Source organism: Silene latifolia, unplaced genomic scaffold (genome assembly GCF_048544455.1).
Source record: "Silene latifolia isolate original U9 population unplaced genomic scaffold, ASM4854445v1 scaffold_243, whole genome shotgun sequence".
Lineage (NCBI taxonomy): Eukaryota > Viridiplantae > Streptophyta > Magnoliopsida > Caryophyllales > Caryophyllaceae > Silene > Silene latifolia.
In genome coordinates, this window is record NW_027413191.1 from 70953 (window position 1) to 143041 (window position 72089).

The window sequence follows — 72089 nt, forward strand, 5'->3', positions numbered from 1 at the left end:
GGGTTGATTTGTCGGGTTTTGTTAATAATGCGATTAAGTATATAATACCTTCCGTCACTTTTCTTTAAACACTTTTAAAACCTAATTACTTTCAAAGAGAGAAATCAAACTACGTTCTTCGCATCAATCGCATTGTTGGCAAATCCCGGAGCTTGGAAGGTCGGATTTTACCTTTCTTTGTACCGTTGTGATCCTTGTGTCGAGGGTAAGATCTATGTACCGTTTTTATAGTATTTCATTAAAGTTGGTTAAACCCTAGTGTTGGGATTTAGGGGTTTTGTTGTATTTTATGATTGGTAGTGATTATATGTTTGTATGTTAGGAGGAGGATTCGTAGAGGAAGCGTTTTGATATCAGCTGTGAGATCGTCTGATTGTGTTGTGCTTTCTAGGTAGGGTTTCCCTACTCAGTATTAGTCCCATAATGTGTTGTGGTGTTTTGTGGTTGTTGAATATTATCATACTCTTATTGTGACGATTGCTGGATTTGGTTGCTGATAGTAGTTGTGATTGATTGTATCTGTCTGTGTTCTTCGGGGTGCATCCCTGGCTAAGTGGAGTCACTTACGGGAGTGGCTTCACGCCCATGATTCGCCTTCTATGGAACCCGCCATAGAAGGGATGTGCACATTAATGGATTTGGATTTATCGCTCGATGGAGATGAGCGGGGCTTAGGTGGGAACGGCTGCGGTCCCCCAGGCGCGAGGAGTGACTGTTGCGATGGGCACTCTGGCGGGGCTACACACTTTAGTGTGTAGTCGGGATTGTGGAGTTGGGTTTGGAGTTCGGAGAATATCCGTGATGATTGATTTGTTTGTTTTATTGTATTGTTGGTTTATATAAATTGTGTGATTAGTATCGACCCGTTTAATGTTTTAAAATGTGGTGATCCATTCGGGGATGGTGAGCGATTATTGAGCGGTATGAGTCGAGTTCTTTGGGATAGCCGGGATGTGCCACCGTCTCGATGATAGAAGTCTTCCGCTGTAGCTTAGTAGTTTAATAAACATTTCAATTAGCTGATTAGACCGTTGGTCTGAGAACCTTGTATTTCAGTTTTTGTTTTGGTTTTGATCATGTAATGACTTTAAACTATTTTGTTATTTAAATTATGTTTCTTCATTGTCATTTGATTATCATTGCCTCGGGTAACCGAGATGGTAGCACTTCCATGCCTTGAGTGGTCCTGGTAAGGCACTTGTTGTATGGGGGTGTTATAGAAGTTCCCTCGTTTGGATCTCCGAGGATCCTCCAAGTATGTCTTATGGAGAGGCTAAGGTATGTTGAGCCTCCGGTTGATGCTTCTTCTTACCGCTTCTGTCACCTTACTATGAGGAAGAAGTTGTATTCAGATAGTTTTGCATCCACCGAGGCCTATTGGACCTCGAAATTGGTGGAGGAGGGTGGTCCTCATATCCGTTGGGTTGTGCCGTGGTGGCACTTGAGGTCCTTCATTGGGTTGCCTGCTCTGGCCGCTTGTTCTTGCTCCTTGAAGGTGGTGGACTTGAAGGTTGTTTCCTTCATTTATCCCGAAAGGCTTATGAGACAAATGGGTCGTAAACAAAAGGTGTCCGCTCAAGATACTCTCGTCCAAGAGAGTGTTTTCCAAAACTCCGAGCTTATGGAGATTTTCGAGAGGTGGTGGGCCACTCGGCCGACTTGGGAGGTACCAAACCCTGCTTCAACTACATGGGTGACTCCTGCTTATGTCAAATGGTCTAGAGCTCAAACCTTGGAACAAAGGTCAAAGTTCCACAAAGATGAAGTTGTCGACTTGAAGTATAGGGAGGTTGGCAAAGCAAACCGTGCCTTCTTTGACGACTTTGCCGATGACGTTAGCTCGGATGTGGTGAGGCCACCGAAAAGGAGGAGCTAGGGTCCCCAAAGAGATGGTGAGCCGTGTGTGGGCTCGGCTTGGACCGAGCATGGGGTTTTGTAGTAGACCGGATGCCGTTGCCGTTGTGGATCCGTCCCGAAGAGGAAGCCCATGATAGGCAAGGGTAGAATGGAAGAATGAAGACCTCCATTACCCACTTTATTATTATGTTGTATTAGTGTTTATGTGTTTTTATTATGTTGTACTAGCTATGTATTATGTGTTTTTGTGCTAGTATTACTATTAATTAAATACGAGGATTGCTCGTGCTAAAAAGAGTTGTGAACGCTTGTTGTTTCTTCCATCCATTTCGTAAAGGCAATTCGGTTTGAATTATCCTAAACATTGCATATGTGAAGGGGATTTTTGTGGGAAGGGAGAAAGGCCTTTTTTGTTCTTTGTTTTCCTGGGAAAGGGAATGCTTCCATTTTTTTTTGGAATTTGTATAGGTGATTGTTTTTGTGTGGGGATGGTTGTATCCTTCTTGTGTAAGAAAGGATTGCCTATGTATCCACCTGAAGAGGTGCAATCAAACCATGCTCGTAGTTCAAAAGTTTTGTTGATTTTGTTTGGGGTGTTGTGGTTGTATCCTTCTTGTGTAAGAAAGGACTGCCTACGTATCCACTTGAAGAGGCAACCATAAGTTCGTGATAAAACAGTGGAAAAGGGACTTTGACCGGGACATCAGGAGCGCTAGGAGCTAAGACAGACTCTAACTCAAGTTTGTCATCAGACTCGGACTCAGACTCAGTCTCATCTTCACTTCCCTCTTTGAATATGGGGCCTTCTTCAGTTGTGATCTTGAGAATGCGGCCTTGACGATCGGTCCATTTGACAGTCTTCCTCCAGCCTTGGGTAGCTTTCTCTGGGTCAGTATTAGAGATTAAGGCAGTGGGATCGAACAGGTTGTCTTTGAGAGCAATGCTGATGATGTCCTCATAATTGAGGTGCTTGATGTTGTCTTCTCTGAAAAGGACACTCAAGGCTTGCCCATCTAGTAAATGGGTTGATTCAGACTTGGTCGACGCAGCTTTGGTGTTATCGGGGATGAAGTAGCAGTCTTAAAAGACTTCTACGCCCGGGTGCTTGACCTTTGCTACAGGGTCGTACTTTGGCTCATGAAAGCCATTGTAAAGCTCGGACTCTCCCTGGGGGACGAAGTAGCCATTGAGGGTCAATTGGTATGGGCAAAGGATGACACCTTGCATTTTGCGCTTCCGTACTAGGTGACCCATTTTCCTGGTTGTCTTCATCGGTTGGCTCGTAGCCTAGCCCGAAAGGGATGTTGGGGACCTTGGCCTGTTTCATGGGAGGCAAGGTGCTTTTTAGCGGGTTGAGAGGTAGGCCCTGGAAATAACCCTAACGCATCAAGATGCGGTTGACTGTGAGGTTTGAGAACGGGTCACAATCGAAGAGTGCTGATTCATCGGTTAGAGCATTCACAGATTGGAACCCCCACATTTTATTGTCGTCCTCTTCAATGACTTGAGAGGCTATTCCCTTCTTCATGGTAGCCTTGATCGGGGATGCAGGAATTGTGTATGTTTTCCCGTCAAAAGGGACCGTGATTTTATGATGAAGGGTTGAGGTGACGGCTTTGGCGGCATGAATCCAGGGGCGCCCTAGGAGCATGTTGAATGAGGCGTCAATATCGACCACTTCAAAACTGGCTTGTCTTTCCAGGGGTCCTGTTGCAATGGTCGGGGTGATGAGGCCTGCGACCTTACGACGAGTGCCGTCGTAGGCACACACTCCTTGATTAGTCGGGATCAAGTCAGCTTCCTTGAAACCTAGTTTGTGGGTCGTTTTGAGGGGAATGACGTTGACTGCAGATCCGTCATCCACTAGGACCATAGGTACGTTCTTCTTCAGGCGCTGCTCAGTGATGTACATGGCCAAGTTATGGTCGGCTCCGAACGGCGGGATATCTTCGTCGGAGAAGATGACCGGGTTGTTCAGGTCAGGGATATCCTTTGTCATGTGTGATACCACTTCTTAAACATAGGAGGTAGAGGGAATTGTCAACTTCCCCAAGGCTTGTAGAAAAGCCTGCCGATGTTCGAAGGACGTGGCAATCAGTTGCCAAATGGATATTTCGGCCTTGGCTTTTTGTAGTTGCTTAACGATCGAGTTCTCGGAAACCCTGGGTTGAACGTCCACGTCCGGGATGATTTGATCATTTATTGTTTGATTAATTGTTGTGTTGTTAGGATTCAGGTACGGGCGTCCGGATCGAGTAAGGTGATCGAACTCTTTTGCTCGATTGCCCTTTCCCGAAACAATATAGACATCTTCTACACCGTCTCTCCAGATACCGTTGATTTCGGGGTCGCGAGGGTACCTTGGAGGGGTATTCCTCGGTGGATAGTTTTTGTAGGAGAAGTTTTTGTGGGGCCGATTATTGTGGGGTTCATTATTATGGGGTGCATGCCAGACTGGTCGCGGGAGCATTTCCTTCTGGAATTGGGAGTTTTTGGTGATTTGAGGACCCTCCCTTGGGCGTAGTGCTGGTGTTGGCGGGTTGAATATCAGCCGGTGGTAGGCATCCTCAAGTCTGGTGATCCTTTCTGAGAGACTGGCTATGGCTTCTTCAACTTGTTGAAACATGGTGAGCATGGTTGCGGCGCTGAATACGAACATCCCGTCCAGGGTGTCCTTTTCCAAGGCATTCACCTCGTCCTCAATAGGCTGGATGAGGTGTGAGCAATCTAGAGTTGGATCATCATTGGAGATGGTGTGGATTCCCAAGGGGTTTGTCTTGTTATTTGGTTTTTCCGGCGGAGATAAGGGTAATTTCTTTTCTCAATCATATCTTGAATGGCGTGCTTTAGCTTGAAGCAAGCTTCTGTGTCATGGCCTTTTCCTTGGTGATACTGGCAGTAGGCGTTAGGATTCCAGAAGCGGGTTTTATTTGCTTTAGACGGGTCCGGAGTGGGCCCGATTGGTTGTATCTTCCCTTGGTCCATGGGCCTTTTTAGGGCGCTGGCATAGGTTGTTCGCAAGTTGGTGAATGCCCTTTAAGGACGCTCGGGTTTTCTTATAGTTGGTTCAAGGAGGTTAACCTAGTCAATTTTGTTTGTTTGACCGTAGGAATGAGATCCAATTGATGTAGACCCTTAATAGCCTCTACCTGTAGTTTTGGCTAGAATGCCCTTGCGTAGGTCATCTTCGATGCGAGTCCCGAGGATGTGCAGATCTTGGAAGGTTTTTATGTCTTGATACCATAGTAAGTTTGCATAAACTGGACAGAGGTTGTTGACAAACTTCTCCACCAAGGTTGATTCACTGGGCTTACTGACCAATTGGGTGCTCACCCTTCTCCAACGGGTTAGGAATTCGGTGAATCGCTCTTTATCATATGGATTTCGATGTTACCGGCCTATTGTTTAGCAAATTCAACGACGACTTCGTCCCAAAATGTAATGCTCTTTGGGTCGAGGGAATAGTACCATTGGCGGGGACCCGGTTCCAGGGACAATGGAAAGATCTGGGTGAATAGTTCCTGTTTGACCCCTTTGATGGGCATGTAATCCTTGAAGGCCCGAATGTGATTGAGTGGGTCCTCCACTCCCTTGAACTTAGGCACATCAGTTAAGGTAAAGTTGTCAGGCAGTTGATCCCCAACGGGTTCGAACCTTCGATTGTTCTCGAGGTCGATATTGTTTCCGCGAGCTAAGAGTTGTTCTTCCAAGAGTTTAAGCCTTTTCTCAGTTTCGGTTAAAGGCGGAGTGTTGTGTTCTCTGATTTCCTTGTTTTCCAGGTTGTCGATACGGGTCTCGACACAGTCCAGAGTGACCTTAAGGTCTGTGAGCAGGCTGGCTAGCTGAGCAGTTGTGAGATCTCTATTGTCAACGTTGTTGTTGTTGGACGAAGTTGAAGATGGAGCCATGGCTCTGAGGTAGAAAATGGCTCGCGTTACATCCCAATCAGACACGGTTTAACGACTAAATGCAGACAACACAAAAGATGGAAAGACACTTTGGACTCGAAGAGGCGAGGGCAACCGTGTGTGGGGCCTCGGTGCTAACTCGATTTATGGTGTGACAGTGTTGATCGGACTTTGACACGCGTTCAACGTAAGGGCATTATGCCATTGAACGACTCTCGAGGTGAGATGACTCGTAAGTAAAGACCCATAAGTACGTTTGCTTTGACTCGGTAGACACGAGGCGGAATTGGAGTGGTGGACTAAAATTTTCGAAAATAGAAATTTTCAAAAAGAGTTACCCAGTTGAAAACGGTTGTCTTAGGTTTGTTTTCAAAAAACGGTTTATGTTGAAGTTGCGGCGGCTTTGAAAACAATGTCTTGTTTACGAAGACGGCTTTGAAATAAAAAATCGTGCGTTTTGAAAATTGAGATTGGAAAGGTTTTAAATTGTTGTGGTGTCGAGGACGGTGTGTGGTCCTCGAGATTTGAAAAGCCGCGAAAAAAGGTGTGTCATATTCGGGTTTTGAAAGGGCCATTATGTGGGCGCAAAATGGGTTAAAATCTCTGTCTTGAAACGGCCATTATAACGGCGCAAAAACTGCTTTTGAAACGGTTTTGAAAAACCGGTTTGAAAATCGTCATTACGATGGTCTAAAAAGTGTTTTTTGAAACAGTTATGAAAACCGGTTTGAAAATCGTCATTACGACGGCATGAAAAGATGCTTTTGAAATGGTTGTAAAAACCGGTTTAAAAATCGTCATTACAACGGCATGAAAACGTGCTTTTGAAATAGTTGTAAAAACCGGTTTCAAAATCGTCATTACGACGGCATGAGAAGGTGCTTTTGAAATGGTTGTAAAAACCGGTTTGAAAATCGTCATTACGAAGGCATGAAAAGGTGCTTTTGAAATGGTTGTAAAAATCGGCTTGAAAATCGTCATTACGACGGCATGGAAAGGTACTTTTGAAATGGTTTGAAAGCCATTATAACAGCGCAAAAAGGTGTTAAAAGGTTGTAAATGACACGGAAGGACTTATGATCACATAGCATATCAGCACTCGTAGTTCATTATATTATGCATAATGCTGACACGGGTTTTGGCTTAAAAAGGGTGGTTACACACCAAGCGATCAATCCCCGATTTTCGAGAGGTATACCAATCCAAACAAAATGTGTAAGGAGGGTGCCCTAGCCTCGTGCACGAAGGAAATGAATGCTCTTTGATGAAATAGAAATGTGTAACGTCAATGGTATGCTTGACGCAATCAGGATTTGAAACGCGGGGATGAGAAAACTCACGCCGACAGGACTAGTCAATTGGTCGATAAAGGTGATGCGTCTATTTTATATAAGGTTTTTACCTCATTTTTACACGCATTTCTGTACTATTTACGTAGCATCGAGCCTAAACTCATCTCATTTGCATACATTTATGGAGAACAAGGAATTTGAGCTCGGAATCCATCACATTGAAGACGCGTGAGCTGGTTTCGGAAGGTGTCAAAGTTCCTTATGTGCTGAATATAGCTCGATCGACCAGTTTCCACTGATCGAATGCTTTATCTCTTGAAGTTTCACTCGATCGAGTTGTTTTCATACTCGATCGAGAAGGCCAAATTAAGAAGTCCTCGATCGAACAGTTTTTCCATTCGATCGAGAAGAATTGTTGATCAAGTTCTCGATCGAGTGGTTTAATTCTACTCGATCGAGAGGTTTTTATTCTGTAATTGTGTTTTTGCCTTATTCCGTATGGGCTTTGTAATTAGGTTTTGTTTTTAGGTTAAGTAGTATGCTTTTCGACTACTTAATCACTGTCAGACTACGTTACTCGGGGCTCTTCTCTTCTTCTCTCTTAATCTTTCTTACTCTTCCCTTGGATCGAACCTTGTAATCGGTATTATACTCTCTTTTCTTAATCTTAATCCTTTGATTGTTATTATTTCTTCCTTTTCTTTATTTGTAATTACTTTATTCAAATCCCTTTCTCTTATTATTATCATGTTTAATTCTTCTTGCCTATGTATGGTTGTTGCTAATCTAATGATAATGCATAGCTAATTTTCTTTGCTAAGACTTAGGGAATCCATGATTATGAAGAAATTGTAATCGACATATTAGGTTTAATGCTTGTGTAGTTTATGTTGTTAATCGATACATTTAATTGTTTCTGTCTAATTGAGTCGACGCAATTAGTCATTTAACCGTAGTAAACCTCGACCTGGACCGGAAGGTTGGAAGGGGTGAGATTCGTAGCGAACATTAGGGCACCGTAGTGAGGGCGGAAGCTAAGCTATTTGTGCTTTAGGGCGAATTGAGACCGGAAGGAGATATTCACTGCCCCATAGACCATACTTGCATAGACCTGAGACCTAGATTGCTTGACTGAATGATCATGGTGAACCGGCCGTCTTAGCTATTTTCTCCTTATTTGCTTAATCCTATTTCTCTTATCTTTTTCCTCTTCCTTAATCTCATTAGTTTAGAACAAACAAATACAAACCCCCATAAATTGGTTACCATGACGGACTTAGTTAAAGCGGACATTTTCGCATCTCCCTGTGGAGATCGACCCTACTTACTGCTAGCTTCTATTAGTGTATTTAGGTTTATTTTTGGTACCTGACGACGGTATAAAAAGGTTAGGTTATGGGCCCGGACAATGAACCCGACTTATGACCGTAATATCAATTAATACATTTCAACCAAGACCTCGTTCAAGTCTCACCATCAAGGGATCGAAAAGACACAAGTGTCCTGGTTTTCCACAGCGGAGTCACCAATCTGTGGATGTAAGCCTACCCTTACGCCAAGCGAATCCGTGGACATGCGGCGGTCAGAAAGCCACGCTCGGTGGCGTAAAAATGCTTTCGACCGGATCATTTTAGATCGGTCGGTTTCGTCTCGGCAAGGGTCTCGAAACGATGTTAGAGATGTTCGGAGTCGCCACCAAGAAATTGTGGGATGCTTGGAAACCGTTCGAATCCACTTTATACCTAGGTCAATCAAGGCAGAAGCGGTGTTTGACATAGGCACTAAAGATAAGGAATCGTCCCTCTTTAGCATCCTATCTCTAGAACGACTATCGTTCGCCCTGGATAAGGTCGTCCATTATCCAAAGTTTCTGAGTAAGAGGTGAAGGTACGTATTGGGAAGTCCTTTAATTGGACACCCATTCCCGCCCGCTGTAGCGGCCTCTACTGATCGATCTTGGTTGGTTAAATGCAGAAGTTGATAAAACGGGAAAATGCATGAATGCGCATCTACAAGTTTAAACTCAACATGTGAAATTTGCTATGTCGGTTGTTTATCCAAATATCAAGTAGTTGATGTCAAGATGGATTTAGTGTTGATTTGCATGCAAGAAGAAAATTAAACAACCATTTACCGAGTTAGGTTTATGGTGCATAATGTGATCGATTTGTGTTAGAAAAGCGTTTCTCAAATACAAAGTAAAATGTGGACTTGTTAATCTGATCGGTCCTGTATTCGGGTTAACCGAAGTCGGGATCGTCCTAGACGAGTGCTGGACAGGAAACAGGAACTGCATCAGGTAGCCTATTGAGGTGCGAGCCTTAGGGCGATGCAAAGGAGCCTGCCCAAGTTTGAAAACTGGATATCAGAGGGCTTGTTTAGGCGCGAGGCAGACAACTCCCAAAGGGGTGTCTCATGGTTGATGAAAATGTTTATGAAATTGTTTGTAAATGGGTATTTGAACCCGTCTTTGTTGGAAAAGGTCATTTAGACCATTTTTGTGTTAATATGAAGAACGGGACTTGAATAATCATCATTGTGTTTATAATATTCGATGTCGGGTTTGATTTTGCAAGCTTGACATGAATAGTTTTGTAAGAAAAGATGCAAAATATTTATTATGAACTAATTGTGTTAAGTTCATTATTTTGTAATTAGTCAATGTTCATCATCGTACTCGGATTAAACCGACATGGTAAGTAGAACGAAGGATGATTATGCATGTATGACTAATATGATTGTTTTGAAAATGTAAACAAATGAATAAAAAGGTTTTAAAATACCTTTTAAAATGTAATTAACCAAATGTTATCACCGAAACACGGATTAAACCGTCATGGTATAAGGAACCAAGGATGAGCATAATTTATGGTAAAAACCGATTGTAAATGAAATGAAAATGGAAATAATGAACTCAAACATGTTTGAGTTCTGACCTGGATTGCCAATATAGGCGCGAGCCACCTAGTTGTTACTAGGGGCTCCTGTTTCGAGTCAAAACTCGGTTTTGGCTCATTCGATCCGTATTTTAGACCATGTTATGAATGTTTTAGCATGTTAAGGGAATAAAAAACAGACAAAAGAACATGAAAGGAGAGGATTAATTACACCCTCAAACTTACATGCTAGGTTGTTGACGAGAAATCGACGGAAGTGTAAAAACTTGTTAGGTCGGAAAACTCGGTTGAAAACCGTTTTAGCAAAGTAAAGAGTGTTGTTTTGTTTAGTGATAGTGTAGTTGGTCGAAATGGTCGGTCAAGTGATTTAATGCACGATGACGGTACCAAACAATGTGTATGGCTCGTATTTTCGATCGGTAGGTCGGAAATACGTGTCGTTTGTTGACTCGGGAAGTCGAGGTCTAGAATTTTAAAGGAGAAAAAAGGGGGAGGACGCTTGCGTACCTTCAAATGGTGGCATTTGAGGGGTATTTATAGAGGATTGTGTGGTTGTGTGCGTTTTGAGCGACGTGGCCGTATAGGGTACTCGAAGAGGCGCGAGCCATTTCGCGGGTCTTCGATTTTTCTTGTCTCTATCACGCATTTGAAATCATGATTTGTTCTATCCTAGATTTTGGATGTCATGATGGTTGTACTTGACCATCAAGTATACCGTGTATACTTAGCATGAAAGGTTTTGTGATGTTTGTTTTTTGTGTTTGACTCGGTTTGAGTTGGTGTTGGAGTAGGGATTGGAATTTTGAGTCGGTTTTTGGTCCGGTGCCGATTTTGACTCTAGTTAGTGTGCGACCCCGTCGTCGTGCATAAAACACTCCAGGTACTTTTGAAAAGTTTTAAAAATGTTTTGTTTTTGAAATCGTTTTGAGTTTTTCGACGTATAGTTATACAGACTGTCGATTAAACGTAGCGATTCCTAAGCATGTTGTAGTCCGATAATCATCGTGTGTTTGTTGGGGATTCAACATATATTGGGTATCTACAGAGGGGCCTTCTAGAATAGAAGCGGAGTACAAGGCTAAGTTGGATGACTTGACCAAGAAGTTTGAGGAGTTTAAGATGGAAAAGAAGCAAGGGGAATTAAACAAAGTCCAAGAGGGCGGACCTAGTCACTCTAAGGTGTACTACGTCCAAGAGCCTAGGTCTCCTCCTAGAAATTATCCTCCCCAAATGAATTGTGATTATTGTGGCGGTGTCGGAGATACAATTGAATATTGCTCATCAATACCACGCAAACTACATGCCATGATGCAACTAATATATATACAATCCTAATGCATATGCTCCTATCAACTATTATGCCATGTAAACCAAATTCAAACTCTTAACAACACATTGGTTTATACCGCATCAATCAAAAGATAGCCACATTGTCACTAACATATAAAAAGGAAAAAGGAGATTTGGAAAGATCATACCATGCGGTCTTCTATTTCCTTCATGCTTCGAATGTGGCGTAGTCGACCCAATGTGATAAGAGTGACAAACAAACAAATATATACAATATATACAATTATACACTACAAAGGAAAGAACATGTTTTTGATTTTTTCAAATTTTCAAAATTTTTATGGATTTTATTTTTATGAAATTACAGAACATATTTTTGAGTTTTTCGAAAAAAATTTCAATTTTTATGTATTTTTGGAATATAAATTTCCATCTCCCACTTTATTTTGGACATTGTCCTCAATGTACATGTAGGAGTAGGAATGAAAAAGAAATATATGTTTTTGGATTTTTGATTTTATGGAAATGAAGTACAAATGGAATGATATGATATGAATGAATGCATGTTCTAAGTAAATGCAATTCTATATGACATATATAACAAATGAATGCAATCTAAACTACACTAAATGATGCACGTTCTCACCTATGATTAAACCTCCCCAAACCAATTTAAGCACTATTTCTAGTGTAGAAAAGAATATGATTGGTCATTAGTGACTATGCATGAATGGAAGAACTAACTATATACAATTAACTAATGGAATGAGGAAGAACTAACTAATGTAAATATGATATATTTCACAAATGCAAGTCTATTCTATATGATTAACTATAATGTATGTTACTTCATGGTTTAACCTCCCCAAACTGATTTTGAACACTATTGCTAATATAGGAAGAAATGGGTTTAACCATGAGGTAACTACACAAATGCAACTATACATGAGAGATAGGTAACGAAAGGGTTCTTACAATCATTGTAGGAGATGAAGATGGTAGATAGGAGGCATACATAGCAATGACACGAGCCAAATGAGAGAAAAAGTGATCCACTCGAGTTGTTTTCAACTCGCTCGAATTGGGGCTTGACTCGCTCGAGTCTTTTTGATCCGCGCGGGTTGAAGATTGGGACGCCCGTTTTCTCCAAAAATCCCCCAGATTTTAAGGCAGTGAAAAATCCTTCTTTCCTTTGCTTTCAACTCGCACGAGTTGAGGTCGGGCCCCATGGATTTCAAGCAAATTTTGACCCAACACCTTTTTAATGATTAGAAAGATGTGCACAAGCCCAAAATCTCCATTTTCTTCATTTCTTTACATTTGCTACCTTTTCATTTTCATCAATTTCCTTCAAAAAACTCAATTAAAATATGAGATCCCTCCCTTTCATCTATCATGCAATAATTAAATGAATGAATGAAGACAAGATTACACTAAATGCAAATATACAAGCTAAAGGTTATTGAGGAACTCCATCAAACCAAAGGTTATCAATTAATAATTTTATGTCAAAATATCACTGGCACTCAAAGCACGTAGAAGTCGGTCAAATTCTTGGGAGTGGGGCATGAATAGGCATGGATAGCAACACGAGATTATACAATTGAATAATGCCCAAGTAATCGACCGAACAAGCATGTGAAGAACATTATGACAAAAATTATAAGAGATTTAATGGATGGAAGGGACATGAAATGGGTAGTTGCTTAGCACTTCATTCAAATCGTCCTCCAAATAGTCAAAATCACCACATTCAAGGCAAGTACTCTCACTCTCATCCAAGGTGACTTCAATGGTGTCTATTGGGGTTCCCAAATGTCCTCATATTCCTCATCCCAACAAGGACCATTATCAAAGGGGTTGTCGTAACAAGGCTCACCAAGTTCAACACAATTGTCTCCCTCTAACATGTCATCCTCAAAGGGTGAGTTTTCACTCAAGCTCACATCCATCTCACTCTCAGTTTGCCCATAATCATCAAATTCCATGGAAGTTGGGTTCATTGTTACACAAGAAGAGTAGGATGACGGCATCCAAGCATTGGTTTAACAATCAAGAATGTACTCCTCCTCATAATCACTCTCTTCATCTATCACTTTATCTTCCCAAGGAGGGGCAAATTTGTGAACATAGTGGGTAGGCTCAAGGTTATAGGAAGGTGTCTCATTCTCACAAATCTTATTTTCATCATAGTTTTCCTTAATGAATTTTTGAAATGTCGTTTTTATCCTTTCAAACCTTCCTTGGCACTCTCAAATATGTCATACATAATTTGTTTAAGACATTCGGTGGCCATGAACTCAACAAATTCCCAAGATTCGTCACAACTCATCTCACATATCCTACCACCACTTAAGTGAAATGCTAAGTTGCGGGTTTCAAGGTTCATGCCATTATAAACAACACAATAAGCTTTATAATTTGAAAGAGTAAAACCATCATGCCAAGCATGAGCCATATAATCTTCAAATCTTGCAATATGTTTATCAAGACTCATTTTCAAATTGCTAAAAAGTAGACATGCTGAAAAAATGAAATAAAGCAAGTACAAGAATTAAAATTCTCAAGGAACCAAGATCCCTCAAGAAGAAGCACAACTAAAACTAGACAAAATAACAATTCAAATACACAACACCCTCCCCGGCAACGGCGCCATTTTGATGAACGGGTAGTTGTTCGCTCTCAAGCACATTTATACCTAACTACTAGCATAGTAAGCAGGTCGGGGTCGAACCCAAAAGACGGGGGTACTCAAATTGTTCAATCTAATTGTAGTTGCACTAGGTTTGTCACAATTGGTTGGGTTGATGGTTCTAAACTAATAAAAGCAATGAAAGGTAAACAAGCTATAAAACAAGGGTGTGAACAAATGATAAACAACACTAGGGAATCCTGGGATCATAGAGGATCATGGTGAGATCAAACAAACAAGTTTCATAGATGCAAGCAATTATTATTGTTCGAATCGATTCAGTGTATATCTTACGATTTCTAGGGGAAACTTAGGTCTCGGAGCCGAGTCGGTCAAGACTGTACAACACCTACAAGTCGACTTGGTTTTCCTTATTTATGGTGATATAACATAAATGAGTCCTAGGAAGGTTTGGATCCCAAAGCCGAGTCGGTCAAGACTGTACAACACCTACAAGTCGACTTAATCCTTTCTAATCAACTATATGCATGGTCTAACATGCCTTGAGTTGGTTTATGTCTTACAAGTCTTGTTGAAAGGATAAGAGAAACATGCTAGGTTGTCAATCAAGTATTTCAACAAACATGACAAGGGCATAAGTTTGAAAACAATAAGCAAGCATTCATATGAACTCATTAAGCATAAATCTTTCCCATGATTAACTCCTCTAATCCCCCACTAATCCCTAGTTAGGAAACTACTCACTCAATATCATGGAAAACATGTTAACAATGGTGTCAATCATCTTAACAAGTATAAACATGATGAAAGAGTAAAACAATAAACAAGTAAAGAGTGAAGAAATAATACCAATCTTAAGATGAACAAATGGAAAGGAAAGAATAATAGAAGAGAACTTGATTGATTGATGAAGAGTTATCAATTCTCCAAATAATAACCCAATAATCTTCAATTACCCAATAAGAAATCTTGAACAATAATTAAAGAAAGATTAATGTGTAATTTGTGGAAAGATTAAATGCTAATCTATTATAATCAACTCCTAATGAGAGCTTAATCTATAACTAAGGAAGCTTAATCTCCTCTAAATACAAGAGGGGTGTATATAGTAGTACAAGGATTATGTTAACTAAGGGCTTAAATGACGATTAAGCCCCTTAAAAGAGGATTAGGGCCTTTCAAGTCCTAGGAGGAACCCCACGACTCCATGATTGAGAAAATCTACCTGCATGAGAATCCGGGCATCCTGGAGTGGGGCCGGGCGTCCCGACGGGTAGCTTGTCTATTTGAGCTCGGATTGTAAAACGGACGTCGTTTCCTCATCTGGACTCCTATTGGAGTGATTCAAAAGCCTAGACAACTTGATTTTTTGACGCTGTTTCATCTATCATAGTTTCAGAGCCAAACAAGAAAATATTGGTTTGGTTCCAAGTAATTTCCTCTTGTAATGGCTACCTTCCAATCCGTGGGGATCCTTCATGGGTCGTGGGGATCCTTAGTCATTGCCCAATTACTTGTTTTATTGACTTAGGCCTTTAGTATTGGTCTCCTCTTTGGTGTTTGGTCGTTATATACTATCAATTTAGCTCCGCTTGACTCCATCTAGTCAAGTTAGTCCTCTTCTCCTACAAAAGACACCGAACCTCATAGAATATGCATAGTAGGAGGCTAAAGACAACAAACGACCCTAATACATACTAAAAAGCATAGGAACTAGGCTAGTTAGGGGACTAAATGTGCGTAAATAGGAGTCACACCAGGTATGATATGGGTGGCTCCTCTATGGCCATGAACACGGATGACTTTATCCGTGAGGCCGAGTTTGGAGGTGGGCATGAGGACGATGATGGTGGTGCGGACTCCGACACCGAGGATGCCTAGTAATGATGGCTACCCTTACTCCCATTCCAATCCAAATGTAAGTATGATCCCTTTAATCCAAATCTCCCATTAATATTTCATTTTCGTATGCTTTTATTTAGTATGAAAAATTGTATGTCATATAGTTGCATTTCATATAGTTGCATTAGATTTAAATATTTGTAAAATACATCACATATAGGATTGCATTCATATAGGCTAGCTTGCATCGTATTTCAATTTTTGCATTTAGTTAAAGCATGCATTGCATTCTATTCAAAAATAAAAAAAATTGAAAAATCACACAAAAACATGTTTTTCCATTTCAAAAATGCCTCCTAACCACACTTCATCCGTCATTGGATGTTGTAAATAATAAGTGTGGGACGGAGGCCCCAAAAAAAACAACAAGTTATATGTGTAGATACCCGTATTCGTCGATATTGGAATTTACAGAAAACCCGACAACACCCGATGATGATAGGACGACATGTATTCACTAGTTGGCATTGTCATTATTTGGAGTTAGTTTTGATGTAGAATGGGCGTCGTCAATGAAGCGTTTTATTAATGATATTTAATTTAAACGTTTTAATTCTTATTTAATTTAAATGATGTTTAAATTAAAAGTTTTAATTCATTTAATTTATTTAATTTGAATTTATTTTCTCAAGGTTATTTTATTGAAAATAAAATAAATAGTTGATTTGAAAAATCATTTTATGAGTGTATTTGATTTTAAAAATCATTTATTTTAATGTGTTGTTTGATATGAAAAATCGATTTCGAAAATTGAAAACTCGTTTTGATCACACATTTTGGAGCTCGATTATAGCTTGGTTTTTGAGCCCGTTTTCTTTACAAATTGGCACAAATCTCGAGTATACTAACCAACCTAGGCTTCTACCCATCCAACCCCAGTTCAAACCCCTATACCCACGTCCCAAATCCCGTCCCAAATCCCGTCCCAAACAGCCCCAACACAGCCCAACTCCTTCCCTTACCCGTATTTGCATAGCCCATCGAAAGCCCTTCTAAATCGAGTCAAACTTGGTCCAAACCCGCAACCCATCACCACCAACCCGTGCTCCACATTACCCAAAACAACCCAGCACCTAGCGCACCACGAAACCCTTCCACAAATCCATCCCAAACACGATACAGTCCACTTCCCCCTATTTTCGTTCAGCTTAAACCCGAGTCCAAAACTCACGTCAAACACCTACTAAACCCGTGCCCATTAACCCTAACCCATACCCTAGTATCCTACCTATACGGCCCTAGCTTAACCACCAAGAAAACCCCTCACAAAGCCTCTCAAACCCTCACGAAAGCTGCTGGACAACAGCTATGTGCAGTGCAGCCCGTCTGCCTCTCCCTCTTAAACCCTACTTTAACTCACTATAAATACCACCCCTCTACGACACATCTACACCTCTAAGCTCTCCATATATCCTACTACCATTAACAAGCCTCAACCTCCATAAAGAAACCCTGATTGCCTCTCAGAACTCTCGACAAAACCGAGACAACCAAACTGAGAAACAGTTTGTGTCTCTCTCGAAATACCATTCGTCCTCCCTCCAAATCTCCATTAAAACTCAAGTTTCTTGCTCCTAATTAACCATATAACATATATATATATATATTAGACAAATATTCACGAGCCAAATTGACCTCAAGAGCACACGAATCCCCTCGAAAAATAGTGTCATACACTCTGTTTTTGCGGCTTTTCTTGTATGTCTAGTTCTATTTGTGCTCGTTTGCGTGCCCAATACCTCAGAAAGAGCATCGTTTGTTTTAAGATATATGTTATACTCTCTTTTTAGTTTTCAAAACATCTTTCAAATCTAATTTTCATTGAGAAACGAGTGAGAAATTGCAGTTTGAAACTTACTGTCCAGATTTACCAAAAAACCTGATTGTTGTTGTGTTCTTCGTCGACGACGGCCCCTCGAGATAAAATCTACGATCGATTACGATCCAAGACGGTGTCAATGATACATGTAGGTTGAGGGTGCATCAAATCCTCCTTTTCTCCCTTTTATTTCATTTTTTTATGTTTGTTTTTTATAGTTCGTTTTGTATATTGTTTATCCTTATATATCCTTATATATCGTTTTTAGTCCGAGTATGAGTTAAAGTACCACCATGAATACCCGCGTTGACTCGATTTTAAAAGGTCTCACTCGCCAGTGGCGATTTTTCTCGCTCGTTTACATATCCACGTGTTCAAGGTAGGGCATTAATAAAATGAATATTGACTTTGTTTCTCACTTTTGACTCCTCGCTTGATTTGCTCAATTCGGCCTGCCCTAGGACCCTTTGCATGTTAATTCAACCTCTGATTGTTAACATATGACTCAATTAGACGACATTAGGTCGATTTAATAACCTAATTAGACATGTTAGGTGGCATCGACATAGCTATTAAAATTGATTAACCATTCAACTAATTGAATACATCTTTCTTTTCACTTGATTTCTCGCTAGCATAGGAGTGCGTGATTAGCACCTTCCTATTAACACTCGACGAGTAAGTGTTAATCTTATAATATATTGACCTAATCTGACCCTTTAGACCGTGTAGAATGCACACTTGCGCAACATCCTCTCAATCGAACAACATCGTCTTCTAACTTGTTTTTTAACTCGTTTTCTAATTCGTTTCGCAATCGATCTAACTAATGAATCTAATTTAGGACCTAGGTTTAGCCATATGGGTGCTCGTGTGGTCTTGCCGTGAGGCCGCGTGCTTGGTTGTTTTATTTCATCTTATTTTGTTTATTTTATCTTGGTTATGTAATTTGTAGTTTGTGTTGTAATTTAAAGAGTAAATTATCAATAACACCCACGCTTAATCCACTTTTTTATATTTACTCCCACGTCAATTTTTTTTAATAAATTACACCCAAGTTAATAGCTCAGGTTATAAATTGCACCCAATATCAGATTCCGACAACATTTCCGTCAAATTTCAAATTTATTGGGTTAAAACATTTATTTTAGGACGATTTTGCCCTTCTTCCTACCTTTATTAAGCTCATGTTTGTTTGATGTTTAAAATCTCATTCATTCCCTTCTTCAATCTTCTCTCTCATATCTTCCCCAATTTAATTTCCTTCATTGTGTTCCTCATCATCAAGGTAACTCATTCCCCATTGTTTTATTTCCGTTCATTGTGTTCAGTTTAATTAATTTGCAGTCAATAAAATTCGTTACTTTGAAGAATGAAGAACTTACCCGGAAATTAAGGTCACCAAAATTAACCTAATTTAATTCCCAACAATCATAAACCCATCAATTAGGGTAAAAAAATATTGAATACTTTCCAAGCAAAGATTAATAATCACACAATAAACTACAAACAAATACGAAAAAAGAAAAAGAAAGAGAACTTACATAAATTTGGAGATGGATGAACAATCTTTCAAATAAAGGAGCTCAATGATTCAAGGATTATGGAGATTTGGGGGGATATTTAGTGGAAAATGTTTAAGAGAAATATTTGGGGAAAGTCGAGGGAAAAATAGATTGAGGAGCTGAAATAGAGGACGTAACTCAAAAATCACACAAAACTTAGACTAATAGTCGGGGCAAATTTGTCATTTCATAATTTTTTTTGCCGGAAAATGGGGTTGGGTGCAAATTATAACCTGAGCTAATAACTTGGGTGTAAAATAAAAAAAAAAATTGACGTGGGAGTAAATGTAAAAAAGTGGATTAAGCATGGGTGTAATTGATAATTTACTCTAATTTAAATCTTGTAATTCATTTAGTATGTCTCGTTTTAATTGAGTCAAAACCTCTTCAAAAACCTTAGTCTTATTTGGTTAGATGGTTGTGCTCCAATTCATGTAAGGGCGTAGTAAATCGCATGTTGTTTAAAGCAACGTGGTCCGATTTATGCTAATGCAAGCTTTTGTATGTGACCTAATATCTAATTCGATAGGATTAAGCGGAAGCACGTACTACGAGGAGTGACCCAATAAGGCCGTGAGTCATGTAAGCCATGGGCCACCTCCCTTTTATGCACGTTTTCCTAAGCCGAATTGGCTATATAGGGTGCCGTGTATGGTGTCGTATATAGCATTGTATTTTAGATCGAGTTGTATCTTTAATTTCTTATTGTGCCGGCATGAAATGCATGGGTTATAATAGGATAGATCCCAACGGCTGCCCCATTCTTTTCAAGCCTTGTTTGTTTTATTTTGTATGTTGTTATATCAACCAACCCATATACTAAATTACAACTTTGACAAATTTAGTTTAGTTGCATCTAAATCGACATAGAAACATCACATGTTAGGGTTTATAAAACGATGTTTGCATATCATATATCGTAGTAGCTATGACCTTGATTGAAATGCAATACTTGACTTAGTAGAGGCCGTCATCGACGGGCGGAGTTAGGTGTCCTTATGGGCTTCCTAGCACGTACCCTCACCCCTTACTCAAGATCTATGGTTTGTGGATCCGTCTAAATACCATTGGATTACGAGAGTCATTCAAATCGAGTGATATAGGGTACAAGTCTTTATCTTTAATCACTCGTAGTCGATTGGTTTTATGCTTTTCGATGAAAGGTGTAAAGTTGACTTGAACGGTTCCAAGTTCCCATAAAACTTGGTGGCGACTCTAATTTGTCTTAATTCGATTCGAAGGAACCTCGAGTCGATAATGCCCCTGTGGATCCCGCGGACGCAGCTCCCGCGGGCGTTGTCCACAATTTGCTTTCAAAAAAATCACATAAACAACAAAAATATGTTTTTCATTTGAATTTCAAAAATCCAAAAATATGTTATTTTCTTTTCCGATTCTCTCCCTATACTTTGTTCCATTGAGGACAATGTAAATCTTAAGTGTGGGGAGGGAAATATCCACTTTTGTGCATATTGTTAATATTTGTATATATCCACTTGTATATATTTGAAAAAAAAATTTCAAAAATTTCCAAAAAAATAGATAAACCTTCAAAAAATCAAAAATAGTGCATTATTTTATATATGTGTGTTCGGCTAACAAAGTGGTATAGGTATATTGACAATCTAAGGCAAAAAGGAGACTAGAAGACCGCTTGGTATAGACGTTCTTATCTCTTTCTCCTTTTTCGTTCGTTCTCTTTTTATATTGTTGTATAATATGGAGGAGGATGGGATTTTGTGCCTTGGATGTTCCCTTTGGGAACTTGTGGATTGTTGATGTTGATGTGTTGCTAGGATTAATCAAACTTGTTGTACGTTTGTTTAATTTCCGCATGCATTTGTCCCATGTATTTATGTGCCGGTTTTTAATTATAATCTTGCACCTAGTTTGTACATAAATGTTTTGCATAAAATGTGGTCAAGGGAGGGAATTAAATACTCTAAGGATGAGTATGTTCCAATTGTGCCTTCCCCCTACCCCGTGGCTCGCACCCGTGACCACTTGGTTATTCATGGGAAAAGGAATTTGTCCAACGAGTGTAGACCGCCTTGTGAGACTAAAGACCGTAGGCTAGACCTAGGTCTCGACCTAGCTACTCATATGTGAGGATTAGAGCCTCCTAGGGTCTGTGCATTCATACACGACCCCCATTTAGGATTGTGCGTAGGTCTCTTCACGAGACATGTTATATCTAGACGCATAAGTGTGTCATTCCGTCCTTAGATCGTGAGTTTATTTCTTTTTATGCACATCTTATGAAACGAGTTTGTTTACATATACTTGAACCTCACATAGCCTAAATAAACCTTGTTTTCACCCTTGCATTAGTTCCCCTTTTGATTCACCCCTTTTTGAGGCTTAGCGTATTTCATTTGGCATAACCACAATACAAGCTACATTTCATAAATGACCTTCCTTGATCAAGAATAAGTCATGTTTGTAGTAGTGAGCTAGGAGGCGTCTTGGGTCCTAGTTAGGGGATGAAATATGCATTCACTTGGGTCAGAACATTGGTTTCTTTTTGGCATTTGCACATAAATAAGAGGTTTTGAATAAGAAATGAAAAACAAAAGAGAAAATTAGAAAAGCTTTGAAAATTACCAAAAAGAGAGTTTGTGATTGTAAATATTTGTTTTAGAAATAGAGAGAGAGCAAGCAACACCCATATTCATCATTTAAGGGGTAGAAAAAACCGTTGCAAAATAAAGGGCATATGATGTTTTTCCAAAGTGAGTCGGGTTTACACAATTTTAGCTTGATTTTGGGAACCAAATTCTTGTTAGGGTGTAGACGTTATCATTTGTTGAAATAAGGGGGGAATTTCAAGTTTTTCCAATTTGAGTCGGGTTTATGCAATTTTTGCATAGTTTTGGTAATCAAATCTATGTTACGAAATAGACGTGTCTCATGTGTTCCAATAAGAAGTGGGAAAAGCGGTATGTTGACTATTCTTGATTTGAAGCTCACATATCCAAACGTTGCTTGCAACAATCCCGTTTCATCCTTCTCCCTAGCCCGTTACAACCCTTGTTTCATATTATGTGCATCGTCCCATTTTTGCATCTCACTTGGTCATAGGATTGTCTTACACATTAGATTGCGGACACGTTTTAATGAGTCGTAGTAAGAGAATGTTTCGGCTACTTTTTGTACGCAAAAACACCCGTTCTTTAAATGAATGACGAGTGAAAACTGTGAGGATGTAGGGATGTCAGCGGGGCGGGTATAAGCAGGTATAAGCGGGTACCGCCCCGCACCCGCCCCAGTTAGGGCGGGTATGGTTACCGCTTTCGCGGGTGATGGGGCAGGTACGGGTACAAAAATTCCACCCGCCATCGGTGGTGGGGCGGGGATGGGTTTTACGTCATACCCACCAAATACCCGCCTACCCACCAATTATTAATAAAATATATATATATATATTATTACGACTTTCGATAATGTTATTTGTTGGAGTTAGTGTCCTCCACAATAGTGCGTTTACATAATAAATCTCATTAAAGGAGTTTCATCAGATATTTACTTATTTGATCTTCGTCAGTTGATTAACGTAAATCGATAACGGTTGGCTGACTAGAGTTTGACGTTATTGTCGTGAGACGGCGGTGATCAACTGACCCCTTTCGGTCACACCTAAAGGAACGAACCCCAATAGACAACTATTTAATTGTATGAGATACAATTTATTTAGTCCCTTTGATTTATAGACTAAAAGGTTAGTCGATTATTTTTAGAGAGATTTTGAGTTGCGAACTCGAGGCACGGACAGTTATTATTTAATTATGCGATAATTGAATAATAAATTTTGGGAGACGGGTTTTAGTTAATTAATTGTTAATTCACTAAAATAGTACTAATTGATTAATGTGATTAATATTAGTACGTAAATAATATGTGTAGCGGTACACGTATATTTACGGAGTGATTTGGACGAAATTAATTATGGAAGCATTTAAACATGAAACGATGTTTAAAATAAAATTACACGTATTTGTGCGTCAAATATAAGAACCGACATGGACCCGTAAATGGGCAAGTGGACCGTGTAAATGAAGTTAGTGGATGATCATAATCATTTCACTTTTACTTGTTTTTCTTCCATAAGTGTCATATGATCATTGTGCATATCATAATGTTTTTAGACAAAAATTGAAACAAATCCACTTCTATACACTACCCCTCCACCCGCCACTTTCCTATATACTCTCCAAATTGTTGTTCATTATTTTACGCACTTCATTTGTACATTTTGCACGTGAACAACAATTTGTCTTCCTCTCTCTAAAATTATTATACATCTTTACTAAGAAGTTAGTAATCAAATATTATTACTAAGAGTGTTAGTAATATTACAAATATTATCAAGGGAATAATTTTAACAAGTTTCTAATAAAATACTCGTTAGATTTTTGGGTTGAGTTCTTGGGTGCATATTGTAAGGAGATCTTCTCTTTGAAGATTTGTTAGGAGGATCATCCTTTTGTTATAAACTCAAGAACAATCAAGGTAGGAGATCTTGATTGTGCCCATATTACCATAAAATCAATGTAAGGAAATTGTTTTTCCTTAAACTTTCATTTTTATGTTTTTATATTTGCATGCATGTTACATAGATCACCATAATGATAAATTATGAGATAATTTAATTTTTATTAGAGAGTCTAATATAGATTTATGATCTTTAAAGTGGTATCAGAGCTTAGGCTTGTAATTTGCATGTTGATTTTAAGCATATTAATGAATTATGTGATAATTTATAAAAACTCAAAAATTCTGTTAGAAGAGGTTTTAGCACGAAATTTTTGGGGCATGCATACCTACAGATCTCAAAAGATTTGTGGTTAAGTTTGGTGATTTATGAAGTTATTTTGCTATTTTTAATGATTTTTGGTAGAAAACCAAGTCAAAATGTCGTATTTTAGTTAAAATTTGACTAAAACTAGTTAAAAGTTGATTCGGGCCATGGAATTTTTATGGTATTTCATGAATGTTTTCTAATGATTGTATGCAAAAGGTTGAAGGTTGGTTCGAAATTTTTGATATTTATTGATTTTATGAGATAAAAGTCGATAAAAGTGAAATAAATTAATCATAATTTTGAAACAATTGATTCTGCCCTTGATAAATTTATGTACATTTAAAAATATTATTTGAATATTAAAAGTGAATTTTAAAATGTGTTTTCACCTTGTTTTGATATTTATTGGTTTTAGTGGTTAAAAACCGATAAATATCGATCTTTTTCTTCATAAATTTTATCCGAATTTTTGGGTCTATTTTTATGACATTTTAGTGTTCTTGGGAGTGTTCCAGAATACTCAAAATTTTTGTTTCAATTTTTTGGGTAATTTTTCAATTATTTTGAATTTTTACTTAAATACTATGATTTTACCGATTAAATTAGCAAAATATCACCAAATCAAACTAATTATTCATCATAAAATTAGTGAGGACTAATTTTGAGGTTCAAAACATTTTGGACAATTATTTTGGACTTAAATGAGATTTAAGAGTTGATTATTGATTTTTACATTTTAAAAATCGATTAAATCCCCAAAAACCGAGATGGATACCAACGATTGATAGATAGGGCGATTTTGGCATCATATTACAGCATTTTAAGCATATTTATTTAAGTTGAATGAATTATTATCATTTATTTAAAGTATTTATCTTGTTGTACCTAGTATGGCCTAGTTTATTTTAATCGTTATTACCCGAAATGAATGAGAATATCGATTTGTTTGTAATTAAATACGATCTCGTATCGTCGATTTGTAATTAATTAATAGTTTTATTTATTTTATTAATTAATGTATAATAGGAATAGCTATGTAATTCAATTGTAATAGTTATTCTTACCGGCGTTTCCAAAAGACGGATTACATAAAGACGAAATCTTTTTTTGGAAGGTGTTCCAAATCCCACAAGAAGAAGCCACATTTGGAATGAAGAGGCAAGGGACCAAGGAGTTGGTTTCCGAAATGTAATGGACTAGTTTTTTATTAACTAGGTGGCCATACTAGGATTTATTCATATGCTTACTTGTTTGCTTGTTTTATTTTCGCGCATGCCAAAATCGCCATTCACATGCATTTTATCTTCGCAATTGTCAATTAACGTCATTTACATTCACCGACTTAGTTCAATTATAGGGAATTTATGACTAAATTGACAAGATCTCTCACATAACTAAAATTGAGATTAGCCTTACCAATTAGTAACACCTATGAATCTCTTGTTCATTAGAGCCACGCTCGCCCAAGCGGGTGTTCTCTTTTTACCTTGAGTAAGTAGGGTGGTAAGCGGTTATCACACGCCAAAATTGGTTGGACTCAACGGGATATAAAACGGTCTTGTGTTCCGGGGCTAGTAGATAGATTTAAAGAAATTCGTCGACCAAGAGTTCTAGAGGTAGAATTAGTCAAAGTGACTTACCGAATTTACACAATTATGGGATGTTTCGCCCAAGCGATGCTCATTTTTGTTTAATATTTGGGTCTTGGAATCATTTATATAATTTAGTGGAAGATAATTATATAAATGTTAAAACTTATTAAAGATGTTTCACAAGTAAAATTAAAACATTGAATGTTAATTTTTCCTATTTTTCGTTCTTTTTCATTAATGTACTTACTATGACATCGCGCACTTTATCCTCCTTTCATCCTCTATTTATTATTATACTCGTTTCGTTCTTTCATAGGAAGCGGTTTCTTTGAAAGAATTCGGTAGCAATGATTGGTAACATGATTTACTAATTCACCTACATTAGCTTACAACGATTTTTGCGATTATTATACAACTTAATTAATGTCCATACATATTAAAAAGGGGTTTCATGTTGCAAACTCATATTACGAGTTTAAAAGGAAGTCACATTTTATCAAGAGAGTCTTGATTTCGGAAGCGACACCTCCGTCATGAAGATAAGATACTAGCTTTAATTACTCAAGAGTAATTCAAAAGTTTGCGAAAAGAGTTTTCAAAAGCACTTATAATACTCCAATATGATACCGTCAAATGGCTCACTTCGAGAAAGGCCAAATTGTTTGTTTATGCGCTAAAGAGTTTAGGTATATGATAACAATTGAACGGTTAGTTAGTCCAATTTCACAAGAAGTTGAGATTTGCCACATGTTGCACTCACTTTATAGTAATTCACTCTTACTAAGTGTATAAAATATCACGAATGACTTGAAGAGAGGTCTTCATAAGATTCATTTTTGCTTGTTGAAGCAAAGAGGAATGTAAAAGTGAGTGGGAGTTAAGAAGAAGTGACCCTAGATGTATGCGATAGGGCAAAATTGAAGGAGACATATACTCAAAGGATAGGCTAGTTCCACTAGCTTGGTATGAGATACCAAGTATGGATCATTTCTTTGTAAAGAAGTTTACATGAATTGATAAAACGTAAGACGTCTAGCATAGGACATTTTTGTATCGAAATGGTGCTAGAGTAGCAATGATTTGGATAGGGACAAATGTACCTAAATTTAGTTTTAAAAGAATGTAATCATCTATGTTTATACATATAAGGCATCACTCATGTGATTTAAAACAAAAGGTTGTACCTACTCCTATGATAACTTGGTGGTTGGTTTAGACCACTCAAGTTAGAAGAATTTTACATTCTTCACGAAAACTAAATATTATACTATCTTGTAGGTTTTAAATGTCTCTAATTCGGTGAACCCAAATTGATCAAACCTCAAGTAAATTCGTTTAAACGAATAAACGATAAGCACATCGAACAACCATTTGATTGATAATCTTATGGCGTGTGTGCATAAATTATTTTTTCTTTTGCAGAAAAGAAAAACAATAGTGAGGTGATTGACCATATACATACGGATGTGTAAGGCCGATAGTTGGTTATAAATATACTTCGTTAGTTTTACCGTAATGTTAAGTAGATATGAAAACCTCGTATCTATTTAATAAGACATAAAAGTGATTTTTGAAACGTGTTATATTTTCAAAATGAAGTAGTAAACCAAAAGCACGTTAAGATCAAGATGTTGATCGGAAGTTTCAAAGTAATGACTTTGAAGATCAAATGGGTAATATCAAGTAATGACCTTGATAATCACTAAGAAGATTGTGAACCAGTTCACATAATACCTTCTCCTTGGGGCACCATAGAGTATGGTGTATTCAAGTATATAAACCGAACTTTATGAGATATAGTTTGAGGTTTTTTGCATTTTTTGTAAGCTATTTTCTCACTAAAAGTTTAAAACCCGACTATAATAGCCTAAATGACTCCATATGAGATATGGATAGGGAGAGTCCCTAACTTGTCTTTTTTATACATTTGGGATCATAATGTTTATGTTCAGAACCAATTTGTGTATTTGTGAGGTTATCCAAAATTGAACCACTTGGTTTTTACTCCTCCAAAACGAGAACAAAAAGTTTGTGGCTCATAATACTGTCTTTCCAGAAAGATTTTCATTTTCTGGAAGATAGAGTGGGCGAAATTTAGAACTTACGGAAGTCCAAGACCCACAAACTGAGTGAAATGAAAGAAGACGTTCTTTATTGTGGCTCAGTGGTTATAAGGAGATAATTTTGCGATAATATTGCGTTACTTTTCAAAAGTGACAAATCTTAAACCCTCATCAAAGGCTTTTCTATAGTATGAACTCTATGTGATGGCGTGTCAGATCACCATGCAATTCGAATTGATCTCCTTTCACACGATTCGATAAGGAAGGAAACACGAGATGTTTTAGAGACTTGATTTAAGGTGAATACTTTGGTAGGTTACCTTGATCTTGTCGTAAAGGTTAGATAAGATGTTTAAAATTTGGGTTGGTTATAGAGAGTTTGTGACAACCCAAATGCCTTTATCAATTCATATATTCTTAGCAATATAGCCTCTCATGAGGATGAGATTCGGCAAAAGAATAACGAATTTTTTTCCTTGGGAGAAATTTTGTTGATCTTGTCAATGCTAAGAAGCCCAGATGGTTGAAAGATCCCTTTTGTGATCTATATACGTCAAAGAGTTTGAACTTTGGGTTCAATCATGTAGTCTATCAAAATTGTATTACTCGAGTGTCGAGGTACCATGATGATACATGGAGTTTAGTGGGAGCTAAAGTAAGTTTCTTAGTCTAAATATGTGCTTGACATATTAGTGACTAGAAATGTAGCTAAGGTGATGTTTCTTAGTCTAAGTATGTGTTTGACATATTAGTGACTAGAAATATTCTCGGGTGAATATTTGAGAGCAGCATGGCGCATCTGAAACATCCGGATCTAATGAGATAGATCTCAATGGATATTATCATTTTAGTCAAGAGACTTATGTGATAAGATTCTTGACTCGTTCAAGTTGTTGAACAATTAATATGATCTCTTGTGCTTCCGCTGCAGGATCTATTAAATATGCTAAAAGCTTCTCTCGTCGGGACTTATCATATTGAGAATATGAGAAGTAATTACCAATCATTTCCTAGTGAGTGTCACTAGATGATTATCAAGAGCATGCTTGAGTACTTGAGAAGCACTGAGGATTTACTCTTGTAGTTTGAAGGAATTTATGAATTTCGTGTAAAAAGGGTTACACGATAGCATTCCTATGCTTATAAGATGTTATGGGCCTCGTTAAGGAATGGTTAGCATGTAATAATGTCATGTGCATAAAGAATAATATGTATAATAAGTTATACATATGTGTATAAGAAGTTATACATGTATAAAGCAAACATTTATGAGGAGTCATACATAAAAGATGTCATATGAAGGATGTGTATGTATAAGTGTTGTACGTACAAATCATGAACGAAAGCTAAGTACATTACAACATCCGATGTTTTAAGAGAGATAGTTGATAACTAGAATTTAATAGGACTAGAGTATTTCTGTTAGCCGAATATCTTATCCCAATAGACTGTGAAAACAGTGGGAGTGTTTGACTGGCTTTAGAACCAGAGTCTAAAAACTTGTTTAGACGTGTACTTAGAAATGCTCTATGTGATGAAAAGATTGCATAGAACAAAGGAAAATAACAATGGAAATTAGAGTGATGCAACTGTTGCTTATCCTCTAACCAAAGCCGTAGGCATAAGGTAGACATGATGGTTATGTCATCTCAATGTGAATTGAGGAGTATACCTTAATTTCTAAAGATCGTTATGTAAATATTGGATAGAGTATTGATATTTACATAAATGATAATTGCATTCATTGTTAGAGTTTCTTTAAGAACTCAATTATTCAGTTTGACTGAAAACATTGAATACCTTGTTTATCTGAATAAGTTGTGGAGACAATGTTGAACACTATTCAAGTGAACAAGATGAACATTGTATTTTGTCCCTGGTCACTTAATGAGGTGACGTCTCGGAGTGACTAGATTGTAAGTCGATTGATGGTTGTTCAATACCATAAGGTCATACGTGATGACTAGTCGATTACATCGACGGTGTGTGTGACACTTTGCGGAACAGTGACCATTTAGAGAGTCCCTAAGTGGCAGGGATCTCTAGGATGTTCTAATGAGTCGATTCTTTTGACTGGAGACTATTTTCTGAGCAAGTGTAGTTTCCGAGTGACTTTGGTTTTTGTCCTAGGTCGTGCCGTGAAAGGAGGCCAAAAGGGTATGTTGGGGCTGGTGTCCTTTAAAGTTAGTGCAAGGACTTATAAATCTCTAAAAGGATCAAAGGGTATACTTTTGTATCATAATCAGTTGGTCCACGTTTATCAATAACGGTTGGCTTGCTAGATAAGTTTGACGTGATGGCGGTGATCGGTCCCTAAAAGTCACACCTATAGGATACGTTTGAGAGATGTGACGGTATGAAAATGCAGTCATGTAGATGCCAAATTTGACTAACCTGAGTTATTTGACTAATAATTAGTCAAAATGTGATGATGAGATATTTTATTTAATACGGATTAAATAATAATGGCTAAGAGAGATTAATTCGTAAATTGAATATAAGCGTTTTATATTTAATTAAATGTATATTGAATATAATTATACAATATCGTCTTTGTCGGACTATATTAATGTTTCAACTAATCCGTATTATTAGTTGATGCTTTAATAACCGATAACCGATGACGATTTATAACAAAAACCGCGTCATATACATTTTAGCGATTTGCGAACCAGACCATGAGCTAAAACTAAAAGGAAGTGGAAGCCCACTTCCCTAGGTAGCCCATGTTGAGAGAGAACAAAAGAGAGGTTCTCCTCTCTTTTGTAACCTAATTATCATTTTGCAAAACAAATTAGGGTTTTGAGAAAATTGCCTCTCAAAATTCGGATCTCTCATTCACAAAACAATCCTCTCAATATTGCAAGGCAATTAGAGGATTCATTCTAGCACAAGGGCATTTCTCGGACAATCTTGGGTGCATCATTTAGGAGGAGATCTACTTTGATCTCTCATTGCCAATTTGCACTAGGACCGAAGGTTAATTCTTATCTTTATCGTTTCATTGTTGTTTTCGTTTATGACAATGTTTCACATATTAAATTTAGGTTATAATCCTTAAATTTAATGGGTTTTATACGGATATTACCCTTCAGGGTATTTACTAGGTCATGGTGATTTGTATTGTGCAATAGGATAGATAGGGCATACAAGAATTGTCCACCCACGTTGGATAAACTATATCTCAAGGCCACTCGAGGAGTTAATGACTACAAATGCGTGGCCACGCTCGGAAGTAATCTGTGAGAGATTTTTCCGGTCAGGTAGTCACACTCCCGATCGAGAAAACCACTCGCGATATGTTCATGTGCAAGTGCGACCTGAAAGACACCTTGCATTGAGTGGGAGATTAAAACGGACAAGAGAAGTGGTAGCGCACACCTTGTGTCGGACAAGTGGGAGATTGTTGGAGTTAGTGTCCTCCACAAGAGTGCGTTTACATAATAAATCTCATTAAAGGAATATCATCATATATTTAATTATTTGATCCTCGTCAGTTGATTAACGTAAATCGATAACGGTTGGCTGACTAGAGTTTGACGTTATTGTCGTGAGACGGCGGTGATCAACTGACCCCTTTCGGTCACACCTAAAGGAACGAACCCCAATAGACAACTATTTAATTGTATGAGATACGATTTATTTAGTCCCTTGATTTATAGACTAAAAAGTTAGTCGATTATTTTTAGAGAGATTTCGAGTTGCGAACTCGAGGCACGGCAGTTATTATTTAATTATGCGATAATTGAATAATAAATTTTGGGAGACGGGTTTTAGTTAATTAATTGTTAATTCACTAAAATTGTACTAATTGATTAATGTGATTAATATTAGTACGTAAATAATATGTGTAGCGGTACACGTATATTTACGGAGTGATTTGGACGAAATTAATTATGGAAGCATTTAAACATGAAACGATGTTTAAAATAAAATTACACGTATTTGTGCGACAAATATAAGAACCGACATGGACCCATAAATGGGCAAGTGGACCGTGTTAATGAAGTTAGTGGATGATCATAATCATTTCACTTTTACTTGTTTTTCTTCCATAAGTGTCATATGATCATTGTGCATGTCGTAATGTTTTTAGACAAAAATTGAAACAAATCCACTCCTATACACTACCCCTCCACCCACCACTTTCCTATATACTCTCCAAATTGTTGTTCATTATTTTACACACTTCATTTGTACATTTTGCATGTGAACAAAAATTTGTCTTCCTCTCTCTAAAATTATTATACATCTTTACTAAGAAGTTAGTAATCAAATATTATTACTAAGAGTGTTAGTAATAATACAAATATTATCAAGGGAATAATTTTAACAAGTTTCGATTAAAATACTTGTTAGATTTTTGGGTTGAGTTCTTGGGTGCATATTGTAAGGAGATCTTCTCTTTGAAGATTTGTTAGGAGGATCATCCTTTTGTTATAAGCTCAAGAACAATCAAGGTAGGAGATCTTGATTGTGCCTACATTACCATAAAATCAATGTAAGGAAATTGTTTTTCCTTAAACTTTCATTTTTATGCTTTTATATTTGCATGCATGTTACATAGATCACCATAATGATAAATTATGAGATAATTTAATTTTTATTAGAGAGTCTAATATGGATCTATGATCTTTCATTATTTACTAATTTTATTGAAAATCTTAAACTAAGATTATAAATATGAAGACTTACGGAAATTCATGGTGATTAAATTACATTTTATTTTAAAAAAATGTCGACAAAAATTATGATATAGGTGGTTGGTGGGTAAACGGGGCGGGTACGGGTCTAGATTTTCATTTGGTGGGGCGGGTACGGGTATGGAAACTTGTACCCGCCATGGGTGGTGGGGCGGGTACGGGTATGGGAATTTCTTGGTGGGTACGGGTACGGGGGAGCCTATAACCACCACCGCCCTGCCCCAATGACATCCCTAAGAGGATGTCATTGACCTAGGCCCTTTTAGTCATGGGTTTTCAGTTGAATCTTGTGTCGGTCTCTTAAATCTCGGAGGACTAGCTCCATTTCTCCTCTCCCGCTCTTGAATTTGTTTCTTAAGCTTTAGTGGTCACATTAGGGTTGCTTGGGCCACACTTAGGGGGTTGGCACCTCCGTTGGAATTCTGAGACGGTATTTTCCGACCAAGACCACGTTTTGGGATGAAAACTCGGCCACTTAGATGAGGAAAGTGGACCATTTTTGTTAGATGCATTCTATTACTTGCTTATGTGCTTACATGTTGGATGCATCGCCATTTTGGCAAGACCTTACTTGCCTTGCAACGAGGCACTTTACCTCATAAGTGTCTCGTTGTGAGTTGAAGGGACGAAGAAGGCCCATTAATTGCCTTTCATCGGATATTATTAGAGTAGTTAGGTTATAGTTTAATAAGGGTCTCATTTTTTATCACTTACTTACTCGGGGACGATTAATGATCAAGTGCGGGGAGGTTTGACATATGAATAATTTATACCATTTCTCCTCTTTATTCTCATGCATTTTGACTCCATTTGAGACGGTTTTGTATGTCTTACCTTGCATTTTGTATCCCGATTCCCTAGTCTATGTGATCATGTCCGTCTTGCATGAATTGGGATGGAAATAGAGGAATTGGAGCAAGGGAGACGGATCGAGAAAATAGCATGGAGAAGAGAGGAAGAAATGTTGAGAAGAGGTTCCTAGCCGGTAGGCCGGCAGCCGGTCAGCCGGCCGGGACCCCTCCACACATTGGCCAAGTGAAGAAAATGAAGGAATTTACAGTGAACTCCCAGCCGGGCAGCCTGACGGCAACCAGGCCACCGGCTGGGAATGCATGATGAAGGAAGAAAGTGAAGAAATGGAGAAGAAGTCACAGAGAGCTCCCGGCCATGCACATCTGATAACTGTGTTTTTATTCAAAACATACAGAGAACTCCCAGCCGGGTAAGGCACCGGCAGCCGACCCACCGGCTGGGACACGCCTTCCGCATTTTAAATTTCTTTGTAATTACCAACCTAATTTCCTTGTAAACTATAAATACCTCCTCCCTTAATCATTTGTACACACAAATCTAAATCTGAAATTATTTCCCTAATTTATGCACACACTCTTAAGCAAGCTTTAATCTTTCCTTAATCAAATATAAATTACTTAGAAAGCTAGCTTAGAATTAGTTATTCTCAATTGTTTACATTTGGTATTGGATTGTAATTTGAAGATTGGTGAAGATTATTCTTCTATTTAATCCAAGATTGCAACTTTGTCTCCTAATTGGTATAATTCGTCTTCTAGTTTGTTTATCTTTCAATTGTTTCCATATTTAAGTTGCTTAATTAGTTATCTTACAAACATGCTTTCCTTTATTTGTTACATGTCAAAGCTTCCATCTTTTATGTTGTTTGTTACCAACATGTGTGAGTAGTGCCTTACTAGGATGGAGGGGGATCTCATATAGAATTATAGGAGGGGATTGTGACATAGGGAGATTGAATTCCTTGAGTTTATGCTTGTTGATTTTATCATGCACATAAGGTGTTTGTGAGAATGCTTGAGTGAGAATTTAGGCATTTGAACTATCTTTTCTACTTGTTGGGTGAGAACTTGACTAGTATATAGGAAACTTATGATAAAATTATGGTTGGGTTAATTAAGTGAGGACTTAATCGATCTTAACTTAGGGGTTAGTCTCACATCGAGAGATTGGGTCTTTCCTTTGCTTATGCTCTTGGGTTTTGTCGTTTTATGTGTATTACCTTCCTTCTCTATATGAGTGAACCCGATATCCTAGTTCCTTTAATCATTGTTGTTCATTGCCTTAAGAATCTATTCGATTTTCTATTGTTTTAGTATATTTCCTTTAGTTAGTATTAAATCAACTCAATTTCTTATTTTGGGCTAAACTAGTAGTTTAACAAGCAATCCTAGAACCATAACACCGTCTTTTGGGTTCGACGCTCACATCTACGACATATTCTTGTTATACATGCGAGGTTACTGTATGGGTAAAAATACCCTCTCATTCTCATCATGACGTGGCAACTCGCAATTGGATAAAATAAAGGCACATGGATCAATAACAAAGCAGCAGGCTGCTAGACGCAAGGAAGAACAAGGGGGGATGAACCTAGACATTCAAGTGATACAAAGGCCACGTTTGAATTAAGTAACAAGCAGCCAGCAGGAACATTGCAGTGATCAGCAAAAGCTTTGACAAAGTCAGCAACCACTTCCTATTTCATAGGAAGTGGAGCGTATGGTTGAGCATATGTAGGGAGCATGTACGACAATTCAAAAGAGGGCTATAAAAGAGCAACGAACATCAGATTTAAGGGCATTCATCATTGACTCCACTAAAAGAAATATCATTCACCACGTGCAACAATTAATATCATTAACACACTTAGAAATTTATACATCGTTCGTACCATTTGTACTTAGTCATTTGGAGATCACTGCTGTACCTCCTGATCGTTCCAGCTAGGTTCACTCTCGAATACGATTACTACTAGTGGATCATTGGTGGGATACCATTCCCCCCGCGGCTTTTCCCACATTTTGGGTTTCCCGCGTCACCATTTTGCTCGTCGTTTGTCTCTCTTTCTTTTCGTTTGTTTCTCTTTCGTGCTAGTTGTTTACTTTCGTTCTCTCTATGTTCTTACTAACGATCTACTTAAGTCTTTAATATCGTATTTTAATTGGAATAGCCGCATTCACTCACAAATCTTTAGTAGGTAAACTCTTACCAAAACAATTTGGCGCCCACCGTGGGGCATTGTGGTAAATCTTGGTTAAAATACCTTTTTTCGACATATCCTAACATCTCTATAGTTGGTAATGTCAGATCCAATTAGAACGTATCAGATCCAATGAGTAGATCAGCGCAAACTCAGGTAGTAGGGGCGATGCCAGCAACCTCCGGTGTTCCAACAACGACGGTCCCTAGCACCAGAGTGACTGCAGGCCAGGCTCAGCCCCAAGTATAAGCAAAGCCTCCTTACTCTCACAAAATCACAGATATGGGAGTAGGGAAGGCTGGAAAATCACCAGTTATTAATCCTGTGCCAAAGCCTAATAAGGATGGGAGTCCGTAGCGCCAAGGATCACCAGGACACCTGATAGGAGCCCGTCTCCCAGGAGCATCACAACCGGATCCGGTACAGCAGTTTCTCCAAGGGATGGTATCCTTGCATCAGGCGGTGATACGATTACAAAGGGACAACCAGTCCTTGCAGGAGAAGATAGATGCAGTCTCACCCCTGGGAACGCCCTAGTAGATGGCAAGGTCAACACTCGACCAGGGGAATGCCAGGGAGTAGTCAGGGAGGCTAATGCCCCAAAATCTAGTAACCGGGCTTGATATGGATATGCTGCCACCAGGGGTAACCACACCAACCGAGCAAGTGTATCCAGCGGGAACGGTGGCCACCCAGGGTACGATCCAATCACCAGGGGTCCCACCACCATCGAGGATGCCGCAAACGTACCCCATGGTACTCAATCCTGTGGGATTAGGAGCACTTACTCCAGATCCTATATCAACAACCAGCAGTACGCCAGTGGTACCAGGGAGCAATCCAGGGGAACCGTCAGCAGGAAACGCATATCACGGGATGTGCTCCTATATGCCATATACTCCAGACAGTCAGTTCTGGCCTATTGTGAACTCAACACCATTACCTGGAAGCTACATGGTACCTCCTTACATGGCAAGAGGAACACCAAATCCATATGGAATCTACTCAGTACCCCACAATCAGGGTATGGGGGTAGGAAGCCATGTAGAACAACAGTTGCAGGATATCAGGTCCTTACTCAGCAAGGTTCCAAGGTTACCACGTCCCATGGAGGTAGCAACCCCGGAGTGCTTTGCGGATTCCCCCTTCGTGGACAGCATTGCCCTTGTCAGCATGCTAAAGGGGTTCACCACACTAACAATGACATTGTATGATGGAATAGAGGATCCGCTGGAGCACATCAACCAGTACAAACAGAAAATCATGGTGGTTGCAGCAACAGGGCCTGAAAAGGAGGCATGTATGTGCAAAGGATTCGGTTCCACCTTGTCAGGAGCCGCACTTCAGTGGTTCGTTAACCTTCCCAACAAGTCTATTTCCAACTTCGCATGGTTAGTGAATGTTTTCAATCAGCAGTTCGCAAGCAGTCGCAAGCCAGAAAAATTATCCAGTGATCTATACCGGATCTTCCAGAGGTTCGAGGAGTCCACCAGGGATTATCTTGCCATATTCAATGTGGAAAAAATATCTATCCCTAGGTGCGACCCTACAACGACAGTCAACGCCTTCAGAAGGGGACTGCATCGCGATTCTGATTTGTACAAGGATCTCACCAAGCATCCATGTGCCACCTTTGAGGAAGTCAAGCAAATGGCAGAGGCTACTTATCGCCTAAAGGAGGATGAGGATAGAAAGGATCTGTATGGAACAGAGTCGTCCAGAAGAAAAATCACAACAGAGAGAAAGAATGAAAGAGCCAAACCCTACAGCAAGAACACAGTGAACAAAGTCTCAGGAGAAACAGAGAGCACCGAGGCTCCACCTAAGCTCAGCGAGTATGGGTTCACCACTGGACTTGCTAGGGTAATGAAGGCAATCAGGGAGCTAGGGCAGAGGGCTAGGTGGCCCAATAATCCTATTTCCAGGGAGAACGACAGAAGAGATGCCAGCAAAAGGTGTGAATACCACAACGATATTGGCCACAATATAGAAGATTGTGTAGTATTACGAAAGGAAGTAAAGCACCTCTACAGTGCTGGATGCTTGGATCACCTGCTCCCCAGGGGGCGAAATCCGGAAAGGTCCATACTGCTGACCAGGCCCAACCATCCCCACCTCCACCTTACTCAAAGGTAGTGAACGTCATCACAGGGGGGTCGGAGATATGTGGTCTCACTTATTCAGTAGCAAAGTGCCATGCAATCGAGACTAAAGGAGATAAACCAGAGTTCTCCCTCAGGGTCAGCAGACAAGATCTACCAGCAATCTCATTCGACGAGGCAGACGTACCTGATGAGGAAGAACACCACCATGACGCCTTGATCATTACCCTTTCTATAGGGAATTGCCTTGTTAAAAAGATATTGGTAGATACAGAAGCTCAGAACTCGATAATCCGGAAACCTTGAAGAACATGGCGTTCAGCGAGAAAAACCTGGTGAAGAAGGCAGTACCCTTGGCCTTGGATCCATGAAATGAAAGCAGTACCATCAACGTACCATCAGAGCCTAAAGTTCCCTACACCCTGGGGGGTACAGGAGATACGGGGAGATCAAAATGAAGCTCGGGATTGCTATAAAAATGCTCTGAAACCCACCGCAGCTGGTCCAGCATAGCAATTACAGAAACTGTGCATCCAGAGGGAGTATATCGCACCTCCCCAGGAGGAACTCGACGAAGTAAACTGGATTTACGATTTCCGGCAAGAAGAACAATCTTTGGTGGGAGCTAATTGTGCAGGTAACATCTGTGAGCAGATAATTGAATTTTTACGTACTAATATGGATTGTTTTGCCTGATCCCATAGCGACATGATTGGCATAGATCCAAGTGTAATTACACACCGGTTAAATGTAGACCCCAGCTTTCCTCCAGTCCAGCAGAAAAGGCGGAAATTTGCTCCTGAAAGGAACGAGGTGATAAACCAGGAGGTAGACAACCTCCTAGCAGCATGCAAGATCAGGGAAGTTAACTACCCAGATTGGCTCTAGAATGTTGTGGTTAGACCCAAGAAGAACAACAAGTGGAGAGTATGTGTCGATTTCACAGATCTTAACAAAGCTTGCCGAAAAGACTCGTTCCCCTGCCGCACATTGATTCCATGGTAGACGCTACAGCAGGGCATGAGCTACTTACCTTCCTTGACGCCTGGAGTGGGTACAACCAGATAAAAATGAACCCTAAGGATCAGGAGAAAACAGCCTTTAGATCTGACAGAGGCTTGTACTGCTACAATGTGATGCCCTTTGGCCTCAAGAATGCTGGTTCCACCTAACAGCGCTTGGTGAACAGAATGTTTAAGGAGGAGATAGGGAGAATAATGGAAGTCTACAGTGACGATATGGTAGTCAAATCCGAGAAGGCAGAACAACATATGTCCCACCTGGAGAATACCTTCTCGATCCTCAGAAAATACCATATAAAGCTGAACCCTCTAAAATGCACTTTTGGAGTCTCCTCTGGGAAATTCCTGGGGTACTTAGTGACGCAAAGAGGGATAGAGGCCAACACGGAGCAAATCAAAGCAGTACTTCAGTTAGAATCTCCTCAGAAGCCAAAGGACGTACAGAGGCTGACAGGTCGGGTAGCAGCCCTAAACCGGTTCATATCAAGGTCCTCAGACAGGTGTCGATTGTTCTTTGACATCCTGAGCAAGATCCAGAAGTTTGAGTCGAAGCAGGAGCATGAAAAGGCGTTTGGGGAGCTAAAGCAGTACCTAAGCATGCCTCATCTTTCTCCAGGCCAGAACAGGGAGAACCGCTGTACTTGTATCTATCAGTGATAGAGGCGACTATAAGGGCTGTACTGGTACGAGAGCACGAAGGAATGCAGAAACCAGTATACTATATAAGCAAGTCTCTGTTACCTGTAGAGACCAGGTACACATCTCTAGAAAAACTCGTTTTAGCACATGTTACTGCTTCGTACAAATTGCGTCCCTATTTTGAGTCACATACAATTTCAGTCGTGACCAACTACCCCCTGAAAACCATAATGAGGAAACCCGAACTGTCAGGGAGAATGGTTAAGTGGTCTGTCCACCTAAGTGGGTACGACCTGAAATTTGAACCCCGAACAGCCATAAAGTCCCAAGCCCTAGCTGACTTTATGTCAGACTTTAGTCCCATCCTTCAAGAACAAGCCGACAGTGAAATCTTGACCCTAAGTGAGGCTAAAGGGGAGCAGGTATGGGAGTTTCATGTTTGTGGGGCATCCAATACGAAGGGAGCAGGGGTAGGACGGGTCCTGAAATCACCTCAAGGGGAACAGATAATACAGGCAGTACGATGTGAGTTCAAAGCAACGAATAACGAGGCTGAATTAGAGGCCCTAATCTTAGGACTCCAATTAGCCTTAGAATTGCAAATCAGCCGCATCGAGGTGTATAGTGACTCCAAACTGATCGTAAACCATGTGAATAACGTATACACGGCCAGGGATCCTAAAATGATAGCCTACCTGGAAGTGGCGAAGGAGCTCAAACTCCGCTTTGCCTCCTTCCACATCCAGCAGATACCAAGGGATCAGAATGTTGAAGCGGATGCTCTTGCCACCCTCGGAGCAGCCTTCACTCCAGGGGTAGTGGGTACTCTACCATTCATACATGTCATGAAACCTGCCATACGTCAGAATGAATAGCAGAACGCCAGTAAGGCTACAACCACCCAGTGGACATACGAAGCAGGGATACTGTGTACTGCCACACCCCAGGAAGAGATTGATGATTAGCGGAAGCCTTACATTAGTTGGCTACGTGATGAGGTATTACCACCAGACCAGAAAGACACCAGGAGCTTCAAAATAAAATCCTCCAGATTCTTACTCATTGATGGTATCCTATTTAGGAAGTCCTTGGCAAGACCGTATATGAGGTGCTAAAGCATACAGGAGGCACGGGCAGTAATGTGTGATATCCACAGTGGTGATTGTGGAAATCACACAGAGGGTAGGAGCCTGTCCAACAGGACACTAAGGCAGGGTTACTTATGGCCTACCATGAGGAAGGACGTCATAGATTACGTCAAGAAATGTGAAGAATGCCAAAGGCACGCTCCTGTCAGCCACAAGCCAGCAGAACATATGCATCCGATTATCTCGCCTTGGCCTTTTATGAAATAGGGAATGGACATTGTGGGACCATTACCCCGTGCTTCTGGAAACGGGGCGTACATGCTGGCAATGACGGATTACATCTCTAAATGGATAGAGGCATAAGCTTTCCCTCAGATCCAGGAGAAGCATGTGATATCTTTCATCAAGAGGAACATAGTCAGCAGATGTGGCATCCCTTCAGAAATCATATGTGACAATGGGTCACAATTCATATCCAACAGAATGGAAGACTACTGCGCCAGGTGGAACATCAAGCTGTTTAAGTCCACTCCTAGGAATCCGCAGTCCAACGGTCAGGCAGAATCCAGCAACAAGATAGTAATGAAGAACCTGAAAAGAAGGCTGGAGGAGATAGAAGGCAACTCGGCAGATGAGCTCCCCTTCGTGCTGTGGTCTGATAGAACTACCCCCAAAGTGGCAACCGATCAAATACCATTCAGTCTGGTATATGGGGCCGAGGCAGTTATTCCCTCTAAGGTGCAAGTACCGACGCATCGATATGCCAATGCCACCGAAGAGAGGAACCAGGTAGAAATGGCCAGCACCCTGGATATCATTAATGAGACAAGGACCAACGCCCAAATCAGGATGACAGCCTACAAGCAGACAGTTGTCAGGAGTTACAACAAAAACGTAAGGTTGAGAACGCTTCAGGTAGGGGACCTGGTACTCAGGAAAGTATTCCCAAACACCAAGAACCAGAGTGCAGGCAAATTCGCCTACAACTGGGAAGGTCCCTACCGTATAGAAGGCATCGTGGGTAATGGGGGCATACAAGTTGGAGACTATGGATGGGGAAGCTGTCGCTAGATCCTGGAACATCATTCACCTTAAAAAGTATTATGTCTGAGGTTCCAGGTGCAGGACCCAGAAGTTCCACCTCCAACAGGTACATCCCAGGACCCTTGAATCCTAGCATTCAGTACTCCAGAAACCTTAGAACATGAACTAACTTGCTAAAAGTGTCTTTAATTAAGCAGCTATCGCTTGAAGGGGAACAACCCCAGAACCCACTTGCTGGAGCCAAAGTTCACTCTCTCATAAGGTACATACGCAAAGAACTAATCATTTTGTTTCGTACCGCCTTACTGTACCACCTGCATTAGTCTAACAGTAACATCTCTTTTGACAGCAGGAACAACTAAGTCACCAGGCAAGGTCGTTCGTTCAAGACGCATGCGTGCATTTAGGAGACTTAGCACATGCATCTTATTTTCCCTTGGTGTCAACTTCACAGGTGTCATGATACGGTCGTTTCTGTACCAAAAATAAAACCTAAATATAACTAACAGAAGCCAGTGATAAGTAGGGTCGATCTCCACAGGGAGGCAAGGTATCTATCTGTAATCCGTCTATCTTAGTCACAAATGGGGTTTTTATATTTGATTTTCTAAACTACTGGAAGTCAAAGGGTAAGAGAAATAAAGTAAGAGCAGTAAAGGACGAACATGACAGATGTGATCAGATAAAAGAGAGTATGTCAGGATTTCGGTCCACCATGGCAGTTTATCGACTTAGTTGCAAATAGCCTAGAAAATCTACTGTGAGAAGGATAAAGGAAAGGTCCTTCCGGTCCAATTTCCATCCTAGATTTCCGCTAACTTAACTTTCGTCCTCATTAGGGTAGTCTACTGTTCATAGCAGGTATGTTCATTCCAATCTTCCGATCCAGGAACGAAATTAACCAGATTAATGTAATTTAGAAGCATGCATTCAACTAAATTGGTGTACAATTATATTGCTATGGGACAGATTCTCACAAGTAAACCATCTAGTCTATTTGCTACATCGTCACAATCCTACCATGGATTCCCTAGTCCTAACATAGAAAAAATTAGCTACTCATACTACTAATGGTGTCAACAATAATAATAATGAGCATACTAATCAAAAGCATGATGGAATAATGACGATTAAGCATAAACTAAATTAGGCAGAAATATTAAAGAGAGAAAGCAAGAATTTAAAGCAAACAAATAAAAAGATTAAGATTAAGAGAGAAAAGTGATTACAATCTAAAGAAATCCGGCGCAAAGATCATTCCACTAAGCAAAGCAAAGATTAAAGGGAAGAGAAAAAGTGATTAACAATGAAGATGGTATGAGAAAAGAGAGTTTTTGACCTAATCCCGACTTCCTTTATACAGTGAAGTCATTATTAACATAAAATAAACCTAACACGGGTTAAAAATCCCGAGTATATAAGCTAACCACTCGATCGAGCAACTTTATATCACTCGATCGAACAAATCCAAGATAAAACTTCTCGATCGAGTACTTTAGTTACTCGATCGAACACTTATCAAAAAGTCACTTTCGACCGAGTAGAAAAAGGAGTCGATCGAACACAATTGTACTCGATCGAGTACTTTCCAGCGCACAATTTCTACTTCGCGCACTGAACTTCAAACGGCTGCCATTTCTTTGTTACTTGGGCAAACAGGGCGTTTCCGGTGGCGTTGGAAAGCCAAGAGGAGAAGATTTCATCTCCGATTGGATTCATCTGAAAATCAGTTGTAGCACTCGAGATATGGCTCTTCAAAATAGGCACTAGCAATTTGAAGTTCTTCCTTTGCTCGCCTAGCTATCTTACTTCTTTGCACATCTCAAAATAGTAGTCTTAAGGCTCCGACTCAACTCATCTCCTAAATGCATGCATAGGGACATGTTTTAGGTTTGATTACGCTCATTTCCGGTTCATACCTGCAAATAATACAAGACAAACCAAAGTAGACCATTCGGGGAACATTTGTAGCCAAACACCACACAAAATGCATTGAAATGCGTGCAATGAAGTACAAAATACCTATATAAAATGCACGCATCAAATCTCCCCAAACCAAACCTTTGCTTGTCCCCAAGCAAATTAAATGCAAACTAATGGAACGGATATGAAAACTCAGAGGTAGCTATAACCTGTCTACTTGAACCAATTTAATGCAATCAAAAATTAACAATCATAGCTACAGTAGTCAATACGCAAACGAGTTGTATGATGTCCATAAATAAAGCTGACTTATCGACCTTGCAAGACCGACAAAATCGGACTCTCACGGGTCACTCTTCTCTCATGAAGCAAAGGGTGAATAATTATGTGTAAGAGGGAAACAGAATACAGTCACTTACCTAAACTACGACCTACATAACATGCATGCAACAAAAATGATAGACGATTCAAGTACTATACATACATTCCAACCAACAATGTCCGTCACAACCGAGGGCTTAAAAATGGTATGGGAAAGTGAGGTTCAGGTCGGAAAAGGAAAAACAAATTATGGAAATGTGAAGGTTAAGCGTCAAGCTAGTTCCTAAACAACGCCATATAGGACCATCCGAATCTCAACTGACTGTAAAATAAAGTACAAGTGCCCTTCATTGGCACACAACTCACTGTCCAAATACACTATCTCCTCAAAAATATATGAGTAAGACGGAGGAGGGAGACCGTCACAAAATAAAATAAGCACAGACGGTCTCTTATTTCTCAACTAGCTCAAAAAGTTTCCATTTTTTCTTTCTTTTTCCTTCTGCTCACGTGTAACTCAATCTTTTTTCTTTTTTTTTTCTTTTTCACACGTGTTTTTTTTTTCATTTTCACGTTTTTTTTCTTTGTCATCCTTCCTCATTTTTCTACCAAATCCAATCAATTGGACAACCGAGCCAAACTCGCAACATGGATATATACCACAAGAAGTCACACTAAACTAGCTTGACTGGGCAGGCTAAATTTTGGGTGTAGCTGATGGGTCAAAAAGGCTAAATTTGGCTTAAGTGGAGCTAAATGGGTGAAAAATGTAAGAAAAGGAAATTTGCAAGCACCTCCCTGCATGTGACACCGACCACAAACCCGAATGTATGCAATTAACAAGAAATCGAATTTCATAAATGTGCAAAAGTAATGGACATGCTATGCAAGGAGTACTACTCTCAATTCCTAATGAACTGGTCATGAATGTCACCAGTTATATGGCTCTAAATCTCAGAAATTATAGAGTAGGTTGCCGATTTATCAGGTCAAGTCTACGGAAATCAATCGTTCCGACTCAACCTATATGCAAAATGAAACGTGAATATTTTTTTATTTTTTTTTTTGATTTTTTTTTTAAATTTTTATGGATTTTGAATTTTATGGAAATAAACAAGAAATGCATACAAAAATTAAACGTGACAACAGAGCAAATAAAAACAAGATGCAGACACAGATATGGATGCATAACCTCCCCAAACCAAACCGTACAATGCCCTCATGTACCTAAAACAGGGAAAGGAAATGCAAACTAAAAAGGAGAGGGAGTGTAGAAGCGTAAAACTTACAAGATAACGCGAAGAAGGGACCTCCCCAAACCAGCCAGCAACATGGGAGGTCACAGCTAGCGGCTTCAGAGCAGCTAAGTTGCGAACATAATGCAAGAGCACCTGCAAATTCGCAAATAGCAACCGCACAAAAGTACTGCCAAAGCAAAGAGGGCTAAATTATTCACAGTCTATAGCCGAGTAGGCTAATTATTAAGGCACACAACAAAACTAAATTGTTCGAAAATCAACTAAAAAGAAATTTAAACTTCGGGTTGCCTCCCGGTAGCGCTAGTTTCAGATAGGTCCCAACTCGACCTTCTTTTCTTCATCCACCCACGCAAATCAGTGGCCCACGACAAGGTTGTTGATTGAATGAGGTTCCCTTAGCATCCATTAGCTTGATTTTAGGCCTCCATACCATCGCATCAACAGGAGAACAACAACTTATTGCAGCGTATTGGCCACCAATTTTGGCCCTCTTGCGCGCTTTCTTGTTGTACGACCTAGCCTCGTCCAATCCTCCACCTGGGTCATCAATCCACACCGTTCCAGTCTCCAAATTCAATGTATGATGCCTAGCTTCTGGGTCCGTCAACCTATCAGTACCTGCAGAAGAAGTAACAAAGGAATTAACCTTTATTGCAGAAATATCGTCTGGAATAAATTTAGACGACCATTCATTGTTATTAGCCAAAAAACTACTCGATCGAGCACTTATGTAACCCGATCGAAGTATTTTTTCAGCATTAGTACTCGGTCGAGCAACTTGTGGCACTCGATCGAGGACTCGATTTTCCTCATTGCTCGATCGAGAGCTTTCACTCCTCGGTAATTTCACTCGATCGAGCAAATTAGGGCTCTCGATCAAATGATTTGAGTATGGGTAGGCGAGACTGCATCCTCTTGAACGGTATCCTCAGCATCTGTGCCATCATTTTCAGCATCAATAGGCAGAACCGGTCTTTCATAGGGAGCGTCAATCCAGGTGCGAATAGCATAGACCGTTTCAGGTTGCTTAGAAGTTTGCTCGACAATTACTTGAGCCAACTGAATCTCAAGTCTCTCGATAATGGCGTCTTTAGCTTGCACAACCTCTTGCATTTGAAGAGCAAGTGACTTCACTATAGACGTCAACTCAGCAATTTCTTCTTTTTGCTTATTAAGAGGAGGAGTTTGTTGTGACGGCGGCCAAACAAATGGAGACTCTTGATAGCCTCTTGGCTAAAATGGATGTGGTGGCACATGTGCGGAAGAATGACTGGCCTGTCTACGCCGCCTAAACGCATAGACTACATCATCATCTGCTAGACAAATGACAGCTTCGTGCCCTGGAAAACCACATCTCTTACAGTGGACCACCTGTTGTGCCGTAGTAGGGAGCTAAGGTGAACCACTCCAAGACTGTCTACTCTCCAGCTTGCCAGATCTTGCATTCTGAGCTTCAAACTGTTTTATAATTCGGGAGACACTAGACATCTTGGTAGAAGGGTCAAAGGTACTCAAGTCTTCCCTTTGACGATCTTTCTCCTAGAATCCTGTCTAGGTAGGACCTGTAGGACCTATCAAAACAACACTGAAGGAAAAAGATAAAAACTGCCTCAAGGAATAAATCCCTTGAGGCGAAAGACAAACGAAAATAAACAGATAAATAGGCCAATTGCCTCCCCGACAACGGCGCCAAAATTTTATACGGTCGTTTCTGTACCAAAAATAAAACCTAAATATAACTAACAGAAGCCAGTGATAAGTAGGGTCGATCTCCATAGGGAGGCAAGGTATCTATCTGTAATCCGTCTATCTAAGTCACAAATGGGGTTTTTATATTTGATTTTCTAAACTAGTGGAAGTCAAAGGGTAAGAGAAATAAAGTAAGAGCAATAAAGGAAGAAAATGACAGATGTGATCAGATAAAAGAGTGTATGTCAGGATTTCGGTCCACCATGGCAGATTATCGACTCAGTTGCAATAGCCTAGAAAATCTACTGTGAGAAGAATACAGGAAAGGTCCTTCCGGTCCACTTTCTATCCTAGATTTCCGCTAACTTAACTTCCGTCCTCATTAAGGTAGTCTACTGTTCATAGCAGGTCTATTCATTCCAATCTTCCGATCCAGAAACGAAATTAACCAGATTAATGTAATTTAGAAGCATGCATTCAACTAAATTGGTGTACAATTATATTGCCATGGGACATATTCTCACAAGTAAACCATCTAGTCTATTTGCTACATCGTCACAATCCTACCATGGATTCCCTAGTCCTAACATAGAAGAAATTAGCTACTCATACTACTAATGATGTAAATAATAATAATAATAATAATAATAATGAGCATACTAATCAAAAGCATGATGGAATAAAGATGATTAAGATTAAGAGAGAAAAGTGAGAAATTGAAGCAAACAAACAAAAAGATTAAGATTAAGAGAGAAAAGTGATTACAATATAAAGCAATCCGGCATAAAGATCGTTCCACTAAGCAAAGCAAAGATTAAAGAGAAGAGAAAAAGTGATTAACAGTGAAGAGTGTATGAGAAAAGAGAGTTTTTGACCTAATCCCGACTTCCTTTATATAGGGAAGTCATTATTAACATAAAATAAACCTAACACGGGTTAAAACTCCCGAGTATATAAGCTAATCACTCGATCGAGTAACTTTATATCACTCGATCGAACAAATCCAAGTTAAAACCTCTCGATCGAGTACTTTAGGTACTCGATCGAACACTTATCAAAAAGTCACTTTCGATCGAGTAGAAAAAGGAGTCGATCGAACACAATTGTACTCGATCGAGTACTTTCCAGCACACAATTCCTGCTTCGCGCACTGAACTTCAAACGGCTTCCATTTCTTCGTTACATGGGCAAACATGGCGTTTCGGGTGACGTTGGAAAGCTAAGAGGACACGATTTCATCTCCAATTAGAATCACCTAAAAATCAGTTGTATAACCCGAGATATGGCTATTCAAATTAGGCACTAGCAATTTGAAGTTCTTCCTTTAATTGCCTAGCTATCTTATTTCTTTGCGCATCTCAAAATAGTAGTCTTAAGGCTCCGACTCAACTCATCTCCTAAATGCATGCATAGAGACATGTTTTAGGATTGATTACGCTCCTTTCTGGTTCATACCTACAAATAATACAAGACAAACCAAAGTAGACCATTCGGAGAACATTTGTAGCCAAACACCACACAAAATGCATTGAAATGCGTGCAAATGAAGTACAAAATACCTATATAAAGTGCACGCATCATGTCACAAGGAGAAAAATGTGGAAGCAACGTACTTAGTATTTCAAAAGGCCAAAATGAAACTCTATTTCTTTTAAGTTGTTGTAAAACTCTGGGGGAACACACTTTGTGCTCCCTAAACTATTTTGGATTTATGAAATTGCTTCCATTTTTAGGTTTATCATTGTTTTTGGGTTTAATGTGGATATGGTAAGTTGAATATTAAGGCAATGTCCTAGTAGGCTAACTGATGAACATGAACTAGCAAATTGTTCCTCCTGCAGGAAGTACCCAATTTGCGCGTGGTCGAAACAGAGGGATTCAAGCATCCTGATGGACAGAAAGTTCCTTGAACCACCATAGACACCTCAACATGTATGAAGCCGGCACACAAACAGAAAGAACAAAAAAATTGCTAGCACAACAACAGAAGGAACATAACGGAATTTTCATAAACACCCCTCAGCAGGGGGAACTTGAAAAGTAAGTAATTTTGCCCCTCCTACGAGGCAAAAACAAAAGAGTACTAAATGCTGCCCAAAACTACCACGCACCAAGAGTTGGATTACAATGGGCCACCACACAGGGTGCCCAACAAAACATCAAGATAAAAAAATTAAAATTTAAATACCTAAACTAGGCAGCAGCAGCAGCAGCAGAATCCGGGGGGACACCAGCAGGAACATCTACAGGGGTGTTGGGCTTCACAATAGCCTCTCTCCCAGATGGACCTTCCCCTCCTTGGGCAACAAGGGCATCCTCCCTAACCTCCCTGACCGACGCGATAGCTGGTTGTTCAGTCCTAGCACTGGTCTCTCCTTCATCACCACCCAACAAGTCGTTGATGAGGCTGAAGTCCGGCTTGATTGGATATGCAGCATTAAACAGCCGTTCCTCCTCAGCAAGGTCCCAGTTGGAGTGCTCACCCGCCTCAAACTCCTTGATGCATTTGATCTATGTTTCCCAGGCGGAAACCAATGTAGAGTCCAAGAGCAGATGTTTCAATAGCTCCACCTCCTTGTGAACCTCTTCCATACGCTCTCTCATCGCCCACCTCTCATCAAAGATTCACAGCTTACGGGCAGGCTGCCTTCTCCTCAGCCAGCTTCTTTTGGGTCGCCACCTTCTCCCTCCTAGCCAACGCCAGATCTGCCTCCACCTTCCCCATGTTAATGTTGAGGTTGTTCACCTCCCTCATCAAGCTGACAACCTCCCTGCGCAGGAACAGGCCGTCCTGCAAGACCTGCAAGAAGAACAATCAGCAGCACGAACAAAATACACCAATGAAGCGTAAAGGGAATTAAAAAAGTACCTGCAGGGCGCGTCAAGAAGCTTCATCTAGTAATGTAGGAAGAGGGGTATTTCCCAGGTAATGGACAGCAGTAGGGAGCAGGAGTTGTTCCATTAAAGGCCTGAGGGGCACCCCACTGGAGCCATACCCCTTGGGAAGGCGGATTACGGTGGAGGTATTGGGGAGAGGAGGCCTAGGAGCCACTACAGCCAGAGGAGCAATCTCAATTAGGTCAGGCGTGTTAACCGGCTCTTTTTTAGCAGGGAGCGATGGCCTCTTCCTGAGAGAAGGACCGGAGGAGGCAGAAGAAACTTGCTTCCTTTTTCTATCCAGCAAGAGAGAGAGAGAGAGAAAATAGGAGTATTCTTTAATACAGGAACACAGTTAAAATATAAACGCAAATGACCATATAGCAAGAATGAAAACCAATAAAAAACAAAGCCTTACCAGACGACATCTAGAATTCGGCAGCTGGGGGTTCTTGCTGACTGGTGGAGATACCAACTTCTTCTTCTTCTTCTTCCTCTTCCTCTTCTCCCTCCTCTTCTTCTCTCTCTTCTTCCTCCTCTTGCTCTCCTTCACTAATGTCAAGAAGTTCGGAGGCAGATACACCAACAGGGGAAGAAAGTACATTAGGGTAAGAACGAGTTGCAACAGGAAGAGCAAATAAACGGCTAATCACGTTGTGATCTCTTGAGGGAATTGGCTGCTTCAAACCTGCAGCAGTACACCAGTAAGAACATTAAGATAAAAGAAAAAAAACAGACACCCAGAAACTAAAATTACCTTTAGAGGCCCCCCACTTGTCAAATAAGTACTCGGGGGTGGGGGTAAGAGAGTCAATCTTAATGAAGATGAAGTTCGTATTCCAGCCTTCATCCCTCACTTTGGGAGAAAGGATCACGCCAGGGTTGCTAGTGTCGCAGGACCTCAAGGTGATAAGCCCAGCAACAAAGGGTCTGAAAGTATAGAGCAGGGCGAGGTCACCCAGACCAATCCCCAGAGCGTGATCCTGAGCGAGGATGCAGAGCGAAACCAGAATGCGCCATACATAAGGCGCAAGCTGGAAGATCGCCAACCTGTAGTGACACAAGATCCTTTGCACCAAAAGAGGGAAGGGAAAAGACAAACCCTGGGTAAAAGGGTACTCGTAGAGGCATACCCAACCGAGATTATGGGCATCCGGCGCCTCCTCAGGCTGAGGAATGTGAATCTCGACCTCCTGCCCAAGGCCAAACCTCTCTCTCACCTCCTCGAGGGAAGTATCAACAAAGCTGGAATCGCACTGATAGTGATCTGCGAGGGTCTCAGAGGATCGGAAGGGAGAGAGAGCAGCAGTAGATGGACCCCCACGGGGAGAAGGAGGAGGAGCGGTGCGGCAGATAGCCTTTTTGACCATGATTGCGAAGTTTAGAGGTGAAAAAATTAAGAGAGAGGGAAGAAAGTAAGGAGTTTACCTGGTGGATAGGTAGATTTTATAAGAAGGGAGGGAGAGTAAAGGGTTTTAGGGAAAAGGGTTAATAAGGACGGGAATAAAAGAAGTGGGAGGGGGAGGGGTGTATTTATAACCAAAGGGAGTTAAGACTGGAAGTTAAGAGAGGGAGTTAAGAGTAGGAAGTTAAGGGAGGGAGTTAGGTTGGGGGGGGGGGGATCGAGGGAAAGGAGAAGTGGGGGAGGTGGGGAGTTATTGAGAGGAAGTGACTGATTAGACCTCTAACGATCAGACTCAGTGGATAAGAATGTAAGTGGGCTGATGTCACGCTATGATATCGCCACTACACGCAGCGTCCAGGAGGGAATCAACTCCCAGCATCCATCGAGCAAGAACAGAACCTGGCAGTTGCTTGGGGGTAATTGTATGGGTAAAAATACCCTCTCATTCTTATCATGACGTGGCAACTCGCAATTGGATAAAATAAAGGCACACGGATCAATAACAAGGCAGCAGGCTGCTAGACGCAAGGAAGAACAAGGGGGGATGAACCTAGACATTCAAGTGATACAGAGGCCACGTTTGAATTAAGTAACAAGCAGCCAGCAGGAACATTGCTGTGATCAGCAAAAGCTTTGACAAAGTCAGCAACCACTTCCTATTTCATAGAAAGTGGAGCGTATGGTTGAGCATATGTAGGGAGCATGTGCAACAATTCAAAAGAGGGCTATAAAAAAGCAAAGATCATCAGATTCAAGGGCATTCATCATTGACTCCACTAAAAGAAATATCATTCACCACCTGCAACAATTAATATCATTAACACACTTAGAAATTTATACATTGTTCGTACCATTTGTACTTACTCATTTGGAGATCACTGTTGTACCTCCTGATCGTTCCAGCTAGGTTCACCCTTGAATACTATTACTACTAGTGGATCATTGGTGGAATACCATTCCCGCCGCGGTTTTTCCCACATTTTGGGTTTTCCGCGTCACCATTTTGCTTGTGTCGTTTGTCTCTCTCTCTTTTCGTTTGTTTCTCTTTCGTACTAGTTGTTTACTTTCGTTCTCGCTATGTTCTTACTACCGATCTATTTAAGTCTTTAATGTCGTATTTTAATTGGAATAGCCGCATTGACTCACAAATCTTTAGTCGGTAAAATCTTACCAAAACAGTTACAAATATTAGATTTGTTTCACAACACTGAAATTGTTGACCTCCTTGGTTGTGCCTATAATTGCCTTGTGGTTGATTACCACGATTCTTGGGAATAATATAGGCATTCTGCTTCGGGGTTTGATTAAACACATTCTGAATTCTTTCAGGGAAGAAGTTGGAATAGGGAGTACCTTGCTTAAATGATTGAAAGGCATGTACTTGTTCAATTGTACTCATACATCTGGCCGCAATATGGCCATCATATCAGTGCTACATCTTTCACAAGATACATCCTATTGAACCATTGCATTAACCGTTTGCTGCTTTCCCAAGGACTGCAGTGTCTTTGGCTCGGCTATTTGAGCAGTTAAGGCCTCCAACTGTGCTGCAATTTCAGTATCTAAACCATTCCCTCTCGTACTTCCCCTTGGGTTACCATACTCAGCAGTGTGAGTAGCCATCTCATCTATCAATTTCCAAGCAGTATCATCATTAGTGTTTTTTTGGAATCTCTCATTGACATAGGAGTCAAGAAGGGCTCGATGATCATCATATAACCCATTGTAGAATTGGTTGCAAAGGAACCAGATTTGAAAGCCGTGGTTGAGAACAGAACGAACCAATCTTTTGAAACGGACCCATGCCTAATTAAGGTCTTCAGTATAACCTTGTTTAAAACTTTTAATCTGACTCCGTAGTGCATTAGTCTTCTGGGGTGGAAAATATCTCTTATAGAATACAAGAGCTAAGGAATTCCAATCAGTAACACCATGGGATTCCATGTCCAAATATCAGAGCCATTCGGTCGCCCCATCTCGCAAAGAAAACGGGAAAAGGACATGCTTTACTTGATCTTAAGTTACTTCAAAAGTCAGTGGAATGAAGCAACAATAGTCAGTAAATTTCTCCATATGCTTGGCAGGATCCTCATTAGCTCCTCCTCCTAACAAGTTTCGCTCCACCAAGTTGATGTAGGATGGACGACTCTCATAAGTGTCTTTATCAGTAGTAGGAAGCTTGAATCCCTTGGGGATAAAAGCCAAATTGAGCTTGGAATGACTGGTTAGAGTAGGCATCTTTATTGGATCTGTAGCAGAAATTGGTTTGTCCTCTTCTAAGGACTGATCTTCTGCAAATGTAAAAAGCTCGTAATAGGCGTCAAGTATACTCAAGTCTTCCACCTGACCTATTTCTCTTTGAAATTTTCGTCTGTAGCAAAAATTCCTCTCTAGCTCGAGATTAGAAGGTACAGTCTCCGACCTGTCAGACCTGGGCATACACGAAAACAACAAGAAAAATATCAAACATTCTCAAGAAATTGGAGCTCCTTAAGACAAAAGACAAACTAAACAAAAACAACCAGAAAATATTTCCCTCCCCGGCAACGGCGCCAAATTTGATAAAGCTAAAGTCGTATCACCTATATCAAAGTAATTCTATCTCAGTTCTAACAAATAGCTAGTGGCAAGACAGGTATCAAATCCACAGGGAGGCGGTAATATTCAGTTTGCTAATACTTAAAGTGTCTTAAAGTAATCGTTTTTTTTGAAGGTTTTGGTTTGGTTGATTGCTAAAGACTAATTGCAATAAAGTAAAGGTTGTAAACAATAATAATAAAAAGTCTAGGGAGCGGGCTCACTAGGACAATTATCCGAGGGTGAATTTTAATCAATTGTAAGGTCAATCGAATTACCTAAGGTCACAAGATCGGTCGATTCAGTTATGCCCTTTAGATTCAGCTCAACATGCAATCGCTATAATTAAACTTTACTTATCTGATTATCGCAGCCTATATCAATTATAACCTGGTCGGTGAAAGTATTAATTCGCTAGAATATTTATCAATTCAGGCCTAAATCAAATAATTAGAAGAAGAAGAACAATAAAACGATAATTCATGCGATATTAATAACAATTAAATCATTAACCCTCTTCTAATCAACCTAGATTCCCTTTACCCTAGATAAGGTGATTAGCTACTCTTGATAAGAGAATTAACAACCCTTTACCCTAGATAAGGTGATTAGCTACTCTTGATAAGAGAATTAATAACAATAATAATGATATAAGACATAATTAAAAGAATGTAATAAGAACAATTAAGTAATAGAATAACTTGATTCAATAATAATTAAAGAATGATTAAAGTACCGTAGCAAACAATGGTAGAATGAGTTGTAGATCCAAAATAACAATAGCCTACTAAACTTAGGAGATTTTGGAGTTCTAAAGGTAAATAAAGTGTAAAAATACAATAGGGCATGAAACATAAACCGATTTAGGAAACTTGCACGAAAAGTCGTAAGAACAATGTATACTCGATCGAGTCTATGCTTACTCGATCGAGTACACCTCCACTCAATCGAGTACTCCCAGTACTTGATCGAGTATACTACTCCTCTGCATGATTTCTTCATGTATTCTTCTCTTTTCTCTTCTCCATTCTTCTTGGTTTCCGTGCCATACTTTTAGTGCTCCATCTTGCCGAATCGGTGGTGTTCATTATCATCCACTTGTCCGCAAATGCAGCCATCCTGCATTAAAAATATCAAAAGGCGGAAGTATCGACATTCTAGAAATAACACATAATCATCATATAATAGCACAAAACCGTCACAAAAGCAACTAAGAGGAGGCATAAATATGTATATAATTATGACTTATCAGCCTTATTTATTATTCTTAGGATATTATTATTTTAGAATAAGTTGTATTCACATTGTTATTTCCTTTTTTAGTTTACTTATTATGCAAGAATAAGATCTTTTTAAAAGATCAAAACGTTACCCTAGAGCAGCCTATATAAGGCGAGATAGCTGCTGTACTTTAAACATTGAATTTTGAATAAGAAAAGAAATGGAATTGCTGTTGCAATTGTGCTATTTAGATCGACGCGTTTCGTTCCAACCCTAGTTCTTGTTGGACGCGTTTTTAAACATTAACTCGATCAACTAGCAATAGGTCTTGCGAAATTGATCACCATTGAACGATCTATAGGTCTAGATCGGTCAAATATCCCTTTTATTTATTTCGTTTAAGAAAATCAAAACCACATAAAATAATACCAAGAGATTTGCGAGTTTAATCAACAGTCCCTAAAACTGTTACTTCGAACAATTCTATGCAACATTCTTGATCAACAATCTGATCGACTGTTCTATCTCACAGTTTGACAGTTTTCCGCTGCGAGTTCTACGGTTTTATTGTTATTGCTTCCGCTACCGCGAAAGTTTATTAATTTTCCTATCAACGAGTCTTTATATGGAGTAGTAATAAATAAACCTCTTATATCTAAAAGACCATAACCCCAAAATTCGACCTCTCTAATTAGGTTATCAAAATCTTTATTTTAGAAATCATTGGATCTATGTAATATACATGTAATATTTAAGCTATTTTAAATATAAAAGAGAGGAAAATAATTTTCCTTACATTGAGAAATGGTAGTATTTGGGCACAACAAAGATCTCCACATTGGTTGTTCTTGAGCTATTCATATTGGCAAGATCCTCCTAGAATCCACGTCTCCAAAAGAGAAGACCTCCTTCCTTGTTGCACCCAAGAACATAACCACAAACTAGTATATGGTGTGTAAACTAGTTACACCAAACACAACCCTTGAATATTTATTAAAAAACATTACTAACTCTTAGTAATATTTAGGAATATTAGATTTATTGATTACTAACAATTAGTATGAAGTTCTAATATTTTAGAGAGATGTTCTCTAGAATTTTAATTTCCACATGCAAAAATGAAGTGAAAAATGAACAACACCAAAAATGGGTGTGGTGAGGGAAGGCCGGATTACAAGAAGGAGAGAGGGTGAGTGGAGTGCTTTTGTTTTCTTATTTTATTCCACCCAATACACATGGGTATGGGTAAGAACAAAAGCACAATGGGAAGTGCACCCAATCGAAATGGCATGTGCATAATCATTGTGTTTTATGTACAATTATCCATAATGCACACAGTCCAATGTGACCGAGTCCGGTCCATTACAGTTATTATATTTGTCGCACAAATACGTGTAATGATTATTTCAAACATCGTTTTATGTTTAAATAATTCCCGATTCATTTTAACTAAAATACTCCATAAATATACGTGTACAACTACACATATATTTTACGTACCAATACTAATCACATTAGTCAATTAGTACCAATTTAACAATTAACTGCTTAATTATTAATTCCCGTCTCAAATAATTTATTATTCAATTATCACATAATTAAATAATAATTTCCGCGCCTCGAATTCACAACTCGATATCTCTCTAAATTAATTAATCGACTAACTCTTAGTCAATTTATCAAGGGACTAATTTAAACTGTATCTCATACAATTAATTAGCTTTCGTGTTAGGGCTCGTTCCTTTAGGTGTGACTGAAAGGTATCAGCTGAACACCGTCGTCTCACGACAGTAACGTCAAACCCTAGTTGGCTAACCGTTACCGATATACGTTGATCAGCTGACTAGTATTGCCAATGAATATCCCATGCATATTTCTTAATGAGATTTAATATTATTATCACGCACTATTGTGGAGGACAAAAACTCCAACAATATCATGTATGCAATTTGTCATCAGAGACTCATGTTCTTGATAAAGGGTAACACCACGACTCCACGAGGTAAATCCTTAGCTGAATGTTAAACCACCCACCCAAAACCCAACTTTGTTCGGTCTACATCCACAACCCTTCTTCCGCTACCACCATTATGGGAAAGACATTGGATTACGGGTATTAGGTTTGGTTTACACAATCCTACATAGACACCATTTTGTAGTTTTGTTTTCTGATCCAAAACAATAATTTTCTTTTAAAACATTATTTTAAAAAAAGTTTTAAGATCATTCAACTTGGTGCAAGGTTATTTCAATTCCTATTGGCTCTTGGCCACCACTTTAGTGCTAGGTGAACATGAATTTTTAGATACCCAGTATCTGTACCTTCTTAAAGTCGTCTAGCGATGATCAGATTACAACATGATTCGATAAAGGTGTGTCGAGTCGACAATTTATGAGACTGTTTTTTCGCATTACTCAAAAAATAAATTTATTATCTATTATTTTTTCTGCATCTCAATAGCTTCAAACGTCGCTAATTAGAGTCGGATCCAACTTCACGTCGAAAACCATGTCTTAAACTTGAATCCTATGTTGGATTTTAAAAATATCTTCCAATGTCATTATATGAGTCATATGACGACATTAAGATGATATTTATTCTATATCACAGATGTATTTAGTAAGATATCTAACCGTTGGTGGGCTTTGCGCACGATTAAATCCCGTGATCAGCTGGTACCACCCCGGTATACACGCAAGTGCACTCACGTACTTTGCAAGGATTGCGGCATGCATTACGCCTCTTCCGAGGTAATGGCGCCTAATTGATTCTAACATTTTTTTTGTATTACTACATAGAACGCTCACGAGTGACATGGCGCCTTTTTTGGAGTGCGTTGGTTATATGACATGTCTGTTGGACTACATTTAGTCTATTTCCAAAATCACGTCTTTGGCTCTGCTATTTACATGACCTGCAACTAAGCTCACGCCCTTCATATGGCCGCATGTATATATGCTTGCGCTTCTTCTATATTACAATAGCAATTAATTTTACTCTTTTAAAACATAATTGGTATCTCTTTGTACACAATTTAGCTTTTAACCTCGAATTTTTATTTTGATTTATTTATTTATATTTATTTTTCCTTAATTTTCGTTTATCTTCAACTTTATTTAAAACCTTTTATAGCGGTTATATTATGCTTTGTAACCTAAACCGATGGGAATAGATATTTAACTATGTTTATTTCAATCAATTCTAAGTCCTACTTTGACCCTAGCTTGTTTGAAAATATATCTACTGACCTAGTTTAAGTCACATGTGACTATGTGAGGGTACTATATTGGATGAACAATTTATAATCCTAAACCATTTTATCAACCTTTGCAATTCAACCAGGATTGATTAGTAGATGGCACTTTGAGGGGCAGGATTGGGTGTTCAATTAAATATTTCCCCAATGTCCACCCTCACCCCATACTTAAATTTCTAAATAGCGAATGACCATGTTTATGACATATGAGAGTTATTTTACAATGCTAAGGGAACAGATTTCTACCTGAAATATATGTGTCATCTATGTTTTATGCTTTGTTTGATCAAGATATAGAGTTGATTTGAATGGTTTTCAAGCATCCTATAATTACTTGGTGATGACTCATCGATCAAAGTTTAGTTCGATTTGAAATTACAGCAGCACAATCCACTTCATTATACATATTTTAGCAACAACTCCATGTACAACTAACTCGCGCTCCTCTTTTGCTATCAACAATTCCTAAAATCAAAATTTCTATGGCCACACCTTCACGGCTCGGTCCGAATTCTCTCCATTTCCTCAAAAGAAATGGAATTCCATTTCTTATAAACGGTTCGAATCAAAGCTTGTGATGATCCAATGATTGTAATTCATAAAAAAAAAAGTTTTAATAAATATTAAGAGAAAAATATATTAAACTATGTAATGATGCGATTGCAACAAAGACTAATATTGCTGCTCGTATCAGAGGGACGGACAGTTCTTGTCCTCGTTGTCATTATCACGAGGAGTCGTGTCTACATGTAGTCCGTGATTGTGGATGGGTGCGAAGGGTGTGGGATGAGCTAGGTTTAGAGGTGTTTGTGGACCGTGATTTTGCACAGGTATGTGAGTGGGCTAAGATGGTATTGCGTGGGTTTGATGGGAGAGAATGTATGGAGTTTATGACGGGATGCTGGCTATCTGGGAGAGGCGGAATAAAGCTATCTTTGAGGATGGTGAGTGGAGTGACGTGGAGCGATGTCGTCGGGTCATCCAATCAAACACATTTATAATACTCAACAAACTACTAGTTAGTGGTAAGTCGAGGTCGATCCATGGGACGGTGTGCTTTGGGTTCTAAGTCTATCTATCTCAATTTATGCTAGTGTCACAATTGATGGGGTTTGTAGTTGTGTCTAGACTAATAAAAGCAATATAGTAAAACAAGCAATAAAAGAAAGGATGTAAATAAATGATTAAAAGTGCTAGGATATCATGGGGTCATAGGGGATTCATGGTGTTGATCATACAAACATGTTTACAAGGTTGCAAGCAATTAATGTTGTGGAGGAACCGAGTTGGGTTATGTCTTATGGTTCTTAGGAAGAGTTGGGTCCCGGAGCCGAATCGATTAGATTGTACAACACCTACAAGTCGACTCACTTTCCTCCTAATCAACTTCTATGCATGGTCTAATAAGACTCGAGTTGGTTTATATCTTACGAGTCAAGTTGAATAGATAAGAGATGGTTGTAAATGCAAGGATTCATAGGCTTAGCATTTCATCAAACATAACATGTGCATAAAGTTGACATCACAACAAGCAAGCAATTTAATCATGTGAACATATTAGATTAAGCATGAATCAATCCCCATGTTTGTTTCCCTTAATTACCCACTAATACTAGCTAAGTAACTACTCACTCATTATCAAGTTTAACATGCTAACAAGGTTGTCAATCATATTAACAAGGCCAAACATGATGAACAAGTAAGAAATATTAGCAATAATTAAAACAAGGATTAAGAGAGTTATACCTATGGAGATTCCAAAATAATAATGCAAAGAATAATAGAAGAACTTGATGATTGATGGAAGGTTGTCAATCTCCCAATAAACCCAATAATCTTCTAATTACCCAATAATAAACTTGAATTACTCAATAATAAACTTGAACAATAATTATGGAGAGATTAATGTGAGATTTGTGGAAAGATTAAATGATAATCTATTCTAATCTACTCCTAATCTAATCTAAGGAAGGATTGATTTTACCTCATGAAAACTTGATGTTTTGATTATTACAAATGGGGTATTTATAGTGAAAATTAGAGAGGATGCATTAGGGTTAACTAAGGGCTAAACTAGTAATTACACTTTTTAAGTTGAGCAAGGAGACTCCGGTATTTTCTGAGAGAAGGGCTTCTCTTTTCGTAGCTTGAAGAAGACAATCCGTGCTGTGAAGAAATCCGGGCGGAATAAGGTCGGGACGGACGGATTTGGGCGGTGGAATCCGAGCGGATTAAGGTGAATCCGGGCGGATTTCGAAAATGCAATCCGGCGGATTTGGGAGAATCCGGCGGATTTGGGAGATGCAATCCGGGCGGATTTGGGAGAATCCGCTCGGATTGTGGTTCACGTAGCAAGGAAAAGTTTCATGTCCAGGAATCCGCTGCCCGAGCGAAATATGGGCGTCTCGGGGCTTCAACCCGAGCGGGTTGAATTTGACCCGAGCGGGTTGAGCTGTATCTTGAGCTCGGATTGTAAAACGGACGTTATTTCCTCATCCGGACTCCTATTGGAGTGATTCAAAAGCCTAGATCACTTGATTTTTCGATGCCGTTCCATCTAGCATATTTTCAGAGCCAAAGGAGCAACCCTTGGTTCGGTTTTTGAGCGATTTCTTCTTGTAATGCCTTCCCTCTCGTCATTCTTACTTTTAACCCTTTGATCCTTCTACATACACTTTATTCCTACATCTTTGGTCATCATTCTTGCCTCCTCTTCATACTAGTCCATCTAATATCATCAATAAGCCTCCAAATATGCACGATAGACGGGAATTTCCGCCTTATTATCTCCTTTTCTACAAAACATATGAAATGCGATAGAAAAGCAAATAAGAAGGTTTTGACGGATAAAATGGCCATGAAATGCTATAATAGTATGCAAAATAGGCTCAATTAGGAGACTAAATGTGCGCAAATAATGTTCACATCAAATATCCCCAAACCGAACCTTTACTCGTCCCGAGTAAAGAGGTGACTAAAACTAGACCTTTATTTAAACTAACCTAATAACATAACCGATATGAGACAATTAGCGGGTCTCACTCCGCCCCTTCAACTCACAACAAGACAACCATGAGGTAGGATGCCTTCTTGCAAGGCAAGGTGGGTCTTGCCAAAATGGCGACACATCCAATCATTAAGCACACAAAATCAAGTAATGGATGCATCTACAAAAGAATAGCCACTTTCATCATCTAAGTGGCGGAAATTATCTACAAGGGAAGCAATTCAAGGGTACACAATCCTTCATAGATACAATTTGTTCAAACTACTAAGCCTAGAAGGATACCAATAAATCACCTCCAAGTTGTGTCAAGCTAGGGTACCTTTGTCCTCAATCGTTAAATGCTTTTGTCAAGAATAGACTCCCTATGGTGTTAGAAACACTGGAGGATCGCGGAATTCCCCCTCTTGCCTAGACAAGAAGAAGGGCCGTCCCCTCTCTACCATGCACAAAAATGGATACGGTGGATAAAGGGATCAATAGATATTGAGTTTCATTTGGGAGTTTGCTTTTGTTGTTGTTTTTCCCCCCAATTTCTTGTGGCATATAACATTTGAGAACACTTTCTTTTTGCCATTTCTTTTTTGATTTTTGGCATTTTCAACACTTGACAACTTTCTACTTTTCTTTGCATTTCTTTTGAACATTTTCAAAGTCACCCCATATGTAGTAAGGGTGGCTTATATTTGAAGCTTTAGGAGTTTTATTTTTGCTCCTCTTTTCTTTTGATGCATTTTGCAAACTTTCTTTCACTTTTCTTTTCATTTCTTGAACTCAAAATTTTGAACAATTTCTTCTTGTGCCCATTCCCTTTGATGACAAAAAAGTGGTAGAACATGGATAAATGATGGATGGATGCATGGTTTCAAGGGTCACCTTGGAATAAACGGTAGCCAAGGAGTTATCACACCACAAGGTACTCTTGACTAGGCCTTAAACCATGGGTCAAAGGATACTAGCATGGCACATCCTAGGGTGTTTTACAAGTATTCTAACAAGCAAAGTCTTAAGAAGAAAAAGCAACTATAAGGGCCTATATACACTTGTCAAGCTTCCCAAGTAAATGGTTTCACAAAATTTTCTAACATGCAAACTACATGCCATGATGCAACTAGCATATATACATCCTAATGCAAATGATTCTACCAACTAATATGACATATAAACTAGATGCAAGTCCTAAGTTCACATTGTTTTACCGCATCAATCAAAATAAAGCCACATAGTCGTTAACATAAAGAGGAAGAAGGAGATTGGAAAGATCATACCATGCGGTCTTCTATATCCTCATGTCTCAGATGTGGCGTAGTCAATCAATGTGAAAAAGGATGAACAAACACAATATATGCAAAACAATATATACAAGTCTACACTACAAAGGAAATGAACTTGTTTTTGGATTTTTCAATTTTTCAAATTTTTATGGTTTTTGTTTTTATGAAATTAAAAGACATATTTTTGTGATTTTTCGAAATTTTTCAATTTTTATGCATTTTTGGAATATAAATTCCCATCCCCCACTTTATTTTGGACATTGTCCTCAATGTACATGTAGGAGTAGGAGTGAAAAAGAAATACATGTTTTTGGGTTTTTGATTTTATGAAAATTGAAGTACAAATGCAATGATATGATATAAATGAATGCATGCTCTAACTAAATGCAACTCTATATGATATATGTAACAAATGAATGCAATCTAAACTATACTAGATGATGCATGATTTCTATTAAGCTATGGTCACTTATGATCAAACCTCCCCAAACCGATTTAAACACTATTTCTAGTGTAGAAAAGAAATAGGTTTGGTCATTAGTAACTATGCATGAATTCTAATCTATATGCAACTATTTACATGAATCATGTGAGATATATTACAATGCAAACTATACTATTTGAACTTAACTAATGCAAATGCAATATGAAATATAATACAAATGCAAGCTAAATGTATATGTATATAACCAAATGCAAGTGTAAATGTAATGCAAAGTTAAAGGAAAGGATATCTTACAAATGGTGGTTTGAGGGAGGACTCCACCAAACTCATTCCTTGTTGCCATGATTATTGATGTTGTCCATGTTGCTTAATGCTCTCAACAACCGGTCAAAGGCTTTTGAATGGGCTTCATGTAAGCATAAATAGGAGATTGGTGATGTCAAAACGTAGTTTACCCATCTTGGCTTGGAATAGAACTTGCCAAACACTCTCCCATTTGTTTTGCCCTTGGCACTTGACTTCTTCCAATGCTTCAAACCAACAAGCACATGATTCTTGTTAATACAATGTATGAAGTATTGCCCATATTCATCCGGAGGCTTCCACTCTTTACCATCTCTTTCAAATTCTATGATGATAGAGCATTGATTCATCAATCCTTCAATAGTAGAAGGAGAGTTCTCATTTCTTTGATGAGGGGATAGTTGAAGGATAAGATGTGGAGGAGTCAACTTCTCACCATTGAGGTCATTCATGCTTTCATTGTCCTCACTTTCTTCTTGACCCTCCTTAGAACTTGAACCATTTCCAAAGAAAAGAGCTTCAATTTCTTCCAAACTATGATCAAAGATGCCAACATCATAGTTTTCCTCTTGACCTCTCAATTCCCCAAAGATTGCAAGTTCAAATTCATCAACCTCTTCTTTCAAAGTTTTACCTCCACTCCCATAAGTGTCAAGGGAACACACTTCCTCTACATGGGTCAAAGAGGGAAATTGTCGTGGGAGGTCTTCCTCATCATCATCATAGGTATCCCAAATTGGAGAAGCAAGGCTAGTGTGTGAGCTAGATTCATTAGACAATTTAGACAAAGTGCTTGTCTCATAATTGGCCTTAAACTCACATTCATCATTGCTCTCCACCCTAACTTCATCATGCTTCAATTCATCATCCACTTTTGGTCCATAATCAATCAAGCACTCCCCTTCCTCAAAAGTAACATCTTCATATTCACATCTATCATGAATGTTTTTAAAGTTGGGTACAAGTTGGAATATGGGGTGTTCAATACTTATGAATTTAGGAGGCGGTGGGGGATTCACAAGAGTAGCTTCATAATGCCATTCAAATTCTTCTTCACCCTCATTATCTTCCCCTTCTTCTTCATTTAGCCTTTGGGTGGCTTCCATTTGGGCAATTTGATTTGCCAACTTCTCACCATTAGTAACAATGTTTTTGAGAACATTGTCCCTAGCTTGACTCTCTTCTAGCATTTGCATGAAGAGATTTTGTTGGTCCCTTAACATTTGGAGAACCACACTTTTCATGTCAAGATTATGCTCATTCTCTTGTTGTGGGTACATGGGAATTTGGTGGTATGGGTGTTCATTGTAGGATGACATTTGGCATTGATTGTAAAGTGGGTTTTGGGAGGGTGGTTGTTGTGGATGTTGGATGTGGGGGCTTTGGTAAGAAAAGTTGGGGTAGTGGTTAGGATTTTCATTGTATGAGTAGTAAGGTAGGTTTGTGTTGACTTGCTCCTCAAACTCCCCATACCCATAGTCATACTCAAAAGATCCACCACATACTCCATGCACCAAGCCTTCGGTCATTATCATAGCTAGGACAAAGATATAACTACAAACAAGGAAACTACAAGAAAACGGTAAAAACAATCCTTGAGGAACAAGTTCCTCAAGGTAAAAGCACAATCAAAATAGACAAACTAGTAAGAACTTAATCACATAGCACCATCCCCGGCAACGGCGCCATTTTGACGTGGAGCGATGTCGTCGGGTCATCCAATCAAACACATTTATAATACTCAACAAACTACTAGTTAGTGGTAAGTCGAGGTCGATCCATGGGACGGTGTGCTTTGGGTTCTAAGTCTATCTATCTCAATTTATGCTAGTGTCACAATTGATGGGGTTTGTAGTTGTGTCTAGACTAATAAAAGCAATATAGTAAAACAAGCAATAAAAGGAAGGATGTAAATAAATGATTAAAAGTGCTAGGATATCATGGGGTCATAGGGGATTCATGGTGTTGATCATACAAACATGTTTACAAGGTTGCAAGCAATTAATGTTGTGGAGGAACCGAGTTGGGTTATGTCTTACGGTTCTTAGGAAGAGTTGGGTCCGAATCGATTAGATTGTACAACACCTACAAGTCGACTTACTTTCCTCCTAATCAACTTCTATGCATGGTCTAACAAGACTCGAGTTGGTTTATATCTTACGAGTCAAGTTGAATAGATAAGAGATGGTTGTAAATGCAAGGATTCATAGGCTTAGCATTTCATCAAACATAACATGTGCATAAAGTTGACATCACAACAAGCAAGCAATTTAATCATGTGAACATATTAGATTAAGCATGAATCAATCCCCATGTTTGTTTCCCTTAATTACCCACTAATCCTAGCTAAGTAACTACTCACTCATTATCAAGTTTAACATGCTAACAAGGTTGTCAATCATATTAACAAGGCCAAACATGATGAACAAGTAAGAAATATTAGCAATAATTAAAACAAGGATTAAGAGAGTTATACCTATGGAGATTCCAAAATAATAATGCAAAGAATAATAGAAGAACTTGATGATTGATGGAAGGTTGTCAATCTCCCAATAAACCCAATAATCTTCTAATTACCCAATAATAAACTTGAATTACTCAATAATAAACTTGAACAATAATTATGGAGAGATTAATGTGAGATTTGTGGAAAGATTAAATGATAATCTATTCTAATCTACTCCTAATCTAATCTAAGGAAGGATTGATTTTACCTCATGAAAACTTGATGTTTTGATTATTACAAATGGGGTATTTATAGTTAAAATTAGGGAGGATGCATTAGGGTTAACTAAGGGCTAAACTAGTAATTACACTTTTTAAGTTGAGCAAGGAGACTCCGGTATTTTCTGAGAGAAGGGCTTCTCTTTTCGTAGCTTGAAGAAGACAATCCGTCTTTGTGAAGAAATCCGGGCGGAATAAGGTCGGGACGGACGGATTTGGGCGGTGGAATCCGAGCGGATTAAGGTGAATCCGGCGGATTCTCGAAAAATGCAATCCGGGCGGATTTGGGAGAATCCGGGCGGATTTGGGAGATGCAATCCGGGCGGATTTGGGAGAATCCGCTCGGATTGTGGTTCACGTAGCAAGGAAAAGTTTCCTGTCCAGGAATCCGCTCGTCCCGAGCGAAATATGGGCGTCCTGGGGCTTCAACCCGAGCGGGTTGAATTTGACCCGAGCGGGTTGAGCTGTATCTTGAGCTCGGATTGTAAAACGGACGTTATTTCCTCATCCGGACTCCTATTGGAGTGATTCAAAAGCCTAGATCACTTGATTTTTCAATGCCGTTCCATCTAGCATATTTTCAGAGCCAAAGGAGCAACCCTTGGTTCGGGTTTTGAGCGATTTCTTCTTGTAATGCCTTCCCTCTCATCATTCTTACTTTTAACCCTTTGATCCGTCTACATACACTTTATTCCTACATCTTTGGTCATCATTCTTGCCTCCTCTTCATACTAGTCCATCTAATATCATCAATAAGCCTCCAAATATGCACGAAAGACGGGAATTTCCGCCTTATTATCTCCTTTTCTACAAAACATATGAAATGCGATAGAAAAGCAAATAAGAAGGTTTTGACGGATAAAATGGCCATGAAATGCTATAATAGTATGCAAAATAGGCTCAATTAGGACACTAAATGTGCGCAAATAATGTTCACATCATGGAGGAATGACATTGTTCTCGGTATGGTGGAGAATCTTCTCGCTGAGATAAGAGGTATGGAGGCATAGGTGGTGGCTGGTAGGTGGTAGGTGGGAGGTCGAGGAGGAGTTGGGATGTTGGGATGTTGGACAAGGCCAGTAGTGGGGGGTGAAGAAAGTTAACGTGGATGCGGTTATATTGGATGGTCTTGGGATTGGCTGGGGTGCAGTGTGTAGAGATGAGGCCGGAAAGGTTGAATGGGGTGTTGTGGACATAGGCCCACCTACATGTTAATCCATGGACATGCAGCAGTCGGAAAGCCAAGCTCGGCAGCGTAACAGATGCTTTTGATAGGATCGTTTTAGATCGGTCGGTTTCGTCTCGGTGAGGGTCTCGAAATGATGTAGAGATGTTCGGAGTCGCCACAAAGCAATTATGGGATGCCTGGAAACCGTTCGAATCCACTTTATACCTAGGTCAATCAAGGCAAAAGTGGTGCTTGACATAGGTACTAAAGATAAGGAATCATCCTCTTTAGCATCATATCGCTAGAATGACTCTCGTTCGCCCTGGATAAGGTCGTCCACTATCCAAAGTTTCTGATTAAGAGGTGAGGGTACGTATTGGGAAGCCCTTTAATCGGACACCCAATCCTGCCCGTGGTAGCGGCCTCTACTGATCGATTTTGGTTGGTTAAATGCATAAGTTGATAAAACGGGTAAATGCATGAATGTGCTTCCACAAGTTTAAACCTAACATGTGAAATTTTGCTAAGTCGGTTGTTTATCCAAGTATCAAGTAGTTGATGCCAAGTTGGATTTAATGTTGATTTGCATGCAAGACGAAAATTAAATATCCATTTACCGAGTTAGGTTTATGGTGCATAACGTGATCCATTTGTCATAGAAAAGTGTTTTGTAAAATAGGAACTCATCAATCTAATCCGTCCTGTATTCGGGTTAACCGAAGTCGAGATCGTCCTAGACGAGTGCTGGAAAGGAAACAGGAGCAGCATCAGGCATCCTATTGAGGCGCGAGCCATAGGGCGATGCAAGGGAGACTGTCCAGGTTTGAAAACTGGAAATCAGAAGGCATGTTTTGGCGTGAGCCAGGTGACAACCTAAAGGGTGTCTTCTGGTTGTTTAAAATGCTTTGAAATTGTTTGTGAAAATTGTTTGTAATGTGAAGAACGGGACTCGGACTAATTATCATTATGTTGACAATATTCGATGTCGGGTTCGATTTTGCAAGCTTAACATGGATAGTTTTGTAAAAATGGATGTAAAAAACGTGTTTGTTATGAACTAATTATGTTACATTCATTGCTTTGTAAATAGAGTGTACAAAGATGATTGATATGAACTAATTATATTAAGTTCATTGCTTTGTAATTAGTCAAAGTTCATCATCGTACTCGGATTTAAACTGACATGGTATGTAGAACCAAGAATGATTATGCATGTATGACTAATATGGTTTTTGCAAATGTAAACAAATGAAAGTAGGGATTTAAAATACCCTTTAAAATATGATTAAGAAAATATTATCGCCGAGTCACGGATTAAACCGTCATGGTATAAGGAACCAAGGGTGAATATAATTTATGGTTAAAATGCTTGTTGTGAAAATGGTTTGAAATGGTAAAAACCGATTACAAATGATGAATGAAAATGAGGGAAAGATAAAACTCAAACAAATTTGAGCTCTGACCTGGGGAACCATAAGAGGCGTGAGCCACCTAGTTGTGACTTGGGGCTTCTCCTTCACGTCAAAACTTGGTTTTGGCTTAAACAATCCTTATTTTGGACCATGTTATGCATGTTTTCGCATGTTATGATCAGAAAAACAGATAAAAAGAACATGAAAGAAGAGGATTAATTACACCCTCATACTTACATGCTAGGTTGCTTGACGAGAAATCGACAGTGTAAAAACTTGTTGAGTCAGAAAACTCGATTTAAAACCGTTTTTGTAAAGTAAGGAGTGTTGCTTTGTGTAGCGATGGTGTAGTTGGTCTAAGTGGTAAGTCAAGTGATTTAATGCACGATGACAGTACCAAACAATGTGTATAGCTCGTATTTTTAATCGGTAGGTCAAAAATACGTGTTGTTTGTTGACTCGGGAAGTCGAGGTCTAGAATTTTAAGGGTGAAAAGAGGGGGCGGACACTCGCGTGCCTTCAAATGGTGGCATTAGAGGGGTATTTATAAAGGATTGTGTGGTTGTGTGCATTTTGAGCGACGTGGCCACCTGGGCTGCTTTAAGAGGCGCGAGCGTGTCGGCGGGTCTTCAAGTTGTCTTGTCACTATTACACATTTGGATTTGTGGTTTCTTTTATCCTAGGTTTTATATGTCATGATTATTGTACTTGACCATCAAGTATACCGTGTATACATAGCATGGAAGGTTTGTGATGTTTGTTTTTTTTGTGTTTGACTCGGTTTGACCCATTGTTGGAGTCGGGATTTGACTCTAGTTAGTGTTATTGCGACCCCGTCGTCGTGCATAAAACACTCCAAGTACTTTTGAAATGTTTTGAAATTGTTTTGTTTTCGAAATCATTTTGTGTTTTTCAACTCATAGTTATACAAACTGTCGATCAAACGTAGCGATTCCTAAGCATGTTGTACTCCAATAATCATCGGGTGTTTATTGGAGATTCAACAAATACAGGCTATGTGCATAGCCCCCACTTTGAGTGAGTCTTGGACAGGGCGAAAGTCAAAGTACGTCCCCAAGGTCAATCGAATATTACAACCTGGAGACCGAAGCGACGTCGAGGCGGGTCAAAAGTATTTGGACCAAGGATCTACCGTCGGGAAGGACGACGTCGAGGCGACTCGGGGGTTCGAGTAAGGGACTTGCCATCGGGAACAATTTAGAGTCTATCGACTACCAGTGCGGGTCGTTTAAAGTCCGTTAGACTACATATAAAGGCTTGCCAGCCATAAGAAGGAGTCATACCTGAGGCATTTTCGGGATATGTCCTTGAATTGTTTCTTGTTTGCGCATAAAGGCTCGTGATGTGACTTATATTTGAGCACATTTAGTCCCCGAATTAACCTCGTTCCTATGCTTTTTAGCACATATTTGGGTCATTTATTATCTTTAGTTTCCCATTTTGCATATTCTTTGAGGTTTTGTGTCCTTGGAATGAGAGGATGGCTAACCTTGCATTTATGAGGCGAAATGGAGCTAAATGGATCGCATCCAAAGACCAAGCATCAAAGAGAAGACCACACTAGAGGCCTAAGTAGATAAATAAATTAAAATGGGCAATGATGAAAAGATCCTTGCATCCCCAACACGATCCTTGCGGATTGTTGAGGAGCCAAACAAGAGAACTACTCTGCCCGAGGATCCAAGCGGCCCGAGCATGATCCGGGCGTACCAAGCTGCCAGGATCCGAGCATCTTGATCCCAGAACGAGCGGCTTGGAGCAAGGATCCGAGCGTCCCCTCCCTGATCCGAGCGGATCTCAAGACAGAACAGCCCGTGCCACAGCACGGGACGAGCGGATCGAGGCAGGACTAGCATGGAGGATCCGCGCATTTCCCTCGGGAGTAGCATTTCCTCAAGTTTTTCTTAGGATCTTAATAGTCATTTAAGCCCTTAGTAACCCTAATCCTTGTACCTAATCTTTAGTATAAATACCCCTTTGTACTACCTAGATTATCATCCCATCTTATGTTCTCTTAATCCAATCTTAATACTCTCTTAAATTAGTCTTAATTTAGTTGTAATACAATTATCAATATTAATCACATCTTAATCTTTTCTTAATTTCTCTATTATTCTTTGCTTATTATTTGGATCATCTCAAGTAGTTATAATCTCTTTTACCTTTGCTTAATTATTGTTAATCATATCATTTATTTATCATGTTTTGATTTGTTAGTATGATTGACAACCTTATTAGCATGCTAAACTTGATCATGAGTGAGTAGTTCTTTAGCAAGGGTTAATGGGGAATTAGGGGAACTAAACATGGGGATTGATCTATGCTTAATCTAATATGTTCTCATAATTAATTTGCTTGCTTGTTGTGATTTCAACCTATGCACATGTTATGTTTGATGAAATGCGAGCCTATGAATCCTTGCATTTTTTGATCCATCCCTTATCTCTTCAATGAGGCTTGTAAGATATAAACCAACTCGAGCCTCGTTAGACCATGCATAGAGTAGAATAGGAAGGATTAAGTCGACTTGTAGGTGTTGTATAGTCTAGACAACTCGGCTCCAGAACCCAAACCTTCTTAGGGATTATAAGATATACACTAACTCGATCCCATCACAACAATAAGTGCTTGCATCTAATTGAGAAAATGTTTGTATAATCTACTCCCATGAATCCCCTATGAACCCATGACACACTAGTGCTTTTAATCAATTGTTTACAAACCTTTTTAATTGCTTTGCTTTGTTTACTTCACTTTACTTTCATTTTGTTGATTAGTTTAGATTACACAATCATCTCAACCCAAATTGTGACACCCTAAGACATAACCTTCTACAATTGAGAATCTTACATCAATACCCGTCCCTTAGGATCCGACTTTACTTACCTCTTTACTAAGAGTAGTTTGTGAAGTTATAAATATTGTTTTGGTTGGTAGCTTTTGACGACGAGTTTTAACCGGACCAAAAATGGTGCCGTTGCCGGGGACGGCGTTAAATTGATTTGATTTTCATTAATTTTTTTAGTTGTGTCTTTCTTTACCTTGGGGAAGTCAATCTCCTCAAGGTTGTTCTAATTGTTTTCGAGTTGTTTGATATTTTGCATGACTAGGAGATCACAAGGTAATTTATTACCTATTGGTTTCGAGATTGAAAGAACCTTAACCTAAAATAGAAGAGTTGCTAGAGGTACTTCAAGAGTTGTAGGTATTGGAGAGATTATGAACATTCAACTAAATAACATTGACTTTACCAACCCTTTTGCAAGAGAAGGAGAGGATAACCCAATACAAAACCCACCACAAAATCTGAAAGATCATAGATCCTAATTAGACTCTCTAATTAATTATCAAATTATCTCATAATTTGAGTTTATGTGCTCTATGTAACATGCATGCAATAAAAAAGCATAAAAACAAAAAAAAGGAAAAACAATTTCCTTACATTGATTATGATGATAAAAAGGGAACAATCAAGATCTCCTATCTTGATTGCCCTTGAGCTTAAAACAAAAGGATGATCCTCCTCACAAATCTTCAAAGAGAAGATCTCTTAACAATGTGCACCCAAGAACAAAAACCGAAAAATAATCAAACAAATACTAACTAGATATTTGTTAAATCTACCCTTGATAATATGTAAATAATACTAACACTCTTAGTATTTATTTTTTTTCACTAACAACTTAGTAAATGTTTTTTTATTATTTTTAGAGAGAAGCACCAACTATTTGTTCACATGCAAAAATGAAGTAGTGAAGTAGTGTAGAAAATGAACATAAGATGGAGTATATAGGAGGGGAAAGTGGCGGGTGGATGAGGTGGAGCGAGGGAGTGTTTTTCCTTATTTTTTTTTGTCCAATACATTATGACATACATAATGATCACATGACATGTTATGGAAGAAAAATAAGCAAAGTGAAATGATTATAATCATCCACTACACTTCATTTACACGGTCC

General features: G+C 39.3%; 1 protein-coding gene across 1 annotated transcript; it reads left to right on the top strand.

The window, feature by feature from the left end:
* Window positions 1-39348: 39348 nt before the first annotated feature.
* On the top strand, window positions 39349-39993 carry LOC141638980 (uncharacterized). Its single transcript, XM_074448165.1, has one exon. It carries the CDS (start codon window positions 39349-39351, stop codon window positions 39991-39993), a length of 645 nt encoding a protein of 214 aa, XP_074304266.1.
* Window positions 39994-72089: the final 32096 nt, after the last annotated feature.

Bases quoted from the DNA above. Each gene is read 5' to 3' on its own strand.
- LOC141638980 (XM_074448165.1), top strand. From the start codon at position 39,349: ATGAGGAAACCCGAACTGTCAGGGAGAATGGTTAAGTGGTCTGTCCAC.